This window comes from Ranitomeya variabilis, chromosome 1, assembly GCF_051348905.1.
Source record: "Ranitomeya variabilis isolate aRanVar5 chromosome 1, aRanVar5.hap1, whole genome shotgun sequence".
NCBI lineage: Eukaryota > Metazoa > Chordata > Amphibia > Anura > Dendrobatidae > Ranitomeya > Ranitomeya variabilis.
Genome location: NC_135232.1, coordinates 71,117,184 through 71,189,272, shown reverse-complemented (window position 1 = coordinate 71,189,272; position 72,089 = coordinate 71,117,184). Strand labels below are relative to the sequence as shown.

Below are 72,089 nucleotides of genomic sequence, written 5' to 3'. Positions count from 1 at the left end.
CAAGATTCAACGAATCTTTAATGAAGCAGACGGAGTCATTTTGTGTTCTGTTTGACTTCATTTTCGGCATTGTCTGTCTTTTCGAGGCACAAAACACATTTGACCACCTTTGCCATTTTTAAAGGATTCAGATGGATGACTTTGATGTGTGGCTAAAACATGAAGTGAACCCAGCATTATTATCCAGATGTTTTCAACGGGGAGATGAGGAAAAAGTAACGTAAAATGCCTCTGGATGGTCTTAAAATGTAAGAAATGAAAATGAGTGTTGAAAGTCAACAAGTTCGATCTTTCTGTCCTCCAACTTAATTTGATGAGAAAGATTCAGCCCCCGTTCCACCATATAAACTAGATATCAGCTGGTCCAACTGAAATTGATTTACTTTTATCTAATGTGTAATAGGGCATTAACAGATATTCAAACCTAACAGATATTAGTAACTCCCAGGAAGTCAACCAGTTATTGATACTGGTAAGGGTCTCAACTACCAAACCTTTAATATCTGAATATGTCAATTCGGCGGCCATCTACAAGTATTGAGCCCAAGAATTAATCTAAACCAGGAATTCACACCTTAAATGCGCTGTGAGACTTCACAATTCGGCAGTCACATAGAGTGACTGCAGACTGGTAGTTTTAGACCAGGCAACCTCTTTAAGTCAATTAGGAGGTACCACAACTGACCACAGTTATTCTCTATATAGAATATCTAAAAAAATAACCCAATGTGGGCACTTGAGAACAGGAAGTTAGAAACACTGTCGCACATTTACTTATTCAAAAGTGACAGAATTCTGGTTGAGAATTCACCAAAAATTACTTGCATTTAATATGAAACATGTATTGTTTTTTTGTGTCTCATGAGACACCTTTAACACTCCAAACAACACCAGCTAGAGTAGACAATTAAAAATTCAGTTTCTTGTAAAATAAAACAATGAATAAAACACCACAAGTACAGAACACTAGGTGGGTATATCCGAAAATAAAGAAATAAATGGTCCTGGTAAAATCCTCAAATGCAAGAAAATATTACTGCATAAGTGTGCAAAAAATATGTCCAATATACGTGGCACCCCAGGAGTTCGGGTACCACAGTGATGATGTCTTCCTCTCGGGGAGGGTAGTGCCATGCCTGGAGACAAGTGGGATCCCTTTGGCAGGTAAATCTTAGGCCAGGAGAGGGAGCTCAGAACTCTTGGCATTCTCTTGATGAGCTTCAAGAGGTAGTCACCGGAAATGGTTTTCACTTCACAGGTGTGCCCTGTCAGGTTTAATAAGTGTAATTTCTTGCCTTATAAATGGGGTTGGGGACATCAGTTGTGTTGAACAGAAGTCTGGTGGATACACAGCTGATAGTCCTACTGAATAGACTGTTAGAATTTGTATTATGGCAAGAAAAAAGCAGCTAAGTAAAGAAAACCGAGTGGCCTTCATTACTTTAAGAAATGAAGGTCAGTCAGTCCAAAAAATTGGGAAAACTTTGAAAGTGTCCCCAAGTGCAGTTGCAAAAACCATCAAGTGCTACAAAGAAACTGGCTCACATGAGGACCGCCCCAGGAAAGGAAGACCAAGAGTCACCTCTGCTTCTGAGGATAAGTTTATCCGAGTCACCAGCCTCAGAAATCACAGGTTAACAGCAGCTCAGATTAGAGACTAGGTCAATGCCACTCAGAGTTCTAGCAGCAGACACATCTCTACAACAACTGTTAAGAGGAGACTTTGTGCAGCAGGCCTTCATGGTAAAATAGCTGCTAGGAAACCACTGGTAAGGACAGGCAACAAGTAGAAGAGACTTGTTTGGGATAAAGAACACAAGGAATGGACATTAGACCGGTGGAAATCTGTGCTTTGTTCTGATGAGTCCAAATTTGAGATCTTTGGTTCCACCCACCGTGTCTTTGTGCGACACAGAAAAGGTGAACGGATGGACTCTACATGCCTGATTCCCACCGTGAAGCATGGAGGAGGAGGTGTCATGGTGTGGGGGTGCTTTGCTGGTGACACTGTTGGGGATTATTCAAAATTGAAGGCATACTGAACCAGCATGGCTACCACAGCATATTGCAGCGGCATGCTATTCCATCCGGTTTGCGTTTAGTTGGACCATCATTTATTTTTCAACAGGACAATGACCCCAAACACACCTCCAGGCTGTGTAAGGGCTATTTGACCAAGAAGGAGAGTGATGGGGTGCTACGCCAGATGACCTGGCCTCCACAGTCACCAGACCTGAACCCAATCGAGATGGTTTGGGGTGAGCTGGACCGCAGAGTGAAGGCAAAAGGGCCAACAAGTGCTAAGCATCTCTGGGAACTCCTTCAAGATTGTTGGAAGACCATTTCCGGTGATTACCTCTTGAAGCTCATCAAGAGAATGCCAAGAGTGTGCAAAGCAGTTATCTAGGCAAAAGGTGGCTACTTTGAGGAACCTAGAATATAAGACATAATTTCAGTTGTTTCACACTTTTTTGTTAAGTATATAATTCCACATGTGCTAATTCATAGTTTTGATGCCTTCAGTGTGAATGTACAATTTTCATAGCCATGAAAATACAGAAAAATCTTTAAATGAGGTGTGTCCAAACTTTTGGTCTGTACTGTATATTTGACTTATTTTTTGCACACTTATGTAGCAATATTTTCTTGCATTTGAGGATTTTACCAGGACCATTTACTTCTTTATTTTCGGGTGAACACCTAGTGTTCTGTACTTGTGGTGCTGTATTTGACTTTTTTATTCATTGTTTTATTTGAATTTACAATAATCTGAAGGTGTAATTGTCTACTCTAGCCGATGTTAAACCAGTTTTCTTTGGAGTATTACTGGTGTTTTGCTTTATGGCTGTTTATGTAGGATAATGTCGGTGTGGTCACGAGACACCTTTGAAACATCTCTAGACAATGTGGTTCATTGGGTTCGTAAAATGTGCCACATTTAATACTGTAAGCACAATATTTTTGGTGCAAAATACCTGAATAGCCAAACATAGACACATATAAAATAAACATCTACATCTAAATAAAATAGACACATATAAAATAAACAGTACTGCGTATCACTTTGGATGCCTGACCAACAAAAGTGTGTATAGAGTAGTATAGCATTATATAGTAGTAGAATATTATAAAGCAGTATAGTAAATATTGTGAAGCACATTTACCAACAATGTTCAAGTATTATTGTTATTAAACTATTATAATAGCTTTTTTTTCAAGTTATGTTTTTTTCCCAAAAAAATCGAAGAGCTCTATGAAGTATTAAAAAACACATTCATTTATTGAACCACAAGTAAAACTTTCAGGATATATCGGGGGCTTATCTACAGCATTACAGAGTGCTGTAGATAAGCCCCTGATGCCGGTGGGCTTAGCTCACCTTTGATTTTGGGGGTGACAGGTTCCCTTTAACTGACATAGTGAATCAGAAGAACTATACTACGTTTCTAATGAGAGGTATTTGTTAATATTATTATTACACTTACTACGTATTGAGATATTTTGGATTTTGGATATGGGAATACCCTTTTAACAAAGAAAAATATTCATGGGAAATCTAGATATTGGCAGTCCTAGACTGATAATAAGTACTTTTTAATAGCATTGCAAAATAGTATGGCAGAACGTAGTAGTGTGCTTTTATATATTATCATAGCATTAGGCTGTTGTATACTAGTGTGCAGTAATATAGTATTGTATTGTGACGTCATATTATGTAGTATTGTTTGGTAATATGGTAGTGTGTAGTAGCATAGTATTATGTAGTATAGTATTATGTGCTAGTATGCAGAACATAACACAATTCTCATGAATTATTAATGTAATATTTACTTACGTCCATTGATGTGAAGCAGGGATAACACAAACAGCGTTATAAAATGCCCCATTCTCAGTGGTCCTCTCAGTACCTTAGACGGGGCGTGGGATCATATATACGGTATATCTATGTCATGTGGTTTCACTTCTGAGAAAATATCTGCACATTGTGGTTTGTGAGTCAAATGACTAGTGATGTTGCCTTCAAGGAAAATAAAGCTTTAGGTGATACCTCAGAAGGATTCGGTTTTGTTTTCTACATATAATATATTACGGGATGTTTCCACTAATGGACTGTAGAGACTTATGATTTATGATTAGGGTTAACAGGTAGAAATTGAACTACTGTTCTGGTACTTTCTTAATGTAGCTTTGTTCTGGTACATTATGTCATTTGGTTTGTTCTTGTTCTGTTTTTATTCACTGTAGTTGGTTCTTATACTGTTTTAACATGATTTTTTTTCTGGTTCCATAGTTGTGACAGCACAGCATTTAATCTTTATTATCCAGACATCTATTTTCAGTAATCAAGGAGCCACAATAGTTATTGACTCTGGTTCCAAAAATTATGTACTAAGCTTGGTTCTGGCACTGTATTTATCTAATGTTGTTAGTTCTAGCACTGTACTGTATTTGTAAGGGATAACTTTCACCACTTTTAACTTGTTTGACTTTGATGTAACATTTCTGTCTATATGTTCAGCTTTTCCTGTTTTGTTTGGTGGACTATTTCGAACAGGGTCACCAGTAAGCAGTTACGGAATTTGAGTCAAGATGAAGAATAGGAATTTGGTGACCTCGTGGGCTTCAGCAGAGCCTGATGTTGGCACAGGAACAGTGCTGAGCAGGTTGCAAGGAAAAGTGTGGGGAGTGATAATCTGACTATGTGTGAAGACAAAAGAAGCTGCTATAAGGTGCAGACAAAATAAGTGTTGTAAAGGCCTTAGGCCTCACCCAGGTCCCACAAAAAAGGGCTGGAAATAAGAGGAAAAGAGGCCTTGGAGCTGAGAACACAGAACGCAGAGAGAATCTGTCCTGGAGGCTGGAGAGGGAATTTGGATTTTTAAGCACTAGACACTAAGGACACCTGATCTTAGAAACAACTGGGAGCATTATCAAAAAAGTAAGAAAAAAAAAAGAAAGCAGTTAGATAGTATAGTTAGGGAACTGTAGGGAATATTTAATTATAGCATATTAGAAAATAATTAAAATTGTGGCATTAAATAGATATAGGAAATCTTTGGCTAGGTTTTTGCTACTTCATCTGAGAGCAGCCTGATGTAGGCAAAGAGAAGCTGAATCCAACGATGTATCACTTACTTTACTGGGTGCAGTTGCTCTGACACAATCAGAGCTTTTAGAATTAGCAATACAGCAGAGCTGAGAAAGCTAACCCCGCCCACACCAGGCTGTGTATATACAATGTCGATAGACATCTAGGTGCTTATCACAGGAGAGGGCCTTGCCAAACCAGGAGGCTCCTGCTCCTGAGTCACAGCAATGATAAGCTCCTGGTGCTAAAGCAATCATTACAGGCAAACAAATCGTAGCTTGATAAGAGAGACAACCCTGAAAATCTGTGCTTTAACCTCTACAGTATGCTGTCTTCAGCTTACATAGCAAGAACCTACTGAGAGATTCCCTTTAATAAATAAAAGAGTGGGCAGCTGCAGATTGGTGAATTGTCTAAATATAGTCCAGTACCAAAATCCCTGAGAAAAGTCCTTAATATACCCTGAAAGGGGCTAACTTTCTAGTAAAGTCAGACACAAATTTCCACGTTGTGAGATTCTGACATGTAGCGCAGGATCCCACATGTGTCTGCGGCCATTCTTGTTCTGAGATCTCGTTCTTTCCGCCAGCTGATCGCGTCTCAGTGCTTTATTAATCTGTTATTGATATAATACTGTTCAAATTTCAAAAGATCTGCTCTTATCTAACAGCAGATATGAGCTATATTCTGACTATAGTAAAATAATTGCACATGAATTTATACTATAGACCCTTTAATCCATAGCTCATAGAGAACCTGTCAGCTGCCCCAGCCCCCCTAAATCACGACCATGTTTTTATTGCACCCTACATCTACTTTCTAACAAACCCCTTTCTGTGTCTTACTACTTGATGATTCAATGTAAATTCAAACTTATAACTCTGCTAGCGCTATGCAAATTTGTGGGTGACTAGTCCAGGAGGTGTTGATTTCCCTGGGCAAATCCTCCCTATCCTCACATTATCACGCCCCTTTGAGTATCAGTGACATGATTTTCAAAAGCAATGTCACCACTTGCCCCTTGCAAAATGAACAACATTATGCCTTCCTTGAAGTGCACAATATGTAGCTCCTGGGCTTTGTTGGTGCACTGCGCATGCCAAGAGAATACATAGAGCCAGTGGTGACGGCGCACTTGCAAATCATGACACTCAAATCCAAAAGGGCACAATAACATTCTGAGAGGGAGGATTAGTCTGCGGAAATCAACTCTCTCACAACTTGTCATCCATTAATTTGCATAATCACCAATCATTAAGCCACAAAAAAGGGCTTAATAGAGTATAGGCATCGGGTGCAATGAAGACATGGTGGCTCTTTAGAAGACTTGGGCAGCTGATAGGTTCCCTTGTAAATGCCTCTTATTTTGTATTAATTTGAACTTTGCTAAAAGACAAAATACTGCATTACAGAACATGCTATTACTAAAAAAATAATTTAAACCCTAAGTAATAGCTAGAAAAGAACAGATCTACGTAACCAGACACACGGGAAGGTTAAACATGTGGTTTCTAAGATATTTTACAACACAAAAGTTGAAGAATACAGTAAAGGAAGTGGGGAGACAGCAATGGTCTGGTCTGTAGGTCTGTAGGTCAGATATTCACAGGTTCATCATGTCACGCTTACAGATATTTCATAGTTTCTGTTCTGTGGTTTAGATGGAAATACATCTAATATAGAATACATATATTACACCTCTGCATTTAGTGAGACTCCCATTGTAATTGCTGCAGGCAGAAGGCATTGTATGATTGTCGCTATATCATTATTGGAGGAGGAATTTGGTGCGTAAAGGGTTGTTCCCAAAATCGTAAGTTGTCTCTTATCCATACTTACTGAATACTGGACCCACAGCGATCCAGACAATGGGACTCTTGATCACTGGAACCTGAGACTGGGTCTACAGCTATGCTTGCAATGGATCGGAGGTGCACATGCTTGGCTTCTACTCCACTTCATCTATGGGAGCAGGGACGTACCTAGAAATCATGGGTTCCCGTAGCAGAAGTTATTTTCCAGCCTTAACAAAGAAATTTTCCTTCTGCTGAAGTCTCAGATTCCTCTTTCATTGTCGCCATTAAGTATGATGCCCGCAAAAGTGCACCTCAAGCACAGTATGATACCCCCATGGTGAATTCCTCCACATTAGCCTCCACATGCACAGTGTAATGACCCTACTGTACCCCACCTCAACTCCCAAGGCATAGTATGGTGACCTCAACACAATATGATCCCCCAACTGTGACACCCACACAGCCCTCCATGCAGTATAATGGGCCGACATACAGAATAATGGCCCCACACCTCTCCACACTGTATAATGGCCCACACTAGCCCTCAAAACAGTATGATGGCCAGCCCACACCCCTCTACTCAGTATAATGAACCCCGAACAATAATTGCTTGCATAGAGTATAATGCCCCCACATAGCCCTTCAAATCTTATAATAGTCCAGCATAGCCTGCCATATAGTACAATGGGCCCCATATACTACTCCATATAGAATAATGCCTTCTCCATGGTCCTCCATTCAAATAATGCACCTCCATTGGCCTCCATATAATATAATGCTTTCCTCATGGTCATTTATACAATATAATGCTCTTCTCATGGTCCTCCATACAATATAATGCACCCCCATAGCCTTACATACAATATAATGCAGTGTTCATGTTCCTCCATACAATGTAATGCAATGCCCATGGTCATCCATACAATATAATGCACTGCCCATGGTCATCCATACAATATAATTTACCCCTCATTTTCTTCCATACAATTTAATGCACGGCTTAAGGTCCTCTATACACTATAATGCACCCTCATTTTCCTCCATAGAATATAATGCACTCCCCATGGTCCCCCATATAATGTAATGCACCGCCAGGGTCCTCCATACAATATAATGCACTCTCCATTTTCCTCCATACAATATAATGCACTCCCTATGGTCCACCATACAATATAATGCACCCTCGTTTTCCTCCATACAATATAATGCACTCCCCATGGTCCCCCATACAATACAATGCACTCGCCATGTTCCGCCATATAATATAATTCACTCCCCATGGTCCTCTAGACAATATAATGCACTCCCTATGTTCTTCCATACAATATAATACACTCCGCCTTGTCCTCCATACAATATAATAAATTCCCCATGGTCCTCTCTGTAATATAATGCACTCCCAATTTCCCTCCATACAATATAATGCACCCCCCATGGTCCTCCATACAATATAATGCACTCCCCATGGCTCTCCAAATAATATAAAGCACTCCTCATGGTCCTCCATACAATATAATGCATCCATGGTCCTCCATACAATATAATTTACCCCCCATGGTCCTCCATACAATATAATGCACTTCTCATGGTCCTCCATAAAATATAATGCACCCTCCATTTTCCTCCATACAATATAATGCACTCCCTATGGTCCACCATACAATATAATGCACCCTCATTTTCCTACATACAATATAATGCACTCCTCATGGTCCCCCATACAATACAATGCACTCACCATGGTCCGCCATATAATATAATTCACTCCCCATGGTCCTCTACCCAATATAATGCACCCCCTATGTTCTTCCATACAATATAATGCACTCCTTCTGGTCCTCCATACAATTTAATGAATTCCCCATGGTCCTCTCTGCAATATAATGCACTCCCTATTTCCCTCCAGACAATATAATGCACCCCCCATGGTCCTCCATACAATATAATGCACTCCCCATGGCTCTCCAAGTAATATAAAGCACTCCTCATGGTCCTCTATACAATATAATGCATCCATGGTCCTCCATACAATATAATTTACCCCCCATGGTCCTCCATACAATATAATGCACTCCTCATGGTCCTCCATATAATATAATTTACTCACCATGGTCCTCCATACAATATAATGCACTCCTCATGGTCCTCCATACAATATAATGCACTCCCCTTGGTCCTCCATACAATACAATGTACCCTCCATGGTCTCCCATACAATATAATGCACCCCCTATTGGTCCTCCATACAATATAATGCATCCATGGTCCTCCATACAATATAATTTACCCCCCATGGTCCTCCATACAATATAATGCACTCCTCATTGTCCTCCATACAATATAATTTACCCCCCATGGTCCTCCATACAATATAATGCACTCCTCATGGTCCTCCATACAATGTAATCCACTCATCATGGTTCTCCATACAATACAATACATTACCCATGGTCCTCCATACAATATAATGCACTCCCCATAGTCCTCCATACAATATAATACACTCCTCATAGTTCTCCATACAATATAATTCACCCCCATGTTCCTCCATACAGTATAATGCACTCCCCATGGCCCTCCATACAATATAATGCACTCATCATGGTTCTCCATACAATATAATGCATTCCACATGGTCCTCCATACAATATAATTGCCCCCCCCATGGTCCCCCATACAGTATAATGCACTCCCAATGGCCCTCTATACAATATAATCCACTCATCATGGTTCTCCACGCAATAAAATACATTACCCATGGTCCTCCATACAATACAATGCGCTACCCATGGTTCTCCATACAATATAATGCACCAACATGGACCTCCATCAAATATAATGCACCCCATGGTCTCCCATACAATATAATGTACTCTCCATGGCCCTCCATACAATATAGTGCACTCATCATGGTTGTCCATACAATATAATGCATTCCACATAGTCCTCCATACAACATAATGCACTCATGGTTCTAAATACAATATAATGCATTTCCCATAGTCCTCCATACAATATAATGCACCCCATGGATGGATCTCCATACAATATAATGCACTCCCATTGTCCCCCATACAATATAATGCACTCCCCATGGTCCTCTGTACAATACAATGTACATTCCATGGTCCTCAATACAATATAATGTACCCCCATGGTCCTCCATACAATATAATGCATCTATGGTCCTCCATACAATATAACATACCCCCATGGTCTTCCATACAACATAATGCACTCCCCATGGTCCTCCATACAATATAATGCCCTCCCCATGGTTCTCCATACAGTATAATGCACTACCCAAAGCCCTCTATACAATATAATGCACACAGCATGGTTCTCCATACAATATAATACATTCCCCATAGTCCTCCATACAACATAATGCATTCCCTATGGTCCCCTATACAATATAATGCACCCCCCATGGTCTTCCATACTCTAATATGGCCACCAGTCACTGAAAAGACCAGTTGGCGCCAGAACCTGCACCTGGGGCAGATTCTATACCTGCAAGGTGGGTTTGCATCCACCATTGCCACAGAAGAGTCCGAGAGTGGACAGATGCCGGGGAAGGCCAGAGTTGTGAGAAACATCTGGGCCCCGCTGTAGTGGAAGGCTGCGACCAGAGCCAAGCCAGGCCCGAGGGACGCTGTGGCCAATTTACATGCTTGGAGAGAAATACAGGTGGGATGTTGAGAGCCAGTGAGCTAGATTCGGACGACTCCAGTCAAGGCCTGAGATCCAGACTACGCTGGTCAAGTACCAAAGACCAAAGCTATACCGGTCAAGACCCAGAACCAAGACAACGTCAGTCAAGAGTTGAGGACCAGCCCCCCATTTTATCAGATCGAGGAGACGCCCGTCGGCAGTCAAGCACCGAAGATACCCAAAGAATATACAAATCGAGACTCTCACCTCAGCTGGTCATCAGAGGACGTGAGTGACCAGGGCCGTTACTTTCAGCACAGTTTCACGGTACTGTGAATATTATTCTTGTACGATTTATCTGTGAAAATAATCTTTCCCAAATTTAACTCTGTTACGTGAATAAAGTTTGCATTCAGTTTATCTGCATAATATTTGCATATGTAATTAAACAGTGATGCTTAAGGGTACTGTCACACTCTGCAACTTTCCAACGATCACGACCAGCGATACGACCTGGCCGTGATCATTGGAAAGTTGTCGTGTGGTCGCTGGGGAGCTGTCACACAGACCGCTCTCCAGCGACCAACGATGCCGAAGACCCCGGGTAACCAGGGTAAACATGCCGCCGTAAAGTGAAAGCAGATCACAGCGGTGACGTCACCGCTGTGCTCTGTTCACTTTACGGCCGGCAGTCAGTCAGAGCGGGAAGCAGACTGCAAGGGACCTGACGGACACCGGAATGTAAGTATGTACTGTTTGTTTTTTTTACTTTTACGACGGTAACCAGGGTAAACATCGGGTTACTAAGCACGGCCCTGCGCTTAGTAACCTGATGTTTACCCTGGTTACAAGCGAACGCATCGTTGGATCGGTGTCACACACACCGATCCAACGATGACAGCGGGAGATCCAGCGACGAAAGAAAGTTCCAAACGATCTGCTATGACGTACGATTCTCAGCAGGGTCCCTGATCGCTGCTGCATGTCAGACACAGCGATATCGTATGGATATCGCTGGAACGTCATGGATCGTACCGTCGTAGCGACAAAAGTGCCACTGTGTGACAGTACCCTAAGTCAGGGAGCCCAGATTGCATTAATTATAGTATGGATGATATAGTGTCATCTCCATATAAACCGCTTTGGGGGGTCAGATTGTGCTGACAGATTCCCTTTAAACTAAAGTTTTCCAGTTTTCTAAATCACTAATACTTCATGGTCATTTTGTAAATCTTGTTACTCTGGGTAAAACCTTTGTGAGTTAAAATGCCAAACTGCTGACCTGGTTTTCTGCATTACCTTGATCTGCGAATTGGGCTTTGATTAAGGCCTTTTTCACACGTCCTGATATTTCCAGTCCCGAAAAAAACAGAACTGAAGATATCATTGTCCGTGTTACCATGTGTGTAATACTTGTAGCATACATGTGCCAACCGTATGCCGCATCAGTAACACAAGTACCGGCGCCTGGGAAGGAGCTTTACAGTTAGTGCTGTTTCCCAGCGCCGGGAGCGGAAGACAGCTCTCATCATTCTCCCCATCTCTGCTGGTGATCAGAATGAGCAGGGGAGAATGTTGAGAGGTATATTCAATTGATAACAGCGAGAGCAGGCGACGGCAGATGGGACTATTAATATTAAACTTTTGTTTACTTTTAGAGATCACAGAAATATTCACAAACCACGTAACACTGTATGTCTGAGAAGTGGAGGCTTAAAAAATAAAATAAATAAAAAAAGCTTTTTATTTGTTTTACAGATAACAGAAATGTTCACAGACCATGTAACACTGTGTTAGGCACCAGGATTCTCCCACTGCACAGGGTAGATCCCAAGCTTTGTCTGCCTCTGCAGTCTGCCTCAGCATCTTGCCCAGACTCGTGCTGTTCGCTTGGTGACTGCTGGCTCTCCAGCCAAAGCTATAGTAACTAGCAATAGGCACCGGCGAACAGGCATTCCAGAGACTAAGTCCAGAAATCACCCTACTAAGCATGCTCGTGAGGTGTGGACCTCTCATTGGTGGTCGGTCGTCAGCTGCTTCGGTGATGTGGCAGTTCCGGATTGGTCCAAGAGCAAGGTCCTGTCTGACTGGACTTGAACAGGAACGTATAAAATGTTTCCTGGAGCTGTGTACTGTGCGTGAGTGACACAGTCTTGTGTTCTATACACTGAGTGACAACTATTGCTCACTGTGTGCTCTGCCAGTGTTCACATTAGCTGCAGTTTTCCATCTCAGCACGGTATACCTCGGGTTGCGATTGCACTTTATCATAACTTATATTTAGTGCTATCCGCTAACCCTAACACACTGTCTGTCTGAGAAATGGAAGTCTACAAAATTTTTAAAAGCTTTTGTTCACTTTTAGAGATCACAGAAATGTTCACAGACCACATAACACTGCATGTCTGAGAAATGGAAGCCTACAAAATTTTGTGGAAGATAGACTCACTTGGCTGTGTACGGGGGAAGACTCAAGAATGCTGTCTCTTTAAACCTCTCACTGATTTATTAAGTATACTGCATAAACCATTCCAGAGTAGGCAAAAACAAACACGGCCTTTCTGGACAAAAGTAAAACTGAAACATAATACAAAGCACAGTCCTTCTTGTTGCTCAGGGTTAACACACTGTCCAGGTTAGCACCAACCCAAACACCTCTCTGGATTTAGTCTTTCCAGACACACTGAACACCTAATGACTCAAATGGCTGGCTATTTATATCCCAAATTACACCCTGGGGTGTAGATATGGTGAGCAACCTCCCAGTCCCTGTATGGTTGTTTACGAAAACCCAGCCCTTAAAATGGCCAATTAACCCCTCTCAACACATAGTGTGCTGGATGAAACTTCTAGGTTTCAAATCACTGAAGCTAATAGCCTTAGTTAAACATGTCTCCCCTTCAGTATTTTGAAAGTGACTTTGTCACAATTTTTAAAAGCTTTGTTCACTTTTGGAGATCACAGAAATGTTCACAGACTAAGTAATAATGTATGTCTGAGAAATGGAAGCCTACAAAATTTTTAAAAGCTTTCTAGCAGTTTTACAGATGACAGAAATGTTGACAGACCACATAATGCTGTATGTCTGAAAATGGAAGCCTACAAAATTTGTAACAGCTTTTTAGCAGTTTTAGAGATCACAGAAGTTTACTCTACACTATGGAATAGTGTATGACTGAGAAATGTAGCCCAGGAAAATGTTTCAAAGATTTTTGGCATGTTATATAACACAAAAAGGACTCTAAAGGGAACCTGTCACCCCCCAGGTGTTTTTAACTAATAGAGCCACCTTGTGCAGCACTAGTGCTGCATTCTGTCAAGGTGGCTCTTTTAGGCTAAGTGCACACGTCGCAGAATTGCCACGGAAATTTCCGCGGCAATTCTGCAACTCCTGCCGCGGGTATATCGCATGCGGAATTGGCATGCATATTGCTGCTAAACACTAGCGTTTTGCAAGCATAATTAGCTTGCAGAATGCTAGCATTTTCCAAGCGATCTGTAGCATCGCTTGGAAAACTGATTGACAGCTTGGTCACACTTGTCAAACATAGTGTTTGACAAGTGTGACCAACTTTTTATTATTGATGCTGCCTATGTAGCATCAATAGTGAAAAGATCTAATGTTAAAAATAATAATATAAAAAAAAAGGTTATTCTCACCTTCCGAAGGCCCCCGATCTCCTCAGCGATGCACGCTGCGGCTTCCGTTCCTATAGATGCTTTGTGTGCAGGACCTGCGATGACGTCACGGTCACGTGCCGCGATGTCATCGCAGGTCCTTCACACAAAGCATCTATAGGAATGGAAGCGGCCGCGTGCACCGCTGAGAGGCGGGAGGACACCGGGGGCCATCAGAAGGTGAGTATATCACTATTTTTTATTTTAATTCTTTTTTTTAACAATTATATGGTGCCCAGTCCGTTGAGGAAAGTCTCCTCTCCTCCACCCTGGGTACCAACCGCACATGATCCGCTTACTTCCCGCATGGTGGGCATAGCCCCATGCGGGAAGTAAGCGGATCAATGCATTCCTAGGTGTGCGGAATCCCCGCGATTCCGCAAATTAATGAACATGCTGCGTTTTTTTCTGGAATGCGTTTCCGCTCAGAAAAACAACGCAGCATGTGCACAAAAAATGCAGATTGCATTCTATTAAATAGGATGCTTAATGTGAGCGTTTTTTTCACGGTTTTATAGTGTTTTATAGCGAAAAAACGCGAAAAAAACGCGAAAAAACGCAACGTGTGCACACAGCCTTAGTTCTGGTCCCTGCCAACGCTGCAATAATCGCTTTTATGATGTGCCCCTCATACCTCGAATTTGTCAGGGGGGCAGGTCTTTCCCCCCTCACGCAAACGCACCTCAGCCATCACTCAGGGCCTCTGCGTGTCAGGCGCTGTCTCCTCTTCCTTCATTAGCATTCCAGGCGCCTGCGCTGTAAGTTTTTTTTCGGGCATGCACAGTTGCGCTTCCCTTCAAACTAACAGCGCAGGCGCCAGGGAAGCTAATGAAAGAAGAGGAGGCGGTGCCCGGTGTGCAGAGGCCCTGAGTGACGGCTGTGGTGTGTCTGTGTCAGGGGGGAAAGACCTGCTCCCCTGACATATTCGAGGTATGAGGGGCACATTATAAAAGCGATTATTGCAGCGTTGGCAGTGACCAAAACTAAAAGAGCCACCTTGACAGAATGCAGCATTAGTGCTGCACAAGGTGGCTCTTTTAGTTAAAAACGCCTGGGGGGTGACAGGTTCCCTTTAAAACAGGTAATACTTGACGGATCAAATATATTCAATTTTTTCAGCCACCACATAAAAAGCTACAGCTATATATTTGCCAATGGACTGCACAGGACTAATCCCTGTCTACTGTACAGACTGGACTCTGTCACTTTTCCTGTTCTCATGACCTTCTCTCCCTCACTAGGCTAAATGCAGATTGTAGGGGCTACAAATGATTGGCCAGTAGAAGGGCTGTTAGTATGGTGGCTCAGCTTTAGCACCAGTATCAACACTACAGGCCTCTGATTCTAAATACTATTCACACCGGCCTAGACAAGCATGCTCTACCTCCAACAAAAAGCTGTTCAATGACATCAGTGTGCCGAGCAGGGTGACGCCTGTCCTTTTATAATCCCTGATGAAGTCAGACAGTCACCCAATCACAGTAATGCCACAACCAAGATGGCTACTGCATTTCAGTGACTCACAGGCAATGTCTGCATGCTTATTATCTGTGTAATAGGTGCCAAAGATGTGGGACCAGGATTCTAGTTTTTCATCGAGCACCGCCCATTCCTCTCCGAGTAACGAGCACATCCAAGAACCGTGATATTCAAGTGATCACTGAGTATCACCAAGCACATTCACTCACTCCTTTTGAGCACCTGAGCAGTTCGGCCTGCTCAATTCGAGTACCGAGCAATGACATCATGTTCATCCATATGCCCTCTTCAGCCAATCACTGATCTCAGAGGTCTTGTGACATACATGCACGTTATCGCTGACGCCAGTGTTTGGCTGCATCAATCTTGTTCACGTACAATACATCATCGCTGCAGCAAAGTAAGCCAAGAACAGGCACCGCAGTACTGACACTACAGCAGCAGGGATTTAACAGGTGAGTATAGATTACTTTGTTTTTTTATCACATTGCTTGCTGTAAGGATAGTTTAAAACTCCAAATAACTCATTTTAAACAATTTCGTAATATGTATTCAGAATGAAAAATGTATGAGGTATTACAATACATAAGCCTCCAAATACACCACATAAAAGAAGTTTCACTAGATTAAACAGTCTTTCATGTTAGTACTTGATCTAAACCGTAGCACTGATCAGGGTCTTGAAGTTTCCTGATGAATAGAATTGAAATACTGATATCAGTCTGTGTTCACATCATGAAGGGCTCTGTTAGGAGCCTCCCTTGTCCAGCCTTCCATATTAGTAGTATACAACCTATTTGTCGTAGCCTGGTTTTGGTGCTTTTGGTCTCGCCTCCTGTGTGAGTAACCAAGTGTGAAGGGACTTAAATAATCACATTTATATGATCTTTACACTATTTGGTTTATACACATAATGCTTTTAAAATAACTGTGATCTGTGACTAATTGATCCCTGTCTACATGACCGCTGACTGCATTACCTCTGTATCTTCATGTATATCTTAGCATTCAAGACACCATTAATCTTGAGTAAATCCCCATCTCCATTTGCTGAAATGCAGCCCCAAACTTTGAAAGACCTTCCACCATGCTTCACTGTTGCCTGCAAACACTCATTATTGTATTGCACCCCAGCCCTTCAGTGATCAAACTGCCTTCTGTTACAGCCTGATATTTCACATTTTGACTCATCAGTCCAGAGCACCTGTTGTCTTTTTTCTGCACCCTAGTTTCCATGTTTTCATGCATAGTTGAGTCACTTGCCCTTGTATCTATGTTGAAGACATGATTTTTGATGGTAACTCTTCCATGAAGACCACTTCTGGACAAACTTCTCCAAGCAGTAGATCGGTGTCCCTGAGTCCCACTGGTTGTTGCTAATTCTGAGCTGATGGCAGTCCTGGACATCGTCCAATTTTAAAGGAAAATAAGCATGACGTTGATGTGTCTTTCTTCTGCCACACTAAGTTTCCTGCATCTGCTGTCCTCAACTTTGCAGATTTCTTGGTGTCCTCAATGCTGAAAAATGCAGGCAGGTTCTTATCAATCATGCAATACCATCAGGTATCCTTCTAAATGACTTCAAATTTATTCTGCAACAGATTCAATGATCCCAAACATACAGAAAATGGCATTAAGAACTATTTTCAGTGTAACGAAAAACAAGTAGCCCTGGAAGTGTTGATATGGCCCCTACGGAGTCCTGATTTCAACATAATTAAGTCTGTGCAAAAATGCATGAGGAGATAGAAGGATTTGCACCAGCTTACATTGACAGAAGATCATCCTTCAAACTGTGTGCAACTGCACATAGAACTGATGCTGTTTTGAAGACAAAGGCTGATCACACCAAATATTTATTTGATTTATATTTCTCTTTTGTTAATTTATTTAGCATTTTGTTAATTAATAAAAAATAAACTATTAATACATTTGTATTTGAAAGCATTCTTACTTCACTGCACTTTCTTTTTACAACAATTTTACACTGTAATGTAAATTGTAATTGTAAGAAAAGGCATCTGTCTTACCCACCTACCACCAGGCCAATCGTAGGAAGAAGATGGGAGATTGTTGTTACATGCAGTACACAACCAGTACTTGCCATAAATTGAGGCAGCTTCTTAAATGTTACTGTAGGTCTCTTAGCAGCCTCCTGGACCAATATTCTTCTTGCCTTTTCATAAATTTTTGAGATATATCAGAGGCATAGCTAGGTATTCAGCTGGGGAGTAGGCAAAATTTCTGAGTGGGTCCATAACCAGGTAACCATGTTTACAACTTTGATGGGCCTTTGTAAGTATCTTAGAAGACAGTGCTGGCATATGTTAACCCCTAGAAAGTAATAATGCCCTCTGTGTTCCTGTTGACAGTCACAATACTCTGAGTGCTCCTATAACAATAAGTGCCCACTTAACATTTAATAATGTCCCCTGAATCTCCCCAGTACAGTAATTATGTTCCCTGAGTCTCTACCACTTACAGTATAAGGCCCTCTACACTGTATCGTGGCCCTCACAGTAGTCCCTACACTGTATGATGGCCCCTACAATACCCCCCATAGAAGCCCATACTCTGTATAATGCCCCCTAGTAGCCCTAAAAAATGGGGATGTGACTGCCTCCAGCCTGACTCTGCACTCCTCCCATTGACCAGCAGGTAACGTATATCAGTTCTACTTACCCATTGAATTGTATGCTCATGGCCCGGGAGAGACACGTTTTATCCATTTAACTGTAGGCTAATAGCCAAAGAGAGGTATGTACAGTAGAACAGGTACCCATCAGAGGGAGGTTACCTTGCCGCGGTTGATGGGCACACATGGATTGGCCAATATATGTTCTAAAAACCTCCATTTTTGTAAGTTCATCTTACTGAATAATAACACAGTTTAGACTCAATGTTTTCAATGTTTGCCTTTATCTTGGCTCCTATAGAGTGCTGCTGTGTTTTCTTTTTCTATATAATGCAGCTATCGCAGCTGGCACCTGTTCACACCTAGAAGGTGCTGGTCAGGTTTTTTCTTTATATTTTACTATTAGGGGTGTGACTGCCTCCAGCCTGACTCTGCACTCCTCCCATTGACCAGCAGGTAACGTAGTAAAGATTATAAGGGATAACTCAGGAGACTCTTTGCATGGAACAAGACAACTACAGGACACAGTTTTATAAGTGGTAAAGTCTATATTATCACACGGTGATTCAAACAGGTGCAGAGAGAAACTCAAGTCCACAACACTTGGTGTAAATATTAAACGCAGCTTAACAGTCTATAGGAAACTTCAGAGGAAAATGCAATCAAGCAGAAAGTCTATGAAGCACAGTTATTCTTGAGGATACTTGACACAAATAAGTCCTTGGTAGTCCAAACACAGATAGATATGCTTATAAGGCAGTTCAAATAATATCTTAGCACAACCAGGGACGCCTGGGTAATAGTCTCAGGTTTAAGGAGAGCAGCAACAGCTTACATGTCCCGCAAATGCAGATGGAAACAAACACAAGCAGCAGATGAAGGAGGATTACTGGAAACCGGTGTATGCAGCAGAAACTTAGAGCTGAGTAGCAGGATCTCCACACAGGTTCACAGGAGCAGGTGCAGGTGCAAAGCCAGGGAGTCGCCAGGAGCTGGATGCAAGGCAGAATACTCTAGCACAGACTAAAGGCTGGGGTGGAGTTATATAGCAGGAAGACACAGTGCACATGAGACCAAAGACGCCATCTTGGAAAAGGGCAGTAATGCACAAAAGGTAATCAAAATGTTCAGAGTCCTGACAAACGTATATCAGTTCTACTTATTCATTGAATTGTAGGCTCATGGCCCGGGAGAGACATGTTTTGTCCATTTAACTGTAGGCTAATAGCCAAAGCGAGGTATGTACAGTAGAACAGGGACCCATCAGAGGGAGGTAACCTTGCTGCAATTCATTGGCACACATGGATTGGCCAATTTATGGCCTAAAAACCTCCATTTTTGTAAGTTCATCTTACTGAATAATAACAGAGTTTAGACTCAATGTTTTCAGTATTTGCATATATCTTGGCTCCTATAGAGTGCTATTGTGTTTTCTTTTTTCTAGATAGATAGATAGATAGATAGATAGATAGATAGATAGATAGATAGATGAAAAGCCGGCAATTCAGCAGCTACATAGTGTAAAATCACAGCAAGAGCAGAGAGGATAGAATAGATGGATTATATACAGTAAATACACATAAAATAGATAGATATATAGCTGGCAGTGACATATACAATTTGAACAGTGTCTATGCAGCTTACTGAACATGCATTTAATTAATACATGATTATTTTTCTGAAAAAAATGGCGTGGGCTCCCCAGTAATTTTCTTAACCAGCAAAGGGAAAGCTGACCGCTAGGGGCTGATGTTTATAGCCTGGGAAAGGGGTACCCATGGAGCTTCCCAGGCTATTAATATCAGCTCACAGCTGGATAATTAGCCTTTACTGGCTATTAAAATGGGGGACTGACTCTAAAAGAAAATTACGTAGGGTCCTCCTATAATTAACCCCTTCCTGACGTCGGACGGGATAGTACGTCCGACGTCAGGTCCCCTGCTTTGATGCAGGGCTCCGCGGTGAGCCCGCATTAAAGCCGGGACATGTCAGCTGTTTTGAACAGCTGACATGTGCCCGCAATAGGCGCGGGCAGAATCGCGATCTGCCCGCGCCTATTAACTAGTTAAATGCCGCTGTCAAACGAAGACAGCGGCATTTAACTACCGTATCCGGCCGGGCGGCCGTCACATGATCGGAGGTCGGCGATGCTTCTGAATGGTAACCATAGAGGTCCTTGAGACCTCTATGGTTACTGATCCTCGGCAGCTGTGAGCGCCACCCTGTGGTCGGCGCTCACAGCACACCTGCATTTCTGCTGTGTAGCAGCGATCTTATGATCGCTGCTACATAGCAGAGCCGATCGCGCTGTGCCTGCTTCTAGCCTCCCATGGAGGCTATTGAAGCATGGCAAAAGTGAAAAAAAAAAGTTAAAAAAATGTGAAAAAAATAAAAAAAACATAAAAGTTTAAATCACCCCCCTTTCGCCCCAATCAAAATAAATCAATAAAAAAAAATTAAACCTACACATATTTGGTATCGCTGCGTTCAGAATCACCCGATCTATCAATAAAAAAAAAGCATTAACCTGATCGCTAAACGGCGTAATGAGAAAAAAATTAGAAACGCCAGAATTACGTTTTTTTGGTCGCCGCGACATTGCATTAAAATGCAATAACGGGCGATCAAAAGAACGTATCTGCACCAAAATGCTATCATTTAAAACACCAGCTTGGCACGCAAAAAGTAAGCCCTCAAACGACCCCAGATCATGAAAAATGGAGACGCTACGAGTATCGGAAAATGGCGCAATTTTTTTTTTTTCTTTTAGCAAAGTTTGGAATTTTTTTTCACCACTCAGGTAAAAAATAACCTAGTCATGTTAGGTGTCTATGAACTCGTAATGACCTGGAGAATCATAATGGCAGGTCAATTTTAGCATTTAGTGAACCTAGCAAAAAAGCCAAGCAAAAAACAAGCGTGGGATTGCACTTTTTTTGCAATTTCACCGCACTTGGAATTTTTTTCCCGTTTTCTAGTACACGACATGGTAAAACCAATGATGTCGTTCAAAAGTACAACTCGTCCCGCAAAAAATAAGCCATCACATGGCCAAATTGAGGGAGAAATAAAAAAGTTATGGCTCTGGGAAGGAGGGGAGTGAAAAACGAAAACGGAAAAACGGAAAATCCCACGGTCATGAAGGGGTTAATAACCAGAAAAGGCTCTGCAGACAGCTGCGGGCTAATATTAATAGTCTAGGAAAGGGCCATGGATACTGCCCCCCCTCCAGGATACAAACATCAGCTCTCAGCCGCCCCAGAAAAGGCACATCTATAAGATGTGCCAATTCTGCCACTTAGCCTCGCTCTTCTCACTTGCCCTGTAGCGGTGGCAAGTGGGGTGATGTCACCTTTGTATTGTCAGGTGACATCAAGCCCTGAGGTTAGTAATGGAGAGGCATCAATAAGAAGCCCCCATTACTAACTCCATAGTCATATCATATAAAGACACATAGCCAGAAAAAAAGTCCTTATGAGTGACCAGACCGGAGTGAGGATCCGAGTGAGTGATGAGACCCGAGTTGGAATCAAGTGACCAGACACGAGTGAGGAATTGAGTGACCAAAACTGGAAGCAGAACCGAGATAAGGACCAAGTGGCCAACAAAAGATCTAAATGATCGAGGCCAGAAACGAGTGAGCGGGACCTGAGCCAAAAGAAGCGAGCAGATTGTTAGAATGTTTTTCGTGAGATCCATGATGTGAGGGCAGAAGTAGAGTACACAAGAGATTGGGGCCGTGCTTCAGAGTACAGAGGCAGCCATCACAACGTGCGCTAGAAGTGACTCACCAAGAGGGGACATGCAGCCTAATGGTGCATTAGCATAGACACTGCTAGGGCCTAGAAAGTGTATGTCACTACCTCCGGAGTCACTGTGTAAACAACAGTGACAGATATAAAGAGTTGACTGTGACGCACCACAAAACAGAGTAACAGAATAGAGACACGACGCTTGTATCTGTTGTAAATGTTCAATGCTTTGTATAATAGGGTTTAATTGTAAGAATTGTTAACACTGCTTCTGTCTGAAGAAGTAACTAAAGTTTAAATTGTAAAACTTTTTTTGGTCTCTATAATATACTAACCTTGTATAATTTTGTACTCTAATCATTTGAATTGCTGTGTTGGAGTAATAAATAATCGTTGCTGAAGTTACCACTGTGACCTCATCTTCTACACTGTTGCATTCCAAGCATCTATTTTTACACGCACCCACTGAACTTTCGAAATATCCATGGCCAAGCTCTTACCAAAAAGTCCAGACACCGAGAGCCATGCACCCATCAAACAGTCCAAATACCCTAGACTCATGCAGTCACTGAATTGTTTAGACACAGACAACCACACACACAGCCTCTTAAGGCCATGTTTACAATTCATACAATTATAGGACTTTGATATTTCATTTTATTCACATGTCACATCAGTGCAGAAAAGATTTTTCCTATTCACTTCCTATTCAGAGAGGTGCGCATCCTAACGTGTGGGCACCTGGTGGTGATGGGGGGCGGACACGGGCGCTGCTCTGGGCCATCCATCATCTTGATGGTGGGCCTGGATCATCGCCAGTCTACCCAGCTCATCACCTACACACAGGGCCACCACTCAGGCATGCGCCGTTATTCTCTCTATTTCACATTGACCCTTCATAGGGATATTAACCTTCCAGGTTTTCCTTCAATAATTATCTGGTCATCACATGTAGGGTATAATGTTCAAATGCACTATAGCACATGGCACTTTTCACTTTATCACCCTTATAATGTCACTGTCCTAGTCATTTCAGTAATGGACAATTATGTATATATTATCAGATAACCATTCACATATTTCTTGTTGGTCCTTATTTTTTTCCAATACGCCCCCAGGAGGCGTATTTTACACAGTTAACATAGTAGCTTAAAGACTTGTTCGCACCACGTCTTTAGCTTTCACCTTAGTTTATTCACTAAGCACTTTTATTATTTAGTTTTGTTCACATTTTCAGTAACGCCTTGGTTGGCGTCATTTACGCAGGTGCAATACTTACCAGCAAGTTAATTCAGGGGTATTACCTTTCCGTTTTCTTTTCATAATTAGTTGGCTAGTACACGCAGTTTATTATGTTTGAATACACTATAGTACACAGCACTTTACTTGCATCACCCTTTTACGCCATTGTCCCAGTCATTTTAGTTATGGACAATTATACATACATTGCCAGATATTCATTCATACATGTCTTGTTTGTCCTTATTTTTCCTCACATACGCCCTCAGTCGGCGTATTTTACACAGTTAACATTGTAGTTTTAAGACTTGTTTGCACCATGTCCTTATGTTTTATCTCAGTTTATGCACTAAGCACTTTATTAATTAGCTTTATTAATTAGCTTTGTTCACATTCATAGTAACGTCTTAGATGGCGTCATTTACGCAGGCGCAATACTTACCAGTTAGTCAATTTAGTATCGGCTATTCTAGGCGTTGTAGTATCTATGGTTACACCGCAACCAGAAGTAACCAACTTCTATGCAGTAGACGTACATATTGCCTTACTTATATAGCTATTCACAGACGTCCAGTATCATGTTCAGTTTTAGTTTATGCCCATGGCATTTTATTAATGTCTTTTGCACGTTCCCATTGCAACGCCTATATTTAGCGTCATTTACGCATGCGTAACACCCTTTAGACAGAACATCTAGTATACACAATTCCAGGCATTTTAGTATCCATGGTTACGCCGCGGCCGGAAGTACCCATAGTGACGCCGCGGCCGGAAGTAATCATTTCTTTGGTCCTCCTTTAACGGAATTTTCCACAATCTCATAGGGTCTTTCACATATAAAAACCGGCTTTCCCCCTGCCTAGACACGCCTCCTGAAGAAGCGGTCTGTGAAACGCGCGTCGGGGCAGAGGGACGCCGAGGCACAGCCACACCACATCGCTCTGGTAAAGTAACATTGTTATTTTGTTTTCATCTTACTTTTAGCCATTATTACCACACGATTATTAGCCCATGTAACTTCGTAAGCCTTGAATGTAATTATATCAGGGTTATCTATGTGTTAGAACCTTGTTATTATATTATTTACAAAGGCTATTATGGTCACTCACGGGACTTAATACTTGGCAGTATATCATTTTGCAATTCAGCTTTGCATCTAATAGTGACTTTCATTACTGTAATATACCAGACTTCATAGCGTTGTTGATAATTGGTGGCTTCCCTATGGCTAAACAGTCCCTCTTTTAATGGAATCTGCACTTGTTGATTTATTTATCTTTTGATTGATCGATATGTATATTTGGTTTTAAGTTTTTTTGTTTCAATAAATTACATTTTAAATTCTAAGTATCACCTGTTTTGGAGTCTTACATACTATAGATATTCCAAAAAAAAGTGACCTATATATTATGCTTAGTGGTACTTGATCCTCTAGTAATGGGGCAAAATATTGAGGGCAAACTTATGTGAGGTACATGTTTACAATTCGCGGTTTTTACCGCGGATCCGCGGCGATTTTGATGCTGCGGGTCCGCAGCAGTTTCCATTGCGTTTACATTAACATGTAAACCCTATGGAAACCGCAGTGCACATGCTGCGGGAAAAACCACGCAGAAACACAGCGGTTTACAACCCGCAGCATGTCACTTCTTTGTGCAGAATCGCAACGATTCTGCACCTATAGGAAAGCATTGATCAGCTTACTTCCCGCATGGGGCTGTGCCCACGTTGCGGGAAGTAAGCGGATAATGTGCGGTTGCTACCCGGGGTGGAGGAGAGGAGACTCTCCTCCAGGCCCTGGGAAACATAAATAGTGTAAAAAAAAAGTATTAAAATAAAAAATGATGCTATACTCACCTCTCAGCGCTGCACGCGGCCGGCCGGTCTTACTTGCTGTGCGAACAGGACCTGCGGTGACGTCACGGTCACATGACCGTGATGACGCCGCGGTCACATGACCGTGACGTCACGAAGGTCCTTCTCAGCACAGCATCTTTGGAACCGGAGCGCCGCGTGCAGCGCCGAGGAGATCCGGACATCGGAGGGTGAGTATAACCAATTTTTATTATTTTTAACATTACTATTGATGCTGCATATTGCTGCATATGCAGCATCAATAGTATAGGCGGAAACCCGCAGCGGAAACCGCGGAACAAACTGCGATAAACCTGCAGGGATAACCGCAGCGTGTTTGCCCTGCAGATTTATCAAATCCGCTGCGGGAGAACCCGCAGAGGTCACACGCAAAGTGTGCACATAGCCTAAGTGTCATAACAGCTAAGTCCATGCACTTAGACATACAATGCATTCACTTTCCTGTCCAGAAAACTAAGTCCATGCCCTAATGCAACTGAGAAGAGACAAAATAATGACGACATCAGAAACTTTTACCATATTTTTTTTCATCTAGATTACTCTATATTACAGCTTACATTAAAAAAAATATTAACTTATCAAATACACAAAGAAAACATTTACAAAAAGCATTATAGTCATCTTGTAAACTAAGTAGTACAAGGGCTGGTAGAAATTCCATGAACCTAGACTGGGTTGTACGAAGAAGACAGTGTCCATGAGGGCTATCTGATGCTGGCTGTATCCAGATCATTTACCGCTGGGATCTATTACTTTTTACTCAAGTGGACATATGAAATAATTTTCTCTAGTGGACCATCGAACTCAGGTAACTAAATGCCAATAACGAGGGGTTTATAAACTTCTGATGCTGATGGATTTAGAAAAATGGTTGTGTAAGTAAAACTCTCGTCACACCGTTCATGACACATACACTTTTCAATTTACACTATTACGTTACATACATGACCCTTTTCCACTTGTAAAAAACACAGTAATATCTCCTTGTAGATGTTTTTTGGTGGACAATATACAAGGCTTGTACGTAAGCAAAAAGATCATGTATCAGGCATAATATTGAAGGGGTGTTTAGGACCTGCTGCAAGGTAAGAAGTGATCAGTTTTTGCTCTTATTTTATTTCTGCTGTTCTCCTTTTGTTCTACTGGTAAATTTTCCATACGTCTCCAGACATTTATGATCTTTTATTTAGCATTAATTTTTATAGTCTTTACCAAAGGAGCGTTGCTCTCAGGGTCATTTGCATTGAAGGCTAAAGATACGCCCCAGAGAAAACTGTGACCCATGCCTCCTTAGTAAAGATCAGTATACCTATAATATGGGCACTCAAAGTAAATGCTCCGCCATCGCAAATGATCATATAAACCAAAGAAAAAATGGACGCCAAAGCTAAAAGTAACAACTTTATTAGAGGATTATTAAGACAATACATAAATGTACAAATAAATATATAAATAAAAACGATGCAATGGAAAAAATGAAAGGCAACACTAGTGCCACGTACAAAGTAACAAGCTACCCAGCAGAGAGAGGTTGGTATATCTTAGTCCCACAAAGGTATACAAAAGGTGCAATGATAAACTTATATAAGCCTTATATATTGGTGGTGACATAACCAACCAAACATTAAGTCAGAATTGTTCATGTAATAGCTTGCTGGTAATAATCAGGTGCGGGGAGAAACTGAGTGTGCAAATAGACTGGAGTATAAATAAATAAATAAGTAAAATACAATGCAATATCTAATACAAAAAGTAATGATGTGGCAAACAAGCCCTATCCCGCCAAACCATCCTCAGCACATCAGTGCACATATATAGGGAAAGTCCCGAAAGGGTATGAGGGAAAGACAGTATACTTACTAAATATTAGATGCACACACAGAATCCCCCTGCGGCCGTACGTGGACAGAGGAGCCCCGACGCGCGTTTCGCAAATGCTGCTTCCTCGGGGGGCGCCCCCCATGATGACAGGTAGAGATGAGACAATAAATTTGAGTTCAAATGAATTCTACCCAAATTTTAAAAAAAATCTGCATTTTCCAAAATGTGGATTTTTTGCAATTTGCTTCCATGCAGATTCATCTAAAATCTAAACTCACTTCAACACTCACCTCTCCAGAACCACCACTACTCACAGCCATGCCTCCAGTCCTCGTCACATTTTCATATCAGTGTTGGCAGTGGTTTAATCCCTGGGCCTTGGGCGAGGCTTCTGAGTTTGCTAAGCCTGGGAGAGTACTGCGCATGCTCCCGCAAGGGTTGAGGCCCACACTATGACATCACCTCGTGTGCCACGACTATTGTGGGCACATGCACAGAACCCTCTCGGGCCTAGCAAACTTGGAAGCCTTGACCTAGTGACTGAATCCCAGGGATGTCAATCCAAAGTGTGACAAAGGTGGACTGGTGGCGGAGCAGAGGGGTTGGAAAAGTGAGTGTTGAGGTGAGGATTAGGATTTTCATTATTTTTTACATATTATATTTATCATGAAGTCATGACATTCCAGACAGACAAAAACATCTCATGCAATACTGCTTTTGAATGGACCATGAAATGAATAGCGCTAGATTCTTTTGGCATATATCAGGCCCATTAAACCTTATGGATGCATTGAAGTTGTATTCATATTTTGTTTATGTCAGAATAATCCCCACCAATTGTATTTCGGATCCACTTGAGATAATTGTCTGTAAGTCGTGTGTAGACTCCTGGGAACTTTGATTTGCCACAATCTCTTGGTCCAAATGAGACAAGGCCGACATATTTTCCATCACAGATCAATGGACCGCCGGAGTCACCCTGGAACAGATCAGAGGACACATTCATTTCAAGTTATATCAGGGATGCGAGGGTACTTCTGTTTTAATTGACACCACTATGATGAGATTGTTGTCACGGTTTTCCACTTTTCAAAAAGTTGTCAGAGCTGGCAGGGACTGGTGTAAGAAAACAAAAAGGTGTTACATTTTTTGGCAAGTACAAATTGCCCAAAACAGTTTGTGACATCTTAAACCCCTTCCCGCCACCAATCTCCATTTTCTTGCTTTTGCGTTTTCTTCCCCTCTTTCCAGGGACCATAACTTTTTTACTTTTTTGTCTACATAGACATATGAGGGCTTGTTTTTTGCTGGCCAAGTTGTGCTTCGTAGTGACACCATTCATTGTACTATATAGTATACTGGAAAACAGAAAATAAATTCCAAGTGCGGTGAATTTGTGAAAAAACCCCACAATTCTGACATTGTTTTTTGGGAATTGTTTTTACAGCGTACATTGTGTGGTAAAAATAACTTTCGAATATTATTCTCTGCATCAGTAGAATTACGGCAATACCAAACTTGTCCAGTTTTTTATAATTTTAGAAGTGAAAAAAATTCAGAACTTTCAAAAATTAGCTTTTTGATTGTGTCGCAATTTTCAGAGACCCATAACGAATTAATTTTTCAGTGGACAGAACTCTGTTAAGGCTTATTTTTTTATAGGGCAAGATCAAATTTTTATTCATCCCAGTGATACAGTTTTCAGATAGATGTGACACTTTGATTTGTTATTACAGCTTTTTTTGTGGTATTGAAGTGGCCAAAACCCCCCACAATTTTTAGTGTTTTTAATTTTTTTCTGTTTAACCCCTTCACAACCAGAGGTATTTTCGTTTTTGCGTTTTCGTTTTTGGCTCCCCTTCTTCCCAGAGCAATAACTTATTTATTTTTTGTTGAATATGGCCAGGTGAGGGCTTATTTTTTGCAGGATGAGTTGTACTTTTGAACTACATTATTGGTTTTAATATATGTTGTACTAGAAACCAGGAAAAAAAATTCCAAATGTGGTGAAAATTGCAAAAAAAAGTGCAATTCTACAGTTGGTTTTTTCCATCCTTTTTTTCCTATCATGTTCATTAAATGCTAAAACTGACCTGCCATTATGTTTCTCCAGGTGATTACGAGTTCAAAGATACCAAACATGTATAGGTTCTTTTTTATTTAAGTGGTGAATAAAATTCCAAAGTTTGGTAAAAAAAATAAATGGCACCATATTCCAAGACCCATGTTTCCACTTTCTGTGATCTGGGTCTGGGTCAGGGCTTATCTTTTGTGCGCCAAGGTGATGTTTTTATTGATACCATTTTTTGATCTCCCATTATTGCATTTTATTGCAATGTAGCAGCAACCAAAAAAATGTAATTCTAACATTTTTTATTTGTTCTAGCTATGATGTTTAGCAATCGGGTTAATTATTTTTTTTATATTTAATCCGGCAATGACAACCTGCTTCAGACCTCTGGTTCTCATGCTGACTCATTGGTGACCCGCAACCATGTGATGGGGTCACCAAAGAGTGGGATTTAATATGCACTTCCGGTAATTGCGAGTTAAATGCCGCTGTCAGAAATTGACAGCGCCATTTAACTAGTTAACAGATGCGGGTGAATTGCGATTCTACCCGCAGCTGTTGCGGGCACTTGTCAGCTTTATAGATCAGCTGTCATGTGCCCAGAAAGGTGCGGGCTCAGCGCCGGAGCCCACACCAAACAGGAGGAGTCCGACATTGGCATACTATTACACCCAATGTCAGAAAGCGGTTATTGTGTTCTCCGGTCAGGTTAATTATCTTTATATTTTGATCGATTAGACTTTTCTGTAATTGGCGATACCACGTACTGTATGTAATCAACATATGTCCAAATGTACCTGGGGCACTTCACAATAATGCAACAACCAATCCCATATAAATGTATATACGAAAAAGAAGAGATCCTAACAATCAAAAATAAAATATTTTATTAGTCTCTATTAAAATCACATAAAAAGAAGCAAAATGCCGTTAGGGGACGCTAGGGCATACCACTAGGAGAGTGTAATTAAGGGGGGGATGAAAATACAATACAATAAAGGTGCCAAAAAATACCAAAATAAATAAAAAAATATACTAAATATCTCGTATGACCCAAAGAGAAATCAATAACACATATCAATAACCCATATTCAACCTCTATATAGAAGTATCAATAAATATATATTGGTATACGAATAATAGCCAGTATAATCCCTCAAGAAAAAGTTACACCTAGTGCATAAATAATAAGATATAGTCCGAATAGGGTTAAAATACTTTGTCTCTGAGCATGGTAATTCCAAAGCACATAAAGGATAAATGGAAGTAAATAGATTCATTCAATATCTCCATATAATATCCATTGGAGGTGCACTGTATAAACATGCCATCAATAGAACATTTTAGACAAGATAATTACCATAATTTTTGGACTATAAGACGCACTGGACCATCAGACGCACCTAGGCTTTAGAGGAGGAAATTAGGAAAGAAAAAAACCTGAAGCAAAAAATGTCATCAATTCTGTACTTAAGATCACCTATCCTGGTAAATATGGGCCCCTCATCCCTATCCTGGTATGCATGGCCCTCATCCCCATCCTGGTATGCATGGCCCCATCCTTATTCTGATATGCATGGCCCCATCTTCATTCTGGTATGATTGGCCCCATTTCAGTCCTGGTATGCATGGTCCCATTTTTATTCTGATATGATTGATTGGCCCCATCCCATTCCTGGTATGATTGATTGGCCCCATCCAGTTCCTGGTATGATTGATTGGCCCCATCCCCTTGCTGGTATGATTGACCCCATACCAGTCCTGGTATCCATGGCCCCATCAGAAAAGATTAAAAAACAAACCTTTACGCTTACCTTCCTCCGCAGGGACCTGCCATGCGCTGCTTACAAGCAGAGCACAGCTGCCGGAGTACTCACTGGGTGTTCATCAGAGATTGCGGTGAGTATCCATTCCCCTTCAGTAGCACACACTGTCAGCCGCCTGCTTCCTGCTGTTGCTGGCGGTCACGTGTGCCAATACTTAAGGGGAATAAATACTCTGAATATTAATTTCTCTTAAGTATTGGCATATGTGACCGCCGGCAGTAGGAAGCAGGCGGCTGACAGCGCGCGCTACTGAAGAGGAATGGATACTCACTGCAAGCTGTAATGAACACCTGATGAGTATTCTGACAGCTGTGCCTTGCTTGTGAGCAGCGCATGATGTCCCTGCCAATACATCATTGTGATGCCCCACAAACATACCCTATTAACATAGTAAGACCACAACCATTTTCAGGAAGACTTATTGCCCCTCTTTGGGTCTGCAAAATGAAGTTGCCCTACAGGAATGAACACAATAGCCATGGTCATATGGTCAGATTTTTGGTCTCATCAACAACTGTGCCACTCACTACATTTTCTCCCATTTCTGTTTACCTCATGTACATGTCCTATAGTATGTCCTGTTTTTGGCCTAAATATACACTGTGTTCCAAATAATTATGCACAAAGAGTTTAGGAGTGATAAGGTTAGAATTTTTTTGTTTGTCATTTAAACTCATTGATGGTGATGTGTGTCAGGGCTCTTTATATCACTGAAAGCAATTGCAGATACCTGTGCAAATTAGTTTGGCAGGTGTGTCCAAATAAAGGCAAGACTACTTAAGAAGGCTGTTCCACATTATTAAGCAGCCTACATTTTTTGCCAAAATGGGAAAGAAAAAAGATGTGTCGGCTGCTGAGAAGCAACAAATTGTGGAGTATTTAGGTCAAGGCATGACTACAATCAACATTGCCAAGACACTTCATCGTGATCATCGCACAATCAAGAAGTATGTAGCTGATTCCCAGCACACACGTGTGCGTGCTGATAAGGAAAAATTGAGGACTTTTTCCAACAGGCAATTGCGTAAGGTTAAAAGAGCAGCTGCAAAAATGCCTTCTCATAGCAGCAGACAAGTTTTTGAAGCTGCTGGTGCCTCCAACGTCCCCAGAACAACAAGATGCAGGGTCCTTCAGAGGTTTGCAGCTGTGCGTAAGCCATCCTGTCGACCACCTCTATCCACTGCACACAAGCAGAAAGGGCTCCAGTGGGCCAAACGATACATGAAGACTGACTTCCAAACTGTTTTGTTCACTGATGAGTGCCGTGCAACGCTCGATGGTCCAGATGGATGGAGTGGAGGATGGCTGGTTGATGGGCACCCCATGAAAACACGGCTAAGGCACCAACAAGGAGGAGGTGGAGTAATGTTTTGGGCTGGAATCATGGAGAGAGATTGTCGGCCCCTTTATGATCCCTGAAGTGGTAAAGATGAACTCCATAATCTATGTGGAGTTTCTAAATCAACACTTCCTGCCATGGTTCAAGAGGAAGAACCGTGCTTTCCGCAGCAAGATCATTTTCATGCATGATAATGCACCGTCTCATGCTGCAAAAAACACATCTGCATCTCTGGCTGCTATGGGCATAAAAGAGGACAAACTTATGGTGTGGCCACCATCTTCCCCTGACCTCAACCCCATTGAGAACTTCTGGAGCATCATCAAAAGGAGTGTCTATGATGGCGGGAGGCAGTTCACATCTAAGCAACAGCTCTGGGAGGGTATTCTGTCCACATGCAAAACAATTGAAGCAGAAACCATCCAAAAACTGACAAATTCAATGGACGAGAGAGTTCAGAAGCTTCTTTCGAACAAGGGGTCCTATGTGCAAATGTAACATCACCTAGAATAAAGTTTTCACTTAAAAACTGTTTGATTTCATTTTGTAATAAGCTGATGATGCTTATAACTTCACAATTGACCATTGTTTTGTTCAAAATAAAAAAAAAGGTTGAAAACTCTGCTGTGCATAATAATTTGGAACATGCATTTTGAGTGTTTATTTTTTTTTAAAGATACTGTTTTCATAGGCAGTTTGTTCCAAAACATTGCAATTATACTAGAATAGTAGATGACTGGAAAATAACAATGACTGCAATTCAGATAGGTAATTTAGAGAAAATATGAGGAAGTATTATTTGCATAATAATTTGGAACACAGTGTATAGTTAAAAAAAATCCAATTTAATGCAAATCAAAAGACTGCATGAGCTTGAGTAGGCTCATATTATCTCAGGTGTGGCCACTCCGCTTTCCTTATAATGTCATGCAGCTATCGCACATCACAGCTTACAACTAAAGGTACCTTCACACGAAGCGACGCTGCAGCGATAGCGACAACGATGCCGATCGCTGCAGCGTCGCTTTTTGATCGCTGGAGAGCTGTCACACAGACCGCTATCCAGCGACCAACGATGCCGAGGTCCCCGGGTAACCAGGGTAAACATCGGGTTACTAAGCGCAGGGCCGCGCTTTGTAACCCGATGTTTACCCTGGTTACCAGCGTAAAAGTAAAAAAAAAAAACAGTACATACTCACCTGCGTGTCCCCCAGTGTCTGCTTCCTGACACTGACTGAGCTCCGGGCCTAACAGCACAGCGGTGACGTCACCGCTGTGCTTTCACTTTCACTTTAGGGCCGGCGCTCAGTAAGTGTCAGGAAGCAGACGCTGGGGGACGCGCAGGTGAGTATGTACTGTTTGTTTTTTTTACTTTTACGCTGGTAACCAGGGTAAACATCGGGTTACTAAGCGCGGCCCTGCGCTTGGTAACCCGATGTTTACCCTGGTTACCAGTGTAAAACATCGCTGGTATCGTTGCTTTTGCTGTCAAACACAACGATACACGGCGATCGGACGACCAAATAAAGTTCTGAACTTTATTCAGCGACCAGCGACCTCACAGCAGGATCCTGATCGCTGCTGCGTGTCAAACTAAACGATATCATTAGCGAGGACGCTGCAACGTCACGGATCGCTAGCGATATCGTTACAAAGTCGTTTCGTGTGAAGGTACCTTTAGTTGTAGAAACAATTACTTTAAGCCACTGAATAAACATTACATATAGTGTGTGTCATGATATGTACTTTTGCCCTGTCCTGTATTTGAACAATGTGCCATTTGATGTATGTAACTGTTCTCTGGTTTCTGTTGGCTGTAATTTATGTATTTTCTTGGGAATTCACCTGTAACAAAATCTCTCCTTCCCCCAATACTTGCAGCCCTAAGCTATAATGTAATTAAGCTCTGTAAACACCACTAGTGCAGAATAGCCATTGTTCCTCACAGCAGGTGGCTAGTCAAATGTACATACTACGGAGCCGCCCAGTCTAGAATCTTCTGACGGACCCAAACATTGAATAGAAGGTGTGACCCCTAGCCCCCTTCATGGGCGGATCCCAGGAGCTCAGACAATCCATTCTTATTTTTGAGATCAGATGTGAGTTGATGCTGGAAGGAGAAGGAGTGGGGATTCTTAGCTGAGGCAAGACCCCACGTCCATCTGTGGAACAGGGCGAGACTTGAGCTGAGTACGTATCTCGTCGTTCGTGAGATTGTTTGGGATCCCTTGGACTCGTGTGGACTATTGCTTTGTTAGCGGGCACAAGGATTATCGGGAGGTGCCCCTGAACCTGTTCCGTGGACTAATTGTGGACTCTGTAGATCTACCTGCATGTGTTGTTCCAGCGTTCTTGATAATAAATCTGTGGAATCATCCCTTGGCCTGTTGTCCCTTCTTGCTCTGCCGTACACCCCGTCACAGTGTGTGACAGAACAGCAGGAAAAAACAGTTGTCATCTGTTTACTCACAGCCATGTATGTTGTTGGCACTTGGACAGAACTAGGGCTGTGCTTATGATAATACTTTGAAAAGTTATGCATACAGTCCTAAGAGACCCTTACATATTACACATGTGTTTTCAGGACTTTGTCATACTTGGGATTTGTGGTGAATTGATTTACTGCAAATCAAATATTGGGCAAAAATTTGAAAAATTTGGAGAATCTGAATGACAAAATACTCGTTCTTCTCTAATATTAAGCGTCTCCAGCACATAAACCCCAAGAACTTTCTGTTCACATGATGCCTTACATGTTCCACTCTTTGACTACTGCCATTGTCATAACATATCATGATAACATAATCAATGTCATATTCACTTTATCAGTCATGTTATGGCTGATCGGTATAAAGCGAAGCTTGGATTCTGCAGGCTTGTGAAATTTATGAAGTAATCAACACTGTTAGGCTTGAATATTTGCCATTCAATATGGATTATCAGCGATCAAGTTTATCCAGTTCAAGACCGGGCTATTTACCCTTGTTCTTGACCAGGCAAATTTTCAGGTTTATTTTTACATGTGGTTTCAAGAATTGTAACATTTACTCTCATTCAGATATTTTAGTAATTTTTCCATTTTACGTCATGATACATAGGGCTTCATTTTTATGTTGCTGTCATATATTCTTTTTATTTGCTGCTATCAGGCGATAGCAGTCAGAAAATAAGGGAAATAAGTTTGCCTTTTTACATATTTGAAATGGTTTTTGCAGTCTTTTTCTGACAGTGATGTGGATGGACAGTGGCATGTTTATTTATTTTTTTACATGCTATTTTATTTTATTTATTCATTTTCTTTTTTATTTATTTTACACATTGTGCCCCTTCAATGGTCATAAAAGATTTTGAGAGGTGGGGAGGGGGCATTTCAATATTTCAATTTTTTCATTTTTATCTTATTTCCCTTGTAACTGGGGTTGGTATAACAGCCCCAGTTACATGAGAAATGCAACTTCCTGGCAGAGCGGTCTGGGTCTCCTATGACTCAGCAGCACCTGCTCCCTCCCTATGCACAGTGCTGTGTATACAGTGACTGATAAGGCACAGATGGTAATAAACTGTCTGTCTCTTTTCTATGGGTTCTCTGGCTGTCTCTGACAGCTCCCGCAGCTACGAGATCACGTGTATCTGTCCTACCATACAATCATGTTTTGGAATATCACTGCAGGGTAGGAGTCTAAAAGCTTGGATGTTTAAAGTCTATGATCTTAGCAGAATCGGTTAAAGGGAGAATTACTATTTCATATTATTTTTATGGGAGTTGGATAATACTATTTTTAGAATTGCAGTATTAGTTAGTAGGTGCTGATTCAGTTTCTCGTCATCTAACAATATACACTGTGTGCAGAATTATTAGGCAAGTTTTATTTTAGAGGATTATTTTTATTATTGATCAACAACTATGTTGTCCATCAACCCAAAAGACTCATAAATATCAAAGCTTAATATTTTTGGAAGTTGGAGTGGGTTTTTTTAGATTTGGCTATCTTAGGAGGATATCTGTTTGTGCAGGTAACTATTACTGTGCAGAATTATTAGGCAACTTAATAAAAACCAAATATATTCCCATCTCATTTGTTTATTTTCACCAGGTAAACCGATATAACTGCACAAAATTTAGAAATAAACATTTCTGACATGCAAAAACAATACCCCAAAAAATTAGTGACCGATATAGCCACCTTTCTTTATGATGACACTCAGCAGCCTTCCATCCATAGATTCTGTCAGTTGCTTGATCTGTTTACGATCAACATTGCGTGCAGCAGCCACCACAGCCTCCCAGACACTGTTCCGAGAGGTGTACTGTTTTCCCACCCTGTAGATCTCACATTTTATGAGGGACCACAGGTTCTCTATGGGGTTCAGATCAGGTGGACAAGGGGGCCATGTCATTATTTTTTCTTCTTTGAGACCTTTACTGGCCAGCCATGCTGTGGAGTCGTTGTAGGCATGTAATGGAGCATTGTCCTGCATGAAAATCATGTTTTTCTTGAAGGATACTGACTTCTTCCTGTACCACTGCTTGAAGTTGTCTTCCAGAAACTGGCAGTAGGTCTGGGATTTGAGCTTCACTCTATCCTCAACCGGAAAAGGTCCCACAAGTTAATCTTTGATGATCCCAGCCCATACCAGTACCCCACCTCCACCTTGCTGGCTTCTGAGTCGGAGTGGAGCTCTCTGCCCTTTACTGATCCAGCTTCTGGCCCATCCTTCTGGCCCATCAAGAGTCACTCTCATTTCATCAGTCCATAAAACCTTTGAAAAGTTAGTCTTCAGATATTTCGTGGCCCAGTCTTGACGTTTTATCTTATGTTTCTTGTTCAAAGGTGGTAGTTTTTCAGCCTTCCTTGCCTTGGCCATGTCCCTGAATATCACACACCTTGTGCTTTTTGCTACTCCAGTAACGTTGCAGCTCTGAAATATGGCAAAACTGGTGGCAAATGGCTTCTTGACGCTTGATTTTCCTCAATTCATGGGCAGTTATTTTGCGCCTTGTTTGCCCAACACGCTTCTTGCGACCCTGTTGGCTATTTGCCATGAAACGCTTGATTGTTCAGTGATCACGCATCAAAAGTTTGGCAATTTCGAAACTGCTGCATCCCTCTGCAAGACATGTCACAATTTTGGACTTTTCAGAGCCCGTCAAATCACTCTTCTGACTCATTTTGCCAAAGGAAAGGAAGTTGCCAAATAATTAAGCGCACATTATATAGGGTTTTGATGTCATTAGACAACACCCCTCCTCATTACAGAGATGCACATCACCTGATTTACTTAATTGGTAGTTGGCTCTCAAGCCTGAACAGCTTGGAGTAGGACAACATGTATAAAAATTATCATGTGATCAAAATACAACTTGCCTAATAATTCTGCTCAACAGTGTAAAACAACACACTTACTCATGGCATTACTTACCGCACACGTGTCAGCTTTTCGATTCTTATTTGGGGCTCTTGCACACATCATGTTGTCGGTTATGGGTTGTTTCACTTTGCTGTATTGCTTCTTGCATTCTTTATTTTTAACAATTGCCAGATTAACTTCTCGAAGGACGTCTGATAGTGTCCTTTTCCTTAAATCAGTTTGTCCCCACCCGGCCACGCTGCAGATCTTCCCGGCTGTAATGGTTTCCTCCATTTTTGGTAACGGAAGAAGAGCAACAAACTTGTTCAGCTTTGCAGATTCATCCAGCTGTAAGGGAACAGATATACTGAATGCAGACAGACCATAAAAATATGGCTCCTGAGGGGTCTCAGTACTATGGTCAAGATTGGTGTTTGAAGTTACTTTAGAAAGTGTTCACTTAAATAAGTTTAAAAGTAATGTACAAAATCACATTGATAGTCTGTTAGGGTTGGCGGATGGCACTAAATATAAATTACGATGAAGTGCGATTGCAACGCGGGGTCCACCGTGCGGAGATGGAAACTGCAGCTAGTATTAACAATGGCGGATCAAGACAGTGAGTGCTAGTTAACTCGCACTGAATTAAATGTCACTCAGTGTATAGCACACGAGGCTGTGTCAATCGCACACAGCAAAAGAAAAGATGCTGTGCAGTAGAGCTGTGTCACTCGCACACAGTAACAGAGCAGGTATGGAGCTAAACACGAACTCTGTTAACTTCACAGGAGTAGGCTATCCTCACTGGGGCAAGGTAACAGGTAGTGGACACAAACACAGCATGTGCACGCACAAGAACTCCTCTCCGGAGGTGCCGGAATTCTAAAGGCTATAAGCCTGCCCTGAGCACAATGCAGGCAAGTCCACACTACTGTTAAGTTCCACACACTCACAAAACATAAATGATCTTAGCGTGCCAACGCGCACTCCAGGAAACTTTTTATACGTTCCTGTTTAAGTCCAGTCAGACAGGACCTTGTTGGTGGACCAATCCGGAGCTACGTCAACTGGGCAGCTGACGACTGACCACCAATGGGATGCTCAGTAGGGTGATTTCTGGACTTAGCCACTGTAACACCTGCTCACCGCTGCCTATTGCTAGTTACTATAGCTTTGGCTGGAGAGCCAGCAGTAACCAAGTGAACAGCACGAGTCTGGGCAAGACACTGAGACCGACGTCTTTGCTGAGCAGTATCCACTGTGGCTGAGGCAGAATGGGAGACCGCAGAGGCAGACAAGGCTTGGGATTTACCCTGTGCAGAGGGAGAATCCCAGCGTCTAACATAGTCTATTCTCAATGCATAATTGGTGGTGGTCCAATCTCTTGGTCTTCCACTGATCAACACTTGAATGGGGCATATCTGAAGTATCCAACACACTTGCATGTGAAAATTCACTGCTGTCATTCCATAAACACTGATCTCATTGGCACACCACGGCCCCTTTGTTCTCAAGGCCTTGTGAATCCTGGGTATTAGACCACACACACTCACACAATGTTGGACAATCCTGAGGGCATCAACACATTTATCTTGGAACCTGTCCTTTAATAAGTATAATACCTAAGCAAAAGTTACAAAAAAGAATACTGATCATAGCAATGCCATCCTGAAAAATATGTAAAAGAAAGACCTTTGACTTCAATGCAGCTGGCTTTCTCAACTCTCAGGATGATTAGCTTTTAAAATATGCCAATATATTGTTTAGGTTGCCTACTTACTTCCTGTCTACTTCACCAAATATGTACAGATGTGTTCATCTTTACTTTTCCACAAATTTTGAAAAGGTTTCAAATTTGTTATCATTAGTGTTGAGCATTCCGATACTGCAAATATCGGGTATCGGCCGATATTCGCTGTATCGGAATTCCGATACCGAGTTCCGATATTTTTGTGATATCGGAAATCGGAATCGGAAGTTCCTATAACTTCCCAGGCGTGTGCGGTGCGTATGGTTCCCAGGGTCTGGAGGAGAGGAGACTCTCCTTCAGGCCCTTGGATCCATATTCATGTAAAAAATAAAGAATAAAAATAAAAAATATGGATATACTCACCCCTCTGACGGACCCTGGACCTCAGCGGTGCAACCGGCAGCCTCCGTTACTAAGAATGCAGTGAGTGTAGGACCTGCGATGACGTCGTGGTCTTGTGATTGGTCACGTGACCGCTCATGTGACCGCTCACGTGACCGCGACCTCATCGAAGGTCCTTCACTCTCTGCATTCTTAGGAACGGAGGCAGACGCTTGCAGCGGTGACAGCCAGGGCTCGTCCGAGGGTGAGTATATCCATATTTTTTATTTTTATTCTTTATTTTTTACATGAATATGGATCCCAGGGCCTGAAGGAGAGTTTCCTCTCCTTCAGACCCTGGGAACCATCCAGGATCACTTCTGATATTTGTGTCCCATTGACTTGTATTGGTATCGGGTATCGGTATCGGCGATATCCGATATTTTTGGGATATCGGCCGATCCAATCCGATACCGATACATACAAATATCGGAAGGTATCGCTCAACACTAGTTATCATACTAATTAAATAAATTCTTATACCGATATGTATAACAAAAACAATGCCCTACACAGTATAACACAATTTATTTATTCATTTTGCTCAAAGCCGGTCATCTTCACCACACAAATTGGGATGACAGTAGAAATGCAGAGTCCAGAACTTCATAAGAATGCTATTTATTTGTATAAATGTAAAAATATATATATAAAAAGAGACATAAAAGGAAGGGTGTCCACAACAAGAGAAGGAGGTGTGCTACAGGCCATGCTTAATCATTGTAATGATTAAGGAATGCTTTCCGAAATGTGTTGGTTTGTTGCACCCCCGCCCACCACTAGGAAAGGGGCGCGACAGGCAAACACGTCTTGGGAAAAATTCCTTAATCATTGTCTCTTTTGATATATATTTTTAAAATTTGTACAAAAAAATATCATTTTTATGAAGCTCAGGACGCTCGACTTCTTCTGCCTTTCTGTATGACTCCTACGGTACTGCCGGTCTCTGTGCGTTAGACTTCTAACATGGGTGAGCTGACTCTTCTTTTATTCGTTGTTTCACACAAATTGGGATAGCTGGAGCTAAAAAGTAAGGAACAACTGCATATGAAGTTGTTCATGCTGCAGAGTAGACTACCTCTGCATACTAGATCTACATGCACGGACATGTCTAGGGTTCCTCCAGTCAAACTGCAAGAATTATCGCTGAATTACATGATATCATGCAAGTTACCGTATATAACAGTGAACATCCAAAAGTGCTTAGGCGAAAGATCCATTTGTATTAGAGGTGAACAAACTGATTAGAGGTGAATTGAATTCACCTGTCAGGCGATTGCAGCCCTGTTTTGGGTCCTCTGTGCAGCTTCCTCTGGCATCACGAGTGCGACCTCCTCTTTGGCTCTTCCAGCATCTACATTTGATGATGAGGCTTGCAGCACCGGGTAGGCTCAGGCATCACGATCTGTGTCACCTGAAGTGCCAATTAGACCTCTAATGATGTACTTCATGGCATTGTGAAGCACATTGGACATCAGAGTCTTACTCATTACTGGAAGGCTTGGCACTGTGTAAAGTTACCGAAAAAGCTGCAGAGTACATCTAGAGGAAGTTGCGTGAAAAACTAGGCAAGGGGCTGTGGTAACAAGACAGGTGAGTGATGAAGTAAGTATAATCACTAGTGTGCATCAAATATAATAGCATTCAATATGGAGGAAAGTAGGTTGACGTTTCTTTGGTGCACCCATAAACCAACATTGGCGTCATATAGATATTTCATTGGCCCATGAGATTGACCGCACTTTACTGTTCTGATTTTCTGGTTTCAGCCTTGATTTACATCCTTCATTTCATTTCCTTGTTTTGATTCTTACCTCTACAAGCTGAAGGTCATAGATCTGGAGATCCTTGTCATAACAAGGATACTTTATGCCTCGTTTAATTGTTAATTTCTGCTGCTGCTCTTGAGTATCTTTCAGCCTGTGTGCACCCAATATGGCATAAGAAGTAGAGTCACTGAAAAGAAAATTAAGCATATCACCTCAGTGAGAACAATTTCGTAGACTGTAAAGACTCGATTGATCGATAATCACTTTACATTTTTAAACTAAATGGAGTATCTGTATATTCTGTTTGAAACTAGATAGTGATCTAAGAAGTATCATTTCTCCTTGCAGAGAGTGACATGTTAAACATGTCGAGGTGGGAAGACTTAAAGCCGCAATGCTCCTCTGGGAAATATCTAAATTGTCTCTTCAGAGAGGAAAGGAACTAGAACTCTAGCACCACCTATTGGAAATAGCAATCCTAAAATTCAATGTCGACCCTAATTTATTTCTATTTTTTATTTTTAAATGTTTTTTCTCTATTTTCTGTACATGACTGCAAATTCAGCACGCTGTTCTGGCTCATCCTCATTGAGATGCTGCAGCAGCTGGATTTTGTAAGGGTTCCATTTGTGAGTAGCTAATATCCGCCGAAGGGATGCTCGACTGATGCCAGATCGGTGCGCTGAATTTGCAGAATGGGCAAAACAAAAATTGGAACACGACCCTAAGTTTACACAGAAGATTATGTTCAGTGATGAGGCAAACTTTTTTGGGTGGGCCATTTATATGGATACACCTAAATAACATGGGAATAGTGACAGTTTTCTTGCGTTCGGTGTCTTGCATTAAATTCTGCTGCAATGACCTGGGTACTGCGTTCACCAGACATCAACACACTTTCTACCCGCTCTTCACTTGTTAACCTCTGCGACATGTCAATGGCTGTAAGCAAAGAGAAACTTGTAAATAACTCATGAAAGAATAAAGTTATGTTAAAACCAAGCACACCATTGTTTTTCTTGTAAAATTCTCAATAAGTTTGATGTCACATGACCCTCTTCCCTTTGGATAAAATAAAGTTGGATCCAAACTGACCTACTTCAAAATAGCCGCCAAAGGTCACCACCCATCTCGAAAAGTTTTCCCCCTACCATATACTAATGTTCCACAAACAGGAAGTTGATATCACCAACCATTCCCTTTTTATTTAGGTGTATCCATATACATGGCCCACCCTGTAGATACTTTACTAAAAGAGTATAAATATTCAAAAAAAATGAAGCAAAAATTGTTAAAAAAATATTTTAAACTTAAAATTGTATTTATACAAAGGTCAAGACACCAATGCCAAGCTTACTTTAACTCTTCATCCTCTTCTATGAGTTATAATGGAGAGCCCCAGTAGCCAATCTGGCTTTACCACATTTAACAGTCAAGAAGGAGAAGGAAAGCACACTTTGTTCGGATCAACAAGGTAGGAGGGCTAATAACGTTTGAAATGCTGCTCACCTATGGAAGATGTGCAGCTGAGGCACATCACTAGTTAAAATGGATGAGAGCTCTGTTAGCTGATGGTCTACCTGCAAGATCCTGCCTGGGTCCAGATCCAAATAGCAGAAAAATTAGGTTTTCAGGTAGTACAAATATTTGTATTTGCCTGATGAAAGAGCAGATCCTGCCCCGTAACGCGTTGCAATACAATTTTTAAAATATTTTTTCAAAATAATTTTTGCCTTATTTTTGAACACTGATGTCAGTGGGCCGTGCTTCATGTGCTACCTGAAAACATAATTTCTCTGCCACATTGAAACAGGCAATTTTCACATTCCAGTCTGCTAAACCGGAATACTTCACAACTTTCACATGTCCTCTATTCCATAACCCAAAAGAGTTATTCAATACTTTTAATTCCCTCTTCCATCCAAGTTTGCCATCAATGGCCTTTCTCATTTGCCTCATACTTTAAAAACAAGATCGACCACAACTCATAAAGCGAAGTCCCATTGCTTCCGATAATGTGTGGTTTGAAGGACAATGCAGAGTCAAGGGCTTGTAACATACATAGTAACATAGTTAGCAAGGCCGAAAAAAAACATTTGTCCATCCAGTTCAGCCTATATTACGTCAGAATAAATCCCCAGATCTACGTCCTTCAAAAGAACCTAATAACTGTAAGATACAATATTGTTACGTTCCAGGAAGACATCAAAGGCCTCTCTTGAACCCCTCGACTGAGTTCGCCATCACCACCTCCTCAGGCAAGGAATTCCAGATTCTCACTGCCCTAGCAGTAAAGAATCCTCTTCTATGTTGGTGGAAAAACCTTCTCTCCACCAGACGCAGAGAATGCCCCCTTGTGATCGTCACATTCCTTGGTATAAACAGATCCTCGGAGAGATATTTGTATTGTCCCCTTATATACTTATACATGGTTATTAGATTGTCCCTCAGTCATCTTTTTTCTAGACAAAATAATACTAATTTTGCTAATCTCTCTGGGTATTGTAGTTCCCCTATCCCCTTTATTAATTTTGTTGCCGTCCTTTGTACTCACTCTAGTTTCATTATATCCTTCCTGAGCATTGGTGCCCAAAACTGACCACAGTACTCCATGTGCGGTCTAACCAGGGATTTGTACAGAGGCAGTATAATGTTCTCATCATGTGTATCCAGACCTCTTTTAATGCACCCCATGATCCTGTTTGCCTTGGCAGCTGCTGCCTGGCACTTGCTGCTCCAGGTAAGTTTATCTTTAACTAGGATCCCCAAATCCTTCTCCCTGTCAGATTTACCCAGTGGTTTTCCATTTAGTGTGTAATGGTGATATTGATTCCTTCTTCCCATGTGTATAATCTTACATTTATCATTGTTAAACCGCATCTGCCACCTCTCAGCGCAAGTTTCCTACTTATCCAAATCTATCTGTAGCAGAATACTATCTTCTCTTGTATTGACTGCTTTACATCGTTTTGTATCATCTGTAAACATCAATATTTTACTGTGTAAACCTTCTACAAGATCATTAATAAATATGTTGAAGAGAACAGGTCCCAACACGGACCCCTGCGGTACTCCACTGGTCGTGAAACGGGGAAAAGCATGATGTCATTTAATATGACAGATAAAGTATGTCTGGTATGGGGGTTGAGTGAGATGAAGGAAAGGTTATGAGTTCGGTTTTATCCGCATTGAGTTTAGAAAGTGTGATGAGGAAAAGGAGTATATGGCCGACAGGTTCTTCTGGGATTTTGGACATCAGAGAGGTAAGATCTAGGCCAGAGCGGTAGATTTGAATATTAATAGCATATAGGTGTTATCAGAACCAGAGATTACAACATCCCTTCTCCATTTTAGCAGTGGGGTACCACAGGGGTCAGTATTGGGCCCTCTTCTTTTTAACATATTTATTAATGACCTTGTAGGGGGCATTCAGAGTAGAATTTCAATATTTGCAGATGACACTAAACTCTGCAGGGTAATCCATACAGGGGAGGACAATTTTATATTACATGATGATTTATGTAAACTAGAAGCTTGGGCTGATAAATGGCAAATGAGCTTTAATGGGGATAAATGTAAGGTCATGCACTTGGGTAGAAGTAATAAGATGTATAACTATGTGCTTAATTCTAAAACTCTGGGCAAAACCGTCAATGAAAAAGACCTGGGGGTATGGGTGGATGACAAACTTATATTCAGTGGCCAGTGTCAGGCAGCTGCTACAAAGGCAAATAAAATAATGGGATGCATTAAAAGAGGCATAGATGCTCATGAGGAGAACATAATTTTACCTCTATACAAGTCACTAGTTCGAACACACTTAGAATACTGTGCACAGTTCTGGTCTCCGATGTATAAGAAAGACATAGCTGAACTGGAGCGGGTGCAGAGAAGAGCGACCAAGGTTATTAGAGGACTGGGGGGTCTGCAATACCAAGATAGGTTATTACACTTGGGGCTATTTAGTTTGGAAAAACGAAGACTAAGGGGTCATCTTATTTTAATGTATAAATATATGAGGGGACAGTACAAAGACCTTTCTGATGATCTTTTTAATCATAGACCGGTGACAGGGACAAGGGGGCATCCTCTACTTCTGGAGGAAAGAAGGTTTAAGCATAATAACAGACGCGGATTCTTTACTGTAAGAGCAGTGAGACTATGGAACTCTCTGCCATATGATGTTGTAATGAGTGATTCATTACTTAAATTTAAGAGGGGACTGGATACCTTTCTGGAAAAGTATAATGTTACAGGGTATATACACTAGATTCCTTGATAGGGCGTTGATCCAGGGAACTAGTCTGATTGCTGTATGTGGAGTCGGGAAGGAATGTTTTTCCCCAAGGTGGAGCTTACTCTTTGCCACATGGTTTTTTTTCCCCTTCCTCTGGATCAACATGTTAGGGCATGTTAGGTTAGGCTATTGTTATGATCCTTAGTGGCTTAGGATCACAAATCTGACCAGCTAAGTAGACGAACATAGGACGAGCTCTGGGGATGTGGTAACTGGACTGACCGCAATCCTGATCCTATCCAACACACACTAAAGGTAGCCGTGGAACGTGCCTAGAAAAATCCTAGACGTCTCTTCACAGCCTGAGAAACTATCTACCCCTAGAGGGAGAGCAAAGACCTCACTTGCCTCAGAGAAATAACCCCAAAGATATAGAAAGCCCCCCACAAACAATAACGGTGAGGTAAGGGGAAAATACAAACGTAGAAATGAAACAGGTTTAGCAAAATGAGGCCCGCTAACACTAGATAGCAGAAGATAGCAAGGAAGCTGTGCGGTCAGTACAAAACCCTATACAAAAATATCCACACAGAGAATGCAAGAACCCCCACACCAACTAACGATGTGAGGGGAGAAACTCTGAGCCCCAGAGCTACCAGCAAGCGAGGAAATCACATATTAGCAAGCTGGACAGAACTCATCATATTCGAAGAAACATATTGAACACTGATGAGCGGAAAATGAACAAACAAAAACTTAGCTTCTCTTGGAGAGACTGGTAACGAATGAAGTCAGGAAAGATCAGAATAGCACTGAATACATTGACAGCAGGCAACAAATGAAGGTCCAGGTGAGTTAAATAGGAAACCTAACTAGCAGGTGACGAGGCAGCTGATCCCAGCCACAGACCCGCAGAAAGACAAAAGAGCCACCAGAGGGAGCCCAAAGATACAACTCACACAATACCACTTGTGACCACAAGAGGGAGCCCGAGAACAGAGTTCACAACAGGCTATGGGTTGAACTAGATGGACTTAAAGTCTTCCTTCAACCTTAATAACTATGTAACTGTGTAATTTTATATTGCCTCTTTTATACCAACACAAGAACTCTTTGTATTTTTCAAATATTTCGCATTAATCTTGTATTTTTTCCTGCTGTCATTTTGACTATGGGGCAAGTTGTCCTTTTTGTCTTTTTGAGACATGGACTGGTCATTCTACACTGGAAAACAAAATTGCTCTAAAAAGTTTCAGGACTTTGCCCGTTTCTAATCTTCATCACAAGAATCTCTTTCAAAAGTGTTAGTCATGAATCAAGCATCTCATCTCTTAGAGACAAGGAGATGAATGTGTGTTTTTACTCTGTGATTTCTTTTTGCCATTTTCTCCATGAAGTTTATATTAAGGTTTTGTATTATCTTTTTGGATAAATAGTTCCTTGTCTATAATTGTTCTTTTGATCTATTTTGTCGTTAATGTAGTTTCGCATCACTGGCAAGCCATCCATTATTAGGTTGTGTCCACCCTTCCTTATTATTAGTGTGATATTGAAAAATATAAAAAATATCATCTTGGAAGAAGATCTATATTTAGCTTATTAAAATAGGAGGCTTAATAATAGTCTCACCCCTCTATTTCTTTCTAATGCGCTAATAGGGCTTCATACTGGAAGGTTCCCTAGGAATGTTTAGTGATAGCAATAAACCTCAGAAATAGAACATTGGAGAATATATTTTTATAACTATTAGTAATAATATCAGTATTTAGTACAATTAGGTCGGCTAACAACAAGGTAAGGTTTTAATACTAGAGACAGAATAAAACTGTCCCGACTGGGTTCACCTTGTCGCGGTGGGATGGCTTTTATGCTTTTTGATCAAAATGTTAACAAAGTTGTATGCAAGAAAAAATTCCAGTATGCGCCATGGTGTGCAAAATTAAAACATGACTTTTAATTATTAACATTAAAAATATAAACGTAGACCTGTGTTCTATTTCTATCTCCCCTTCTCCCCTGTTTTCCCTCTCCTCCTCCTCCATTTTTGTCTCTTGATTTTATCAATATGACTTGTTCTTATATTTTTTATCTTAATAATTAAAAGTCATGTTTTCATTTTGCACACCATTGCGGATGCTGGAATTTTTTTCCCATATTGCTCTTTGCCCAGTTGCTGGTCTGGAGTCCGCGCACGGCATTTTGTTGACGGAGGCACATCTTTTTCACACTCTGTGAGCTGAATATTCCCTTATCCTTTTCCCTTTTTGTGTTCAGTGTTAACTAAGTACCCTATGTCATTTACATGTACTGTTACTATTTACTTATTTACATATTTTAGGGTGTATACTCATTTTGACTTTTTTCTTGGGTTTGATTACTCTAGGGTGTATATACTTACACAAAACAATGAGCGGCAGTTAAAATCCAGTTTTGTTTAATTAATGCCCCTCCACATGGTTTTTTAGGGTTCAGAAGAGCCATGTATGGTCTGGAGTGTGGAGCGGCCTCATTTCCTCCAATAATATCCATGCCGACATCTGTGGATAAGGATGAATATTGGAATGACTAAATGAACACCATATTGTGTAGCAGGTTGCAAGAAGAATCCTCTATTCCACAGACAAGAATTACTGTCTTGAAACTTAATGTTCCTCACATCATATTGGTACTTTAGGCAGCCTCTCCCACTCTTCAGAACACAAAGACCCCAGTCCCTGGTGGTTGCCACTCACTAAATGGCTCTACCCTTTTGAAAATACATGGAAGTCTTAGGCGCAAAGGGTACCTACACAACTTAGCTAACTGTCTGATGAAATCCTTATACACAAGGTCATTTGGCTCAGCTGACCACTCGTGTAAAGTTGAGCGAATTTTTTCAGATTTGGGTAAAAACTACTAGCAGACACCTCTGGTTATCTCCTATTAAAAGGATAGGATGCTGAAATTCAACAAGCCAAATCCTTCTCTCCTCCGACTTTATCTATTAGGGAAGATTAAGTAATAATAATAATCTTTATTTTTATATAGCGCTAACATATTCCGCAGCGCTTTACAGTTTTGCACACATTATCATCACTGTCCCCTATGGGGCTCACAATCTAAATTCCCTATCAGTATGTCTTTGGAATGTGGGAGGAAACCGAACCCGGAGGAAACCCACGCAAACACGGAGAGAACATACAAACTCTTTGCAGATGTTGTCCTTAGTGGGGCTTGAACCCAGGACTTCAGCACTGCAAAGCTGCTGCGCCACCGTGCTGCCCATGTAGGCCTAGATGAATGTTAGATATCATCTAGTCCCTCCAATATTGTCATGTTTGGATGACTTTTATCTAGTGTGTTTGGAGGCATAAGAGATATTCACACAAACTCATCAGTATCCAGAACTTGTACTCCAATCCCAGTTGGCATTGCTGCTAGTAAGGATTTCCTCTACTAAACCCTAAAAATCTGACTTTTATGTTATTTGGATGGTCAACAAAAGGCCTTACATCCATTTTTGAGAAGGATATGGGCATCAAAGTTCAAGCAGAATACAACACCTTTTGATCATGGAACAATGGAACTAATGAAGCCTTAGTTATATTACAATAAGTAATATATAATATATGGAACATATTATGAAAACATTTTAAGAATAACCCACCAGGAATATAACCTTTAATCCCTTATCTGAACAAAACAAAAATAACTAAAATCATTAACACTTTATCACTATAGTCAACCTACATCAATGTTTCCTGTCAAAAATCCTTAATGAATTACTACAGCTTTTCTTATAAATAATGTCTTGAAGGCGGCACCTAACTGACACAGATTTAGCAATCCAGAGGCACCAGAATTCTGGCTTAACAAATTTTTGGTGCTTAATGACTGGTTGGGCAATCACATATAGACATACAGTATATTCCAGAAACATCTTCCAACAGAGTACTGCAAAAGCATGTTTTTTTTCTAAACCTAATAATCTGGAGTCACACATATAGTGATAAGTGGAGTCCAGGAAAAAGGTAGGGAAGGATACATCTGTACATACCGGTACATAAACCTATAAACACACATGTATATTCATATGTGTTAGGGCTGGCGGAATGCACAGAGTATATTTAGATATAATTATTGGTGCGTTCACAGCCCGGGGTCCACCGTGCAGGAGACGAACCTGCTGCTAGTAAATAGCGGCACAATATGGCGGTGTAAGCGAACTCTGTTACTTCACAGAGTCGCACAGAAGGGAAAACACTGTGCCCTGTTAACGTCACAGGTGAACACAGCTGCCTAACAAAGCAAAAGCAATCAGTGGTCAGGGAGTAGCAAGCATACAAACACCTCTCCGGTGGAGCCGGAATTCTAATGGCTTTACACCAGCCCTGAATTCACCATATAAAACTCCTCTCCGGAGGTGCCGGTATTCTAGTGGCTTATTTCAGCCAGACCCTGACCACAAGCAGACAAGACCACTGAATAGCAAAAGCTCATGACATAAGCTGATCCTAGCGCATGGCCGTGCTGCCATGCAAACCTTTTATAACTGCAGCAACGTCAAGACCTTCCTAGAGGATCAATGGGAGCTGCCACAGTACCTGAGCAACTTCAGGACCTTCCTAGAGGACCAATGGGAGCTGCTGCAGTACCTGAGCATGTGACCCCTGACCTCCAATGAGAAGTCTTACCTTGGGCATGCTCAGAAGGGAAAAAGCAGGACTTAGTCCCAGAGACATCTGCTCGCCGCTGACCAGTACTGGCTACAATGGCTGAGCCTGGAAAGGCAGCAGTAACCATCCGCACAGTATCAGGCTGAGTTAGAGGCTGAGACCAACGTCTCCGCTGAGCAGGCTCCTCTGCAGCTGGAGAAGAATGGGAGACCGCAGCGGAGATGGTTTGAGACTCCCCCTGTACAGAGGCGGGAACTCGACCTCCAACAGTATGTAACTTTTAACCCTGGCCATCCAGCTCCAACTATGAATGTAGATGGTGAAGTTACAGTACTTTGAATATTTGACCATTTAAAATGTCTATAAACTAGTGTAGCATTGTGTAGTAGTATAGGTATTATGTAATAGTATAGCATAATATTGTACTGTGGAGTAATATAATATTTAGAGATGAGCGAATTTGGGGAAATTCAAATCTGCCAAATTTGCTTGAATTTGGCCAGGAAATAAAGTTTGCATCTCATTTATTTGATGCAAATCGACCGTTCCCTGATTGTTGTTATTAAGTAAGCTGTTTTTTATGTTTGGAGGTCTCTGGATTTGAAAGCAATATAAGCAAACTGGCCGGATAGGGGTTAAAAAAATGTAATACTTCTCAACATGTTATGACGTCACTCATCCTTAGAGGATGAACGGAGGACTGATGGGATGCTGCAGAAGCAGGAAAAGGTAAGGTGTGAGATGAGTGTCATATTTATGTTGTTTTTTTGTTTTGTTTTGGTTGTTTTTAAAATAATTTCTGGCCCATATAAAGCGTGCAAAATGCAGCCCACTGTCAGCCATTTTATACGATTCGTGCAAATTGAATCCCCAAAAATTCAAAATGGCTAGAATTTACGAATTTTTGAAAATTCAAAATATTTTGATTCATTTAGGATCAATGGACTCATTAATACTATTGCTGGTATTGTGTATTGTGTAGTAGTAATATTATATTGTATAGTAGTATTGTATTGTGTAGTGCTAGTATAGTATTATATAATAGTGTGTAGTTGTCTGATATTGTTTAATGGTATAGTAGTGGTAGTAGCGTAATTATGGTGGGGAGGAAGGAGAGGAAGGTATGGAAGCTTACCCCGCTGTGAATCGCTGGATCAAAAGTTCAGCTGGAGTTCATCCTGAGGGTGCCGCGGGTCTTCATCACATACAAGTAGTGGAAGAAAAGGGAGTAAGTCGGCACATCCATCCAAGATATAATTAAAATCTGACTTTATTGAAAAATAGATGAAACCTCAGGAGACCTGAGTGTGTACAACATCTTTATTCATGAGAGAACGGAGTCAGATATTATTTATATCCTGGATGCTTGTGCCGACATACTCCCTTTTCTTCCACTAGTGCTATTAGCATATTAATGAGAAGTAGTAATTTAGTATTGTGTAGTAGTAGTATAGTAGTGTGTAGTAGCACTCCAAAGACATACTAATAGGCAAGTTTGATTATTAGCTCCGATGGGGACAGTGAGGATAAGGTCGATAAAGTGCTGTGTTATTACAGTAATGGTGCTATATACAGTAAATGAACATTAAAAGAATAGTAATTTCATTTTGTGTAATAGTAGTGTAGGACGGAGTGATGGTAATCTAGTAAGGTGATATAATATAGTAGTGTGTAACAGTATATTATTGTGTAATTAGTTACCGTATATAATAGTGCAGTAGTATACCATTCTGTAGTAGTAATATAGCATTGGACAATAGTAGTGTTACAGTAATGTTTGGTGGCATGCACATGCAATTATTTCCATTAAACTATTTAATATTTACTTACGTCCATTGAGGTGAAGCAGGGGTAACACAAGTAGCATTAGAAGATGCTCCATTCTCAGTGTCTCCTCATATATGCTGTCATATATATTCTGTATCTTTGTCATGTGGTTTGACTTCTGAGAAATATTTATATATTGTGGTTTGTGAGTCAAAATGTTATTAGTAATGTTGCCTTCAAGGGAAATAAAAGCTTGAAGTGATGCAGTCTCATACTTCACAAGGATTCAGTCATGTTTCCTACATTTAGTATAATAGGAGATGTTTCCACTGATGGACTATACAGACTTATATTATGTTTTGGGTTATGGGCAAGAAATGCTACTGTTCTAGTGATTTAATCAGGTAATTTACTTGGTTCTGCCACTGTTTAAATTTACTTTACGTGGTTCTTATGTATTTAAGTAATTAAATTTGTTCTGGTATCATACTTATTGACTCTGGTTCCAAAATTATCAACTAATCTTGGTTTTGGCACTGTATCTATGTACTGTGCTTAGTTCTAGGGGTGTATTTATGAAAAGTAACACTAATAATGTTAGAGTTTGAATTAATTTTTATGTCTTTTTGTTACTTTTTTATTGTTTTGTTCAGTGGACCACTGTGACCAGAGTTTAACGGTGACTTGTCAGTGCTCATCTGGCAGCTATAAAAATGAATACTATGGGCAGAGTTAACAGAAGCCACTTTATTTATAAGAACCAAGGTTTGCCCTGGACTTCACATTTTAACACCTGTAGAGGGATCTGGACTTACACAGGGGCTAAGAAGGACATGAAGACACATGACTAGAGATAGGCGAACCCAAACAGTATAGTTTGGCGTCCGTACCGAACACCAACTGTTCGGGCATGGACACCGAACACGGACTTCACCAGGAAGTCCGTGTTACTGTTCATATTCAGCTGTCGAACACTGAGTGTTTGGAAAATACTGCTTCTGATCTGCGGTAAAACCATCACCGCTGGTCAGACAGCTACAGTTCCCACACTGTCTTTTGACAGCTGTGATCAGAGGTATAAAGTTTACCTCCGGTCATTGGTGTCAGCTGATTGGTGTCTTAGCCTCCAACATCTCTCCCTCCAGGTCAGGGTACAAAGCCAAAATTACAACCCCCTTCTGCAAAACTGGGGCAGGGTTCTCATGGCCACCATCACCAGAGGAGCTCTGGGACAAAGCATCAGCCTTGGTATTTTTAACTCCTGGACAGAAAGTGACCACAAAATTGAACCCGAATAAAGAACAGGGACCACCTAGCTTGTCTAGGGTTGAGACGTTTAGCAGATTGAAGATATGCCAGGTTCTTGTGGTCCGTGATAACAGTAATAGAATGGACTGCCCCCTCCAACCAATGTCGCCATTCCTCAAATGCCAATTTAATTGCCAAAAGCTCCCTATTACCCACGTCATAATTTCTCTTAGCCGAGGATAATTTTTTGGAAAAGATGGCGCATGGATGCCATTTACCAGGGGATGGACCCTGAGACGACACAGCCCCAACTCCCACCTCCAAATTAGACCCCTTCCTTGTCATGTCAGTAAGGTGTTTCACCATTACCAAATAATTTTTAATAAACTTCCAGTAAAAATTAGTAAAACCCAGAAAGCTTTGTAATGCCTTCAGGTTCTTGGGATGCTCCCAATCAAGTACAGCATGAACCATCTCTGGATCTATCCGAAAACCCCAAGATGACAACAGGTACCCCAAAAACTGCACTTCCTGGACGATGAAAATGAAAACACATTTCTCTTGTTTGCCATAAAGCTTGTTATCCCTTAATATCTGAAGCACCTGTTTAACATGCCCTCGATGTGCCTCCAAATCAGGTGAATAAACCAAAATATCATCCAGATAGACCATCACAAACCTGCCCACCAAATGAAGGAAAATATAATTTATGAAATGCTGGAACACCGCTGGTGCATTGGTGAGACCAAAAGGCATAACTAGGCTCTCGAAATGCTATTTTCAATCCCCTTCCCTGCTTCTAATCAGGTTATAGGCCCCCTTAAGTCTAACTTGCAGAAAACCTTAACACCCACAACCTGGTGGAATAAATCTGGAATCAGGGGAAGAAGATATGGATCTGGGATAGTAATTAGATTTACCGTAATTCCCAGAAATCTAAACAGGGATGGAGACTAGCATCTTTCTTCTTCACGAAAAAGAACCCTGCCGCCATGGGCAGAGATGAAGGTCTGTTATGTTCCTTCTCAAGACTCTCAGCAATAAAATCTTTCATGGGTTGTCTCTCAGAACCGGAAAGATTGTGCAGTCTGGACTTGGGCAGTTTAGCTCCAGGAGTCAGGTTTATAGGACAGTCATATGCACAATGGGGAGGCAAATCCTGTCACCCCTTTCAGAAAATACATCCTCAAAGCCAGACAAAAATGCAGGTAAGGTTCATGCAGAGCATGTAGAAAGGGAAAGGTTTAAGCAGTTCTCATGGCAGTAATCTCCCCATTCCACAGTTTCTCTGGATTGCCAATCCACTATAGGATTATGTTTCACCAACCAGGGTAAACCCAGTACAATTGGAGTGGGGAGACCCTTCAAGACATAACAAGGAATATCCGAATAGCTATAGCACTTACCAAATAGCTGGATCGGTAACCTGGGTACATGGAGCGCTCCCGTTAATCAGCTATTCAGCGCCGCAGCTACATGTGTTGAGGCTGAGTGACAGTCACAACTAGGGTTGAGCGACTTTTGCTTTTTTAGGATCGAGTTGGGTTTTGTGAAACCCGACCTTCTCGAAAGTCGGATCGCGTGAAATCGGCCGATTCTACTGTAAAGTCGGGTTCTGGACCGGAACACGAAACCGAATGCAAGTCAATGTGGATTCTCTCTCTCTCTCTCTCTCTCCCCTCCGTGCAAAGCATATGTTGTGTTTGACTGAATCACTGAAGCCCAAACGGTAATATGGCTCTATGACGCCGCAGAAACCAGGCCGGAACCTATGTCATCACGCTGCCCACACTCCTTAATTGGCTGAAAAAATGGCGGGGAAGGCGTCATACAAAACGCGACTTTGGCGCCAAGATCGCCGACCACGTGGCCGATCCCACGCTGGAGTCGGGTCGGGTTTCACGAAACCCGACTTTGCCAAAAGTCGGCGACTTTTGAAAATGAATGATCCGTTTCGCTCAACCCTAGTCACAACGCATGCATGGAGAGCACAACAAAGAGACTCTCCATGCATGTGTTGTGACTGTGTAATAGGGTGCAGGGTAGACTATGTCACCACAGAACAGACAGACCAACTGTTGAGGGGAATTTATTAACAGGAGTAAGATTCTCCTCGCAGGGAGTAAACAGGGGGTTAATAGAGATAAAGCAAACAGTAAACAGTTAAGCAGAATCAAAATGGTTAATGAGTGTTCTTGTAACTTATCAGTCCAGGGATGTCCTGACTGGAGGGTCCTTATTTCAATGTGGGTACAGTCACCAGCAGCGCTTGAGATCCTGAAGTCTCCCCTCTATCTCCTGGGAACTGGAGACTCTGGGTTAAGTCTTTACAGTCTTTTCTCCAAGTGAAGCTGGAAGCAAGAAGTAACACAGCCACTCTACTGCACAGTCTCTGTATATTAGCCTGGCAGTCTTTCTGCAGTAGCAATGCTACACACACACTGAGCAGTTTACTTGTCACACTCAGGGGTCCTGGCTTGTCACTGCAGTCACCGGGGCTGCACGCTCAGGCCACTGTCAGGGGATATGTCTTCTCTGATTATGGAGGCTTCCAAGTCCACACTCTCATATCCAGCCTTCACTACAGCTGGTATCTCAGCCTCAGTGCCCTCACGGGGAGCACTCTCTCTCAGGGAGCATGGCGCTGCAGCCTGCTCTCTCTCTGGCGCACTGTCCCCTCTGTCTCGCGCGCTCTGCTCTCCCGCTCTTTTCTGACCACACCCCTCTCTCTTCCTCTCTGCCCCCAGCAGACACATGATCCCCTCTGTCCAGGGCAGAAAGTCCTCCCCCCAACAACCCAGCTGTCCGACTAAGTGGTTCCAGGTAAGGAGCAGGGAAAGCAACCTCCTTACATTCCCCCTCTCTTGAAGCTCTCCATTCCACGGGCGAGAACTCTTCGTGCTTCTCTTTGTTCTTTTGAGGGGAGTCAGATACCTGCAATTCTCGCATCTCCTTCTGCCTTTCTTCTTTCACATACTGCCAAACTAAATGGTCTAGGAGTTGTTCATCAGTCAGATTGAGATATTCTTCCTCTACTTCGTCGGCAGCCATAGAAGAAAGTTCCTCAGACAAATTTTGTGTTGTCACATTAGAGTTTCCAATGGCATCCACTGTTCTCTTCTTCCTTTTCTTCTTCTTGGCTTTGCCGCTAGCAGATGCTTGCATAGGCGATTCGTCCTTTTCCTTGTCGTTTTTGGAAACTTTAGGGACTTCTTGCCCGGGCTCTGGGGGCTTAGTACAATTAATTCTTCTCCATAGCTCCCCCTCTCTTTGACAGGAGCATTCTCATCAAAACTAGAATCAGATGAATTAAGACCATGCAGGCCGGACTCTTCATCATCTGCGCTGGGCTCTGCGGGCATCACTTCCCAGGGCTTCTCAGCCACACGCCCTGTCTCACACAGCTGTTCCATTTCCTCTGTCCGATCAGGAACTGGTGAGCTGACAGCCAGCACACTCTTCACCTCTTGGGACGACATCAGTGGTTCCTCCTTCTCATCGACTAGGACCTTGAAAATGAGCATCGCAGGAACACTTGGCACTTTCTCCCCTTCTCCTGGGCATCCAACATTGTGGTACACTGTCTTGCTCTAGGTGGGGCTCTTCTCTTCCTGCCTTACCACTCTCTCCAGTGGCGACATTCCCTCCAGTTAGCAGGACCCTCAGAGGGGTGAGCGGATCTCTGCCACCGCTCTTCTCGGGTAGGGCAACTTCTGGACATGTGTCCCACCCTTCTGCATGACCAGCACTCATGTTTGCGTCTGTCTGGAGGGCGCTTTAGTCTGGATCGTCGACCTTGGCGGGAGACATCTCTCATCTGCGGTTGCTCTTCACCCCAGGATATGGAGTTTCACTCTGGGGCCACCACTGAAGCCTTCTTCATGCTATGCACCTCTCCGCTATCTCTTTCTGGCTGCTTCCACACGTTACCTCGGGGTATGCCGCTGGTCCCCAAAACGGCAGTCAGGGCTTTCCCCAGACTCTCAATTTCTTCCTAGATTCTTCTTATCTTCAACCAGGAATCCGGGGTGTATGTCATCTCCTCTTCATTCTGACTGGGTGCTCCGCAATTGTGGCATGTCGGAGTCCTTCTTCGCCGAGCGGCACTAGTCTCACTTTGGGGGGCGGTCTCTCTTTCTCGCACCGGAGGGCTGTACTCTGCAGCAGGGGTCTTCTTGTATTCAGCCACTTCCTCACGGACCCACTTAACCTCCTTCTTCAAGTCTTCTACCCATTGAGGGGCGGTTACCTCCCCGCTCCATACCTTCCCCACTGGCGCTACCACTCCTTGCTCTTGCTCGCGCGTGCGTGCCTCACTCCCGACCTCAGAGGTCATATCTAGCTTTACGCGCATGCGCTCTCGCAGGGCCTGTTTCATCAACACATCTCGCAAGCCTGTCACCAGTTGGTCTCACAGCACAACGTCAACTGACCCCACACTTACGCCGTCCTTCCGTATAATGACAGTATGAAGTTCCTGCAGGGCATTCATATATTGCGTCACGGTCTCCCCCTCTCTTTGTACCTGACGGAACAGTCGCATGCGCAGCTCCCCTATGTCAGTGGGGTCCCCATGCGTTGTCACGGGGAGACTAGGTGGGCGAGAGCTAATAACCCGGACCCCTGCAATTTCCCTCAGACTAGGGAATTCCTGACTGACCCTCTACCTGAAGTTTACACTGATGGTGTGCATGTCCAGGCCTCGAACCTCACCCTGCCTCCTGTTTCAACCCTAGGCTGAAAACCTCCGCCCACCACCCAGTGAATGCAATACACCAATACCCACAGTAAGCACAGACAAGGATAAAGGAAAATATACACCACGCCGCAGTCACTCAGGAATACACTATAAATGTGCAGGGCAAAATAAATACAAATATAGGAAGGAGTAAATAAGACAAAGGAAAATACACCACCAGCAACGATTCTCCAACAACCAGCTCTCCACTCCAGACCGAGATAACAACGCACAAGACAGAAGCTATAATCGGCGACGCCCAATGATCAGGAGAACTATTTAAAGGCAATGGGCATGGCCCAGCTTTCAATCCGAGGATCAGGTAAATTAACCCCGGAACAGCTAGATAAAATCTAGCCGACGCCAATGAGCAAATAGTGGTCAAAAGCGGAATTACCGCTGTCTGTCGGACGACCTGGTCTGAACAGCGTCCGACATGACAGTACCCCACCTTCTGCGAGGGACCCCAGGGCCCTCACGGCTTATAGGACCCGGCTTGTCTGGATGGCGATGATGAAAAAACCTGACCAGCCAATCCGCATGAATGTCCGAGGCTGGTACCCAGGGCCTCTCCTCAGGCCCATAACCACGCCAGTGTACCAAGTACTGTAAAGTGCGGCGCACTACACGAGAGTCAACCACCTTGGAGACTTCAAATTCCAGGTTACCATCCACCAAGACTGGAGGTGGCATAGGCGCCGCATCCACAGAACCCCCCACCTTCTTCAGAAGAGACCTGTGGAACATGTTGTGTATCTTATACACCGTAGGGAGCTCCAGTCGGTACGCTACTGGGTTAATGACGGCGGTGACCCTAAATGGACCAATAAACCGTGGACCCAATTTAAGGGACGGTATTTTGAGTCTTATATTTTTTGTGGATAACCACACCCAGTCATCCACACTCAGGTCCGGACCTGGCACACGCCTACTGTCAGCCACACGTTTGTACCTAACATCCACACTCAACAGGCGCTGTTTAACTCTCCTCCAGACTGACGACAATTGTGCTCCTAACTGGTCCTCCTCCGGAACGCTGGAAGAGCCCCTCTGACTCAAAGTACAAAATTGAGGATGTAGCCCGTAAACACAAAAAAACGGAGACTCCCCAGATGACTCCTGGCGGTGATTATTGATGGCAAACTCAGCCAAAGGAAGAAAGGTAGACCACTCCTCCTGGTTATCAGAGACAAAGCAGCGTAGGTACTGTTCCAAATTTTGGTTCATATGCTCAGTCTGATCATTTGACTGAGGATGAAACGCCGAAGAATGAGACAACTTGATCCCCAGCCGTGAGCAAAATGCTTTGAAAAATTTTGCCACAAACTGAGACCCCCTATCAGACACGATGTCAGACGGAACCCCATGAAGTCTGACCACCTCCTGCACAAATACCTGAGCCAGAGTCTTAGCGTTAGGCTACGAAGGCAAAGACACAAAGTGCGACATTTTTGAAAACCGATCAACAATCACCAAGTGTTCCCAGCTGATGAGGGCAAATCAGTGATGAAATCCATGGAGATTTCCGTCCATGGCTTACTAGGTACCTCAAGAGGAAGTAGTGTGCCAACAGGATGGGAGCGGGGCGTCTTAGCCCTAGCGCACGTGGTACAAGCTGACACGTATGAGACCACGTCCTGTCAGATCTTGGGCCACCAAAACCGACGTGACACCAACTCCAAGGTACCTCTAACCCCTGGGTGGCCAGCCAGGACAGCATCATGATGCTCCGCCAAAACCTTTAAGCGGAGATGAAGCGGTACAAAAGATTTGTTGATGGGAAGCTCAGATGGTACCTCCTCCTGAGCCTCGGCAATCTCAGCCTCAACCTCGGTAGTGAGAGCCGAAACCACAACACCCTTTTGGAGGATGGGTACTGGATCCTCCCGAGGTTCTCCCCCCGGAAAATGCCTGGACAGAGCATCCGCCTTAGTGTTTTTAGACCCCGGTCTGTAAGTGACAACAAAATTGAACCACATGAAAAACAATGCCCAGCGAGCCTGCCTGGGGGACAGACGCTTGGCACACTCCAAATACAGCAGATTCCTATGATCAGTAATAACAGTTACCTGATGAACAGACCCCTCCAAGAAGTGTCGCCATTCCTCAAAGGCCAACTTGATAGCCAACAACTCCCTGTTGCCGATATCGTAGTTACGTTCGGCGGACGACAGTTTCTTGGAGAAATAGGCGCACGGATGCAAACCACTCAAAGATGAGCCTTGAGATAGTACCGCCCCCACACCAACCTCAGACGCATCGACTTCCACAACAAAGGGTTTTGATACGTCTAGCTGCACAAGAATGGGGGCCGAAACAAAACTGTTCTTAAGAAATTCAAATGCGCGCACAGCAGCCTCAGGCCAAACGGAGAAATTGGTACCCTTTTTAGTCATGTCTTTTTAGCGGTTTAGCAATGATGGAAAAATCCTTGATAAATTTTCTATAGTAGTTAGAAAACCCAAGGAATCGCTGAAGTGCTTTCAGGTTATCAGGACGTTCCCAATGCAGCACCGCTTGCACCTTAGCGGTGTCCATTTTAAAACCAGAAGCAGACACAATATAACAAGAACAACAGAACGGCAACTCTTGAACAAAGAATACACATTTCTCAAGTTTAGCATACAGCTTATTCTCTCTGAGAAGCTGTAACACCTGCCTGACATGATCTAAATGAGCATCACGGTCGCAAGAATATATGAGAATGTCATCTAGGTACACGATAACGAACTTCCCCAAAACATGCGAGAACACATCATTGATGAAATGTTGGAACACTGCAGGTGCGTTAGTCAACCCAAATGGCATCACCAAATTTTCAAAATGACCCTCAGGGGTATTAAAAGCCGTCTTCCACTCATCACCTTGACGGACTCTTATGAGGTTGTACGCCCCCCTGAGGTCAAGCTTGGTAAACCACTTAGCACCTGCCACCTGGTTGAACAAATCTGGTATCAGTGGCATAGGGTATGGATCACGAACCGTAATCTGGTTCAACTCCCTGAAATCCAAACACGGGCGTAATCCGCCATCTTTCTTCTTCACGAAGAAGAACCCTGCTGCCACCGGCGAGGATGACGGCCTGATGTGCCCTTTGCTCAAGCTTTCAGCAATATAATCTTTTAACGCTTGTCTCTCCGGACCGGAGATGTTAAACATCCTTGCTTTAGGCAATTTGGCCCCTGGTTTAAACCTGATAGAACAGTCATAGGGACGATGTGGCGGCAACTCTGAACAACCCTTCTCAGAGAACACATCCACAAAATCCAGAAGTGACTCCGGAACGCTTGAAGTAACTGCAGCCACACATGTGGCAAGGCAGTTCTCCTGGCAGAACTCGCTCCACTGAATTATGTCCTGAGTTTTCCAGTCAATTACCGGGTTGTGCATAGACAACCAAGGAAAACCCAAAACCACCTGAGCAGGAAGATTCCTGAGCACCTTACATGTAACCCGCTCGGAATGTAGAACCCCAATGTGGAGTTTCACCTCAGCCACAAACTCAGTAATCTCCCCGTGTGAGAGAGGAGCAGCATTGATGGTGACCACAAGGATAGGATGAGGCAGTTTTTCGATCTTAAAACCAGAAGTGCACGCAAACTCCTCATCAATGAGATTTGTGGCTGAACCACTATCAACAAAAACAGTAATTGGCAGCTCACTGCCAGCGATAAAAACCTTAGCAGGGAGCATGCATTGAGAAAGCACCATGGAGGATATACATAAGCTCAGATTAGTCTCCTCCACACCCTCTGAGCTTAGAAGTTTTCCGCCGTTGCGTTTTTCTTTGTCAGCAGAGGACAGATGTTAATAAAATGACCAGTTTTACCACAGTAAAAACAGGCGCCCTGCTTCCTGAGCTCAGGGACTCGACGTTTCACATGTGACACCCCTGCGATTTGCATAGGCTCCGTGGGCTCACCTGCAGCAACCTCACGTGAACCTAAACCTTCTCCCATAGGCGGAGTCTCATGCTCCCCCTGATGCAAACGGCGATCAATGAGGACAACCAGACTCATAGCGGAATCTAGAGAAGCAGGAGTCTCGTACATCAGGAGGGCTTTTTTAACCCTTCCAGATACCCTATGAATAAACTGACTCCGCAATGCTGGATCATTCCATTGTGTATCGATCGCCCAGCGACGAAATTCAGAACAGTAATCCTCTGCAACTCGCTCCCCCTGGCGAATAGAGCGTATCTTAGATTCTGCCAGAGCCATTCTGTCAGGTTCGTCGTAGATTTTCCCAAGAGAAGAAAAAAAACTCTCCACAGAGTCAAATGCAGCAGAATCAGATGGCAAAGAAAACGCCCATGCTTGGGGATCCCCGCTTAACAATGACAACACCAAGCCCACAAGCTGAGCCTCATTACCCGAGGAGATCGGGCGCATACGGAAATATAGTTTGCAAGCTTCACGAAAAGAAACAAATTTACTGCATTCCCCAGCAAATTTTTCAGGCAAAGGAAATTTAGGCTCAGCAACTCTTCCTGTCGCTCCAGCTTGCACATTAGATACTGCTAGTCCCTGTTGCTGTACTGCCCCCCTCAACTCAGTGACCTGTAGGGACAGCGCCTCCAACTGGCGGGTTATGGAAGTCATGGGATCCATGACAAAACACAAAAAAAAAAGGAGACCTTTTTTTTTGTTGCTGTTTGGCTGATTATAATGTCACGGGGAGACTAGGTGGGCGAGAGCTAATAACCCGGACCCCTGCAATTTCCCTCAGACTAGGGAATTCCTGACTGACGCTCTACCTGAAGTTTACACTGACGGTGTGCATGTCCAGGCCTCGAACCTCACCCTGCCTCCTGTTTCAACCCTAGGCTGAAAACCTCCGCCCACCACCCAGTGAATGCAATACACCAATACTGGCAGTAAGCACAGACAAGGATAAAGGAAAATATACACCACGCCGCAGTCACTCAGGAATACACTATAAATGTGCAGGGCAAAATAAACACAAATATAGGAAGGAGTAAATAAGACAAAGGAAAATACACCACCAGCAACGATTCTCCAACAACCAGCTCTCCACTCCAGACCGAGATAACGCACAAGACAGAAGCTATAATCGGCGACGCCCAATGATCAGGAGAACTATTTAAAGGCAATGGGCATGGCCCAGCTTCCAATCCGAGGATCAGGTAAATTAACCCCGGAACAGCTAGATAAAATCTAGCCGACGCCAATGAGCAAATAGTGGTCAAAAGCGGAATTACCGCTGTCTGTCGAACGACCTGGTCTGAACAGCGTCCGACATGACATGCGTCTCCTCAAGTATACGTAATACTTTGTACAGGGTATCTCTCGCCTGGGGGGGGTCTGAGCATAACAGAGTCATGTGCATCCCCTTCTAGGGCCATCACAGCTATTTCCGCCTGCAGAGCCGGCGTCATAGGATGCATCCGCATCATCCCTCGGCTGCGCTCCGTCCAACTCCACAACGTGACATCGCTCCCCGAGAATTTTGGCAGGTTAACCAACATGGCTCCCAGGGGGATGCTAGACCTGGGGCCTCCCCCAACTGTTTGGTCTGCCCTTTCCACGCTACCATGTGACATCCTGCTGACTACGCCAAGTGTAATAGGGTGCAGGGTAGACTATGTCACCATGGAACAGACAGTCCAACTGTTGAGGGGAATTTATTAACAGGTGTAAGATTCTCCTCGCATTAACAGGGGGTTAATAGAGATAAAGCAAACAGTAAACAGTTAAGGGAATCAAAATGGTTAACGAGTGTTCTTGTAACTTGTCAGTCCAGGGAGGTCCTGACTGGAGGGTCCTTATTCCAACGTGGGTACAGTCACCAGCAGCGCTTGAGATCCTGAAGTCTCTCCTCTGTCTACTGGGAACTGGAGACTCCGGGGTTAAGTCTTTGCAGTCTTTTCTCCCAGTGAAGCTGGAAGCAGGAAGTAACACAGCCACTCTGCTGCACAGTCTCTGTATATTAGCCTGGCAGTCTTTCTGCAGTAGCAATGCTACACACACACTGAGCAGTTTACTTGTCACACTCAGGGGTCCTGGCTTGTCACTGCGGTCACCGGGGCTGCGCGTTCAGGTCACTGTCAGGGGATAAGTCTACTCTGATTACGGAGGCTTCTAAGTCCACACTCTCACATCCAGCCTTCACTAAGGCTGGTATCTCAGCCTCAGTGCCCTCACGGGGAGCACTCTCTATCGGGGAGCACGGCGCTGCAGCCTGCTCTCTCTCTGGCGCGCTGTCCCCTCTGTCTCACGCGCTCTGCTCTCCCACTCTTTTCTGACCACACCCCTCTCTCTTCCTCTCTGCTTCCAGCAGTCACATGATCCCCTTTGTCCAGGGCAGAAAGTTCTCCCCCCAACAACCCAGCTGTCCGACTAAGTGGTTCCAGGTAAGGAGCAGGGAAAGCAACCTCCTTACATTTGTCACACAGCTGCAACACATGCAGCTGCGGTGCCGAACAGCTGATTATCGGGAGTGCTTCAGGTATCCAGGTTATCTATCCAGCTGTTCGGTAAGAGCTATATCTATTCAGATAATCTCTTGTCCAAAGCTGTTTGATCATCACTATTTATGATGAACAATCTGCATCAAAGCTCTCTGAGCAAGTGGTGCCGAGTTGATGGCGTAAATAGGAATGGGCTTAGCTAAGACAGAGCAAGGAAGCCCATGAGTTCTAGGAAACTCAGCATCAACCATTCTGACTCCAGCTTCTCTGTCTACAAACAAAGAAATTCTCTCAGTCCTTCTCTCTAGCACCACTTCTGCTGTCAGCACAAACAGAGAATTACAGGTTGACTACAAGCATACCCGTTGATTATACAACTCCAGTCTCCAAGGGTTAATCAAGTTTCTTTTTGCATAAGAATCAAAGGACAGGCCCCAATAAAATGTCCCTTTCTCCCACAAAAAAAACACACGTCTTTTTTCTTGCGAATCTCAGGGGAGACATATGACACAGAAGCACCTCCTAACTGCATAGGTTCCTCTAACACTACAAGTACCGGTTCATCCCCAGACCATCCCCCCAGCACAGGAGTATTGTTCCGTAAAGAGGATTCAGGAGATGGTGGTCTTACCCATCTATCCCGCAGGCTTCTATCCACACGTTTAGCCAATGACATGGCAGCCTCCAAAGACTCAGGAGTTTCATACATTGCCAAAGCTTTCAACCTTTCTGTAAGGCATTGACAAAATTGGCTTCTAAGAGCAGGGTTATTACATTTGGTATCGGTTGCTCACCTTCAAAATTCAAAGCTATAAGTCTCCACTGAACCATTCCCCTGCTGAAGGTGGCGCAGCCTGGATTCAGCAAAGGAAATTCGGTCAGGATCATCATAGCTAAGGGCTAAAGCTCTAAAAAAACCTCAACCAACTGGAGACAAATAGCACTCTGCGGCAAAGAAAAATCCCATGATTGAGAATCTGCTTGCATTAGTGAAATCACAATTCCCACTCGTTGCTCCTCATCTCCAGAGGAGTAAAGACGAAATTTAAAATACAACTTACAGGCTTTTTTGAATACAAAAAAAGTGTCCCTACCTCCAGAAAACCTGTCCAGGAGGGCAATTTTGGGTTCAAGCTGGATCATCCTACTCACAGAGTCCCCCGTCCCCCGCAGTAGGAGTCTGCAGCTGCTGAAATTGCTGCTCAACCTCAGATCAAAGGTCAGTCACTTTCATTGACAACCTCCACAACTGCTCTGCCAACACAAAAACAAGATCCATGAACCCAGAAAAAGAAAAGAAAACCCACACCAAAAAAAGAAATACACACAAAAAAAAACAAATGTCAGTTTTTTTTCTCTAATAAATGTGTACGGCCGGTGATAATCACCACTGGGTGAGGGAGAAGCTAGGTGCACAACAACGGGAAGAGAGTGGGGGAGCCCAAACACTAGGAAGTGGAGACCCCTAGGCAGATCTGACAATACCCTGTCTGCCATTTCGTCCCTAAATAGGTTCTGCACCTATCGCAGGAACCTAATCCCTGACTGCCCCTAGCGATAGGCTCTGGATAGTGAGGGTAGGAGATTATCACTATCAGCCCCCACTACAACTAAAGACAACTACAAGACAAGCAGGAAGACAAATGAGGGAATACACTTGGCTTGAGACGACACAAGAGAGCTGACTCCAGCAATCCTCCAAGAGGCTCCAAGAAGAAACTAGTCGACTTCTAGCACTTCCGACAGAGAGGTAAATAGAGCTATCACTGGCACCTTGCTGAAGCTACTAAAGGTATTTAAACATCCAGCAAGTGTGTGTTATTAGCGCTTCACGACCAATCACAAAGCAGTGACGTCACCTAAGGTCTTTCAAGCGCTTGAAAGACCTTAGGTGACGTCCTGCTTTGTGATTGGTCCGTAGCGGTCATGCGACCGCTACGGACCAATCAGAGCGCCGTGACCTCATCTAAGGCCCTTCAAGCGCGCATTTTTAGGTACAACGGCTCCCGGTTACGGCGGTAAAGTCCAGGCTGCGTCGGAGAGGTGAGTATATCCCTATTTTTTATTTTAATTCTTTCTTTTACACATTGATATTAATCCCGATACCGATTCCCGATACCACAAAAGTATCGGATCTCGGTATCGGAATTCCGATACCCGCAAGTATCGGCCGATACCCGATACTTGCGGTATCGGAATGCTCAACACTAGATGTTACTGAGTGAAGATTGCTAGTCTGCTATTATAATGCCTGTACATTGTAATGCCTAGTATGTTGTAGAAACCAGTACATTATGCCCAGCTCATGCCTCTGGAGACACGCATCTGTAAATTTCTCTCATCCAGGGTTGGACTGGGCCACCGGAGAACCGGATGATTCTCTGGTGGGCCCAGGCATTGACACCTGCTGGCATACAGTTCCAGCAGCTGCCTAGGGCCCCAGCTGCTCCAGGGGCCCCCAGCCAGTGGCATCTCGCTAAGGCTAGTTTCACACTTGCGTTTTGATCTGCAGCGTTTTTAAAAAACCGCATGTGGTGAAAAAACGCATGTAAACGCGGCAAAACGCCGCATTTTTTAGACGCATGCGTTTTTGCACGCAGAAAAAAAAACGCGGCGTTTTGCCGCGTTTACATGCGTTTTTTCCTGCGTTTGCGTTTTTTAAACGCATGCTGAGAAGTGTGTGACAGCTGCCAATCATCAAAATCAACTAGAAAACCCACTATAAACAGAAATAGCTAGGGTTAGGGTTAGGGTTAAGATCCCTAGTAACCCTAGGGATCCTAACCCTAACCCTAACCCTAACCCTAGGGATCCTAACCCTAACCCTAACCCTAGGGATCCTAACCCAAACCCTAACCCTAACCCTAACCCTAGGGATCCTAACCCTAACCCTAACCCTAAAGGTTAGGATCCTAACCCTAACCCTAAGGGTTGGGGTTAGGATCCCTAGGGTTAGGGTTAGGGTTAGGGTTAGGATCCCTAGGGTTAGGGTTAGGGTTAGGGTTAGGATCCCTAGGGTTACTAGGGATCCTAACCTTAGGGTTAGGGTTAGGGTTAGGATCCCTAGTAGGGTTAGGGTTTTCTTGTTTTTTCTTGTGTTTAGGGTTAGGGTTAGGGTTTTCTTGTTTTTTCTTGTGTTTTCCTAACGCAAGCAAACACATGTGCTTAAAAACACATGCGTTTCATAGATAGCAATGCATTTTTTTGCCGCGAATAAACGCATGCGTTTTTTTGCGGCAAAAAAACGCCGCTAGAACTTACTACAGGTTGCATTTCTGCAACTATATGCACTCGTCAAAAAACGCATGCGTTGCCGAAAACGCGTCAAAACGCATGCTAAAAAAACGCATGCGTTTTTAATGTTAAGTATAGAAAAAAAAAGCATGCGTTTTTTAGCGCTAAAACGCTGCACATCAAAACGCAAGTGTGAAACCAGCCTAATATAGGCACACCACATAGCTGCTATGGGGACCCCCGGTGTTAGCGGAGCAGCAGGTGACAGGAAGCCTAAGCCTGTTCCTGCTGCTACTGTGAAATGAATATTCACTCTTCCCCATGCCCTCGTGGGTATGGAGAGGAGTGACTTCATTTCACTTTAATAGCAGGCAGTGTTTACCGCATGCTGCAGCTAACACTGCCCGCTATCAGGGCCCGCAGACCAGGGCCCCCGCTCCCTCAGGGGCCCCCAACCCATGCAGCCCCTATGGGGCCGTAAGCCAGGGGGACCCACCCCCCGTGTGCATAAATGGACATCATTGCCCTCGCCTCTGACACATAGCGGGGACGTCACTTCATCGCGTACCTACTGTGTGCAAGGCCAACTGCAGCGCAGCTCCTGACATTGGAACAGAGCCACCGCCGGAATCAGCTTGGGAGCGAGGAGGAGTGGTGAGTATTGTGTATATATACAGAAATTATACACGGCACTCGAGGCTCCTGGGTGGTGCTCAAGTAAGGTTTCCAACCCGTCAATGAATGAATAATAAACTTGGCACTCAAGAGTTCTTTTTGCAAGATGAAAAATAACTTTTCGTTTATTGGTGCAACCAGTTCAGTAATTGATGATTTATAAACGTTTTCGGTCACAAGACCTTCATCAGAAACATCATATATGAAACTGGAGGCTCCTGGGGAGACTGTAAGGTAGGGCGCACTGGGGAGGCGAGAGTCCCGCTGTAAAGAACTTGCGCTTATGCATCCAGGTCCAGGGAACGCTGTGAAGCCGGTAAAGCCGGAAGACGCTCATTGTGTATATATATATATATATATATATATATATATATATATATATATATATATATATATATCAGTGAGTCCTGGGGCAGCATTATTCCCCATGGGGGAGCTACATTATATCCTATGGGGGGCAGAATTATACAGGCAGCATTATACCCTATGACGGGGCAGCATTATACCCTATTGGGGGAGCTGCATTGTACCTTATGAGGGGGCAGCATTATTCCCTATGAGCCTATGAGAGGGGGCAGCATTATTCCCTATGAGCCTTTGAAGGAGGCAGCATTATTCTCAATGGGGGGGTAGCATTATTCCTTATGAGGGGGGCTGCATTCTACCCTATGGGGGGCAGCATTATTCCCTGTAGGGGGCAGCATTATTCCCTATGAGGGGGGTAGCATTATTCCCTATGGGGGCAGCATTATTCCCTATGGGGGAGCTATATTATACCCTATGAGGAGGGCATCATTATTCCCTATGGGGGAGCTACATTATACCCTATGGGGGGCAGCAGTTTTTTCTATGGGGGAGCTACATTATACCCTTTGAGGGGGGCAGCATTATTCCCTATGGGAGGCAGCATTATAGCCTATGGTGGGAGCTGCATTGTACCCTATGAGGGGGGCAGCATTATTCCCTATGGGGGAGCTACATTATACCCTATGAGACAGCAGTATTTCCTATGGGGAGCTACATTATACCCTATGAGGGGGGCAGAATTATTCCCTATGGGGTAGCTACATTATACCCTCTGGGGGCAGCATTATACTCTATGGGGGGAGCTGCAATTGTGGCCTATGAGGGGGGCAGCATTATTCCCTATGGGGGAGCTACATTATACCCTATGGGGGCAGCATTATTCCCTATGGGTGAGATGCATTATACCATATGGGGGAAGCTGCATTATACCCTATGAGGGGGGCAGCAGGATGCCCTATGAGGGGGCTGCATTATACTCTGAGGGGGCTACATTATTTTATGTGGGGGGCAGCATTATACTGTATGAGGGGGCTACATTAAATTATATGGAGGGGCTGAATTATACTCTGAGTGGGCTACATTATATTATAAGGGAGGGACTGTGACGCGCCCACAGGGCTGTGGGGTACTCGGTACCGGGTCCTGAGGTTCACAGGGGGATGTGTCATGGATCCCAATGGCTGGGGATCGCACTGGACAAGCAAAATAACATAAATAACGGACGAGCTCTAGGGTGATGGAACCTGGGCTGACCGCTGCCCTACTCCTGACAAACACAACTAGAAATAGCCAGGGAGCGTGCCTACGTTGATTCTAGACGCCACGCGCCAGCCTAAGAGCTAACTAGCACTGCAGAGGAAATAAAGACCTAGCTTGCCTCCAGAGGAATGAACCCCAAAAGGTATAGTTGCCCCCCACATGTATTGATGGTGAAATGAGAGGAAGGCACGCACATAGAGATGAAAATAGATTTAGCAAAATGAGGCCCACTATAACTAGAAAGCAGAATGATACAAAAGGGGTCTGAGCGGTCAGCAAAAAACCCTAATCAAAAACCATCCTGAGATTACAAGAACCCATGTGCCAACTCATGGCACTTGGGGAGAACCTCAGCCCACTAGAGCTACCAGCTAGCATAGAGTCATAATTAGCAAGCTGGACAAAAACCCAAACAACTAAAAAACAGAACTTAGCTTATCCTGAGAGATCTGGGAGCAGGTAGTCAGGAACCAAACTGAGCACATCTGAGTACATTGATAGCCGGCAAGGGAATGACAGAAAAGCCAGGTTAAATAGGAAACACCCAGCCTCTGATGGACAGGTGGAAAGCAGAAACCGCAACCCACCAAAGTCACCCAGTACCAGCCGTAACCACCAGAGGGAGCCCAAAAACAGAATCCACAACAGTACCCCCCCCTTGAGGAGGGGTCACCGAACCCTCACGAGAACCCCCAGGGCGATCAGGATGAGCTCTATGGAAGGCTTGGACCAAATCAGTCGCATGAACATCAGAGGCGACCACCCAAGAATTATCCTCCTGACCATAACCCTTCCACTTAACCAAATACTGGAGTTTACGTCTGGAAACACGAGAATCCAAGATCTTCTCAACAACATACTCCAATTCTCCCTCCACCAGCACCGGAGCAGGAGGCTCAACCGAAGGAACAACGGGCACCTCATACCTCCGCAATAACGACCGATGGAACACATTATGAATAGCAAACGATGCTGGGAGATCCAAACGAAAAGATACAGGGTTAAGAATCTCCAAGATCTTATAAGGACCGATGAACCGAGGCTTGAACTTAGGAGAAGAGACCTTCATAGGGACAAAACGAGAAGACAACCACACCAAGTCCCCAACAAGAAGTCGGGGACCCACGCGGCGACGGCGATTAGCAAACTGCTGAGTCTTCTCCTGAGACAACTTCAAATTGTCCACCACCTGATTCCAAATCTGATGTAGCCTGTCCACCACCACGTCCACTCCAGGACAATCCGAAGGCTCCACCTGACCAGAGGAAAAACGAGGATGAAACCCCGAATTACAAAAGAAAGGAGAGACCAAAGTAGCAGAACTAGCCCGATTATTAAGGGCAAATTCGGCCAGTGGCAAAAAGGCAACCCAGTCATCTTGATCAGCAGAAACAAAACACCTTAAATAAGTTTCCAAGGTCTGATTAGTTCGCTCCGTCTGGCCATTCGTCTGAGGATGGAATGCAGACGAGAAAGACAAATCAATGCCCATCTTAGCACAAAACGTCCGCCAAAATCTAGACACAAACTGGGATCCCCTGTCAGAAACGATATTCTCCGGAATCCCATGCAAACGAACCACGTTCTGAAAAAATAAAGGGACCAACTCAGAAGAGGAAGGCAACTTAGGCAAGGGTACCAAATGAACCATCTTAGAAAAGCGGTCACACACAACCCAGATAACGGACATTTTCTGTGAGACAGGGAGATCTGAAATAAAATCCATGGAAATGTGCGTCCAAGGCCTCTTCGGGATAGGCAAGGATAACAACAACCCACTGGCCCGAGAACAGCAAGGCTTAGCCCGAGCACACACTTCACAAGACTGCACAAAGGTGCGCACATCCCCTTGACAAGGAAGGCCACCAAAAAGACCTGGCCACCAAGTCTCTAGTACCAAATATTCCAGGATGACCAGCCAACACAGAAGAATGGACCTCGGAGATGACTCTACTGGTCCAATCATCCGGAACAAACAGTCTTTCTGGTGGACAACGATCAGGTTTATCCGCCTGAAACTCCTGCAATGCACGTCG

The 72,089-nt window shown here is 43.1% G+C and overlaps 2 protein-coding genes across 2 annotated transcripts in view; both read right to left on the bottom strand.

The window, feature by feature from the left end:
- Positions 1–4,009, bottom strand: part of LOC143793726 (granzyme A-like) — an 11,099-nt gene extending 7,090 nt beyond the window's left edge. Inside the window, exon 1 of the mRNA XM_077280744.1 lies at positions 3,836–4,009. Coding sequence (XP_077136859.1) covers positions 3,836–3,887 — 52 coding nt within the window. The 5' untranslated portion in view covers positions 3,888–4,009. The remainder of the gene's footprint in view (positions 1–3,835) is intronic.
- A 23,466-nt stretch (positions 4,010–27,475) lies between these two features.
- LOC143793725 (granzyme A-like) lies at positions 27,476–52,277 on the bottom strand. The gene is made up of 5 exons (XM_077280743.1): positions 52,226–52,277; positions 48,139–48,277; positions 41,549–41,690; positions 37,676–37,951; positions 27,476–27,997 (listed from the first exon to the last, which is right to left on the bottom strand). Exons 1-5 carry the CDS (start codon positions 52,275–52,277, stop codon positions 27,821–27,823), a joined length of 786 nt encoding a protein of 261 aa, XP_077136858.1. The 3' UTR covers positions 27,476–27,820.
- Positions 52,278–72,089: the final 19,812 nt, after the last annotated feature.

Bases quoted from the DNA above. Each gene is read 5' to 3' on its own strand.
- LOC143793725 (XM_077280743.1), bottom strand. From the start codon at position 52,277: ATGGAGCATCTTCTAATGCTACTTGTGTTACCCCTGCTTCACCTCAAT. The intron at 41,691-48,138 runs GTAAGTATATAC...TTTTCTTTTCAG, and splicing joins ACTGCCGCTCATTGTTTTGT to TGACTCTACTTCTTATGCCA. The intron at 27,998-37,675 runs GTAAGTAATGCC...GATCTGTTCCAG, and splicing joins GAAAAGCTGACACGTGTGCG to GGTGACTCCGGCGGTCCATT.